This window comes from Monodelphis domestica, chromosome 3 (genome assembly GCF_027887165.1).
Source record: "Monodelphis domestica isolate mMonDom1 chromosome 3, mMonDom1.pri, whole genome shotgun sequence".
Classification (NCBI taxonomy): Eukaryota; Metazoa; Chordata; class Mammalia; order Didelphimorphia; family Didelphidae; genus Monodelphis; species Monodelphis domestica.
The window spans coordinates 89,162,905-89,216,548 of NC_077229.1; the positions used below are offsets into that span (position 1 = coordinate 89,162,905).

General features: G+C 41.3%; 2 protein-coding genes across 4 annotated transcripts; one reads left to right on the plus strand and one right to left on the minus strand.

Annotated features, from left to right (window-relative positions):
* The first annotated feature begins 14,819 nt into the window (after positions 1 to 14,819).
* CREB3L3 (cAMP responsive element binding protein 3 like 3) lies at positions 14,820 to 32,586 on the plus strand. 2 transcript variants are annotated; one of them, XM_007488906.3, is made up of 10 exons: positions 14,820 to 20,098; positions 20,990 to 21,124; positions 21,399 to 21,690; positions 22,237 to 22,346; positions 23,221 to 23,358; positions 24,476 to 24,582; positions 26,623 to 26,691; positions 28,523 to 28,607; positions 29,963 to 30,059; positions 31,616 to 32,586. In XM_007488906.3, the coding sequence occupies exons 1-10, from the start codon at positions 19,916 to 19,918 to the stop codon at positions 31,879 to 31,881; spliced, it is 1,482 nt and encodes a 493-aa protein (XP_007488968.1). In that variant the 5' UTR covers positions 14,820 to 19,915; the 3' UTR covers positions 31,882 to 32,586. The 2 variants fall into 2 exon arrangements, with proteins under 2 accessions (XP_007488968.1, XP_007488969.1); XM_007488907.3 differs by having other exon boundaries at positions 21,402 to 21,690.
* A 2,795-nt stretch (positions 32,587 to 35,381) lies between these two features.
* On the minus strand, positions 35,382 to 52,331 carry SIRT6 (sirtuin 6). 2 transcript variants are annotated; one of them, XM_016432085.2, is made up of 9 exons: positions 52,169 to 52,306; positions 47,862 to 47,999; positions 46,090 to 46,217; positions 44,683 to 44,865; positions 43,671 to 43,730; positions 38,672 to 38,767; positions 36,871 to 36,951; positions 36,165 to 36,288; positions 35,382 to 36,059 (listed from the first exon to the last, which is right to left on the minus strand). In XM_016432085.2, exons 4-9 carry the CDS (start codon positions 44,841 to 44,843, stop codon positions 35,757 to 35,759), a joined length of 825 nt encoding a protein of 274 aa, XP_016287571.1. In that variant the 5' UTR covers positions 44,844 to 44,865; positions 46,090 to 46,217; positions 47,862 to 47,999; positions 52,169 to 52,306; the 3' UTR covers positions 35,382 to 35,756. The 2 variants fall into 2 exon arrangements, with proteins under 2 accessions (XP_016287571.1, XP_001374380.1); XM_001374343.4 differs by lacking the exon at positions 47,862 to 47,999 and having other exon boundaries at positions 52,169 to 52,331.
* Between the last annotated feature and the right edge of the window lie 1,313 nt (positions 52,332 to 53,644).

Genomic DNA, 53,644 nt, shown 5'->3' on the forward strand with positions numbered 1-53,644 from the left:
TAGAGATGGGAGGTCCTAGGTTCAAATCTGGCCTCAGACACTTCCTAGTTGTGTGATCCTGGGCAAGTCATTTGACCCCCATTGCCTAGCCCTTACCACTCTTCTGCCTTGGAGCCAATACACAGTATTGACTCCAAGACAGAAGATAAGGGTTTAAAAAAAAAAGATATCTCCCTCTGATGTCATTGGTCCTCTTCAGAGACAAAGGATGGACAATGTTACAACCTGCTTCAGTGGAGTGAGTGCCTTTACCAAATGATAAAGCATTTATATGACTTTGTTCTGGGGACAGGAATATAAAAATAAGTCAATCCCTGCCCAAATGGAGCTTATGTTCTAATAGGAGAAAAGAATACATATTGGTGGGGAGGGGTTGGTAGCCAGGAGGAATATTTTGGATTGGGAAATCACCCAGAGAGTGAGTGGACTCAGGACAATTGACTGATCTATGCTTTCTAGGAATGACAGTGTTCATTTTCTTTCTTTATTTTTAAGTATTTTTCTATGGTTACATGATTCATGTTCTCTCCCTTCCCTCTTCCCTCCCTGCTCCCAGAACTGAGAAGCAATTCCACTAGGATTATCATTCCTGCATTATCATTCAATACTTATTTTCATATTATTCATTTATGTAACAGAGCAATCTTTTTAAACCAAAACCCCAAATCATATACCCAGATAACCAAGAGATAAATCATATGTTTTTCTTCTGTGTTTCTACTCCTATAGTTCTTTATCTCAATGAGGATAGCATTCTTTCTCATAACTCCCTTGGGATTGTCCTGGATCATTGCACTGCTTTTAATAGCAAAGTCTATTACATATGATCATCCCACAATGCTTCAGTTACTGTGTACAGTGTTCTCCTGGTTCTGTTCATTTCACTCCACATCAGTTCACGGAGGTCTTCCTCCATGAAATCAAGCAGTTCATCATTACTTATAACACAATAGTATTCCATCACCATCATATACCATTCCCCAATTGAGGGACACCCCCTCCCCATTTTCCATTTTTTTGGACACCACAAAGAACAACGCCGTAAATATTTTTGTACAAACTCTTTTTTATCTCTTTGGGGTACAAATCTAGTAGAGGTATTGCTGGATCAAAGGTCATGCATTCTTTTAGTGCCCTTTGGGCATAATTCCAAATTGCCTTCCAGAATGGTTAGATCAATTCACAACTCCACCAGCAATGCATTAGTGTCTCAATTCTGTCACATTCCTTCCAACTTTTATTATTTTCCTTTACTATCATATTGGCCAATGTGCTAGGTGTGAGGTGGTACCTCAGAGTTGTTTTGATTTGCATTTCTCTAATCAGGAGGGATTAAGAACACTTTTCATGTGCTTATTGATAGTTTTGATTTCTTCATCTGAAAACTGTCTATTCATATCCCTTGCCCATTTGTCAATTGGAGAATGGCTTGATTTCTTGTCCATTTGACTTAGCTCCTTATATATTTGAGAATTTAGATCTTTGTCAGAGAATTTTGTTATAAAAATTTTCCCCCAATTTGTTGCTTCCCTTCTAATTTTGATTGCATTGGGTTTGTTTGTACAAAACCTTTTTAATGAAATATAATCAACATTATTCATTTTACATCTTATAATGTTCTCTATCTTTTGCTTGGTCTTAAAATTCTTTCCTTTCCCACAGATTTGACAGGTATACCATTCTATTTTCCCCTAATTTACTTATAATTTTCCTCTTCATATTTATCATTTACCCATTTTAAATTTATCTTAGAATTGGGTGTGAGATGTTGATCTAAACCTAATTTTTCCCATATTATTTTCCAATGACAGTGTTAATTTGATTAGAGCTCCTAGAACAAGAGGTGCTGGTTATATCCCTCCAGGGAATATCAGGAAGGTGGCTGAAGTATAGTGTGGTAGAGCTGGATTGTGTGGGATCTTGTGAACTGTCACCAATCAGTAGAATGGGCTCACAGAATGGGAACTAGAATGTCACAAACTAGAATGACATAATGTGTGGAGAAAGGGGCCAGAGTTGGGTCATACCACTGAAATTAAGGCTCTGTAAAGTGGAATATTTCATTGAATTAATGCCTAATACCTATTGGGCACCTCAGGGGATGCAAGGATGAATGAAAACTAATCCTCTGTATTTCCCAATATAAACATTCAGATATATATCAAATTCCTGCTACACATGGAGACTGACATATAATCACAAATGCATTTAAATGTACCTATGTACAAGACCTACTACACACAAAATATGTGCACACTATATAGCTACATACATGTCCTGTTCAAATATGTATATGGCTCAACACTGGTTATGCTAAGACTATCTGTGTGATCATGGTCAAGTCTCTTGTCTTTTAAGAGTTTCCTTATCTGTAAAATGATGTGGTTGGAATAAGTGATACTAAAGGTCCATTTTAGTTCCAAATCCTATGACTATATCCACAAATGTCGCATTCCTCCACTTCTGCCTGGGTCACAACTTAGGAAAAGGAAAGGAGGTTGGGGATGGGAGAAGAACCCAACTATTGTCCATCAACAATGTATTTTATGGGGGTAGCTGGGTAGCTCAGTGGATTGAGAGCCAGGCCTAGAGATGAGAGGTCCTGGGTTCAAATCTGGCCTCAGACACTTCCTAGCTGTGTGACCCTGGGCAAGTCACAACCCCCATTGCCTAACCCTTACCACCCTTCTGCCTTGGAACCAATTTACAATATTGATTCTGTGGAAGGTAAGGGTTTTAAAAAAAAGAATATATCTTATGGGAAAGGATCTGTTTATAAGAATATTTATAGCCGCACTTTTTGTGGTGGCAAAAAATTTGGGAATTGAAGGGATGCCAATTGGGGAATGGCTGAACAAATTGTGGTATATGATGGTGATGGAATACTATTGTGCTATAAGGAATGGATTTCTATAAGCACTGGAAGGACCAACATGAAATGATGCAGAGTGAAATGAGCAGAACCAGAACGTTGTACACAGTAACATTAATATTGTGGCACAATTGAATGTAATAGACTTCTCTACTAGCAGCAATGCAATGATCCAGGACAATCCTGAGGGACTTATGAGAAAGATGCTATCCACATCCAGAGGAAGAACTGTGGGAGTAGAAACACAGAAGAAAAACATATGATTTATCACTTGTTTATATGGGTATATGATTTGGGGCTTTGGTTTAAAAAGATTACTCTGTTACATAAATGAATAACATGGAAATAAGATTTGAGGGATAACATATGTATAACCCAGGGGAATTGCTTGTCAGCTGGGGGTGGGGGGAAAGGAGGGAGGCAACATCATGTCATCACGGAAAAATATTTTAAAAATTGTATTAAAATTTTAAAAAAGAACGTATTTTAGATTCAAAGGATTTCAAAATGAAGAAACTCCTTCCTAAATATTGGTTGACTGATAAATTAGCTCCTTCCTAGGTTTCTCAGGGATAGAAAACATCAAAGGAAGCCTAGAGAACTCCCAGCATTGCAATTCTACAAGACCTGAAGAATAGGACACAATCTGCTCCCTGAGGGCAGGCATTGCTTTGTTTCTGTGTTAGAATTCCAAAAACCTAGCACAGATTCTGGCCCTTTGCAGGTACTTAAGAAATATTGGCCAAGTTGAACTTTAAAGGAGAAGGGCTGGATGGTACTGGGGCCATCACTTATCTGGTACCGGGAGTTGAGGGCAATTAATTCCTAATCAGTTAGAACTGCATAACCAGCAGATCAGTCACCCTCTTTCCCTCCCCCTAAGTCCCCTCTGAGCTATGACACACCCCAGTCACAAGGCTTCTTACTCACCCTCACTTGAGCCAGGAAGAAAGGAATTGGCTTCCCCAGGAGGGCCAAATCTGAGGAGACTGAGGTTTCTGTGCTGAGGCTATTTAAGACTTGGCCTCTTTCTCAATGAGGGCCCCACAGGAGTAGTCTAAAATATGAGTAAAGATTCTCCCCCCTCTGAAAGCATCCTGTCTCATGCAACATACATGTCCAAAAAAGTGGAATGAACTGCTGAGTGGTTGTCTTCCCTCTAGAGGACTTCAAATCACAGAGACTGTAGGACTAAACTTATCAACGTGTTGTAGAAGGGATTCCTACTCAGAAATAGGTTGTGTTAGATGCACTCTGAGGTCTCTTCTAGGGCTGAGATTCTATGACTCTCTACTCTCTTAAGGGAAAGAAAAAAGCAAAAAAGGGAAAGAAAGATATCAATACATCTTTATTGAGCACTATTACCATGGGCCCAGCCCTGTGTAATTTGCTCTAGCATTTTAAAGTTTACAAAGCACTTTCTGCACAACTGTGAAAACAATACTTCAAGTATCTTACAGATGAGAAAACTGGGGCGCAATTTGTCCAAGGTCTCAGCTGGTATTTATCAGAGTTAGGATTTCAGTTGAGGCATCCTGATTCTGAGTTGAAGGTCTTTTCCAGTAAACAAGGCTGCCTCTAGAGTGGAGCTGGAAATGACGTGACAATATCACTAAGCTTTGCACAATGCTCGGCACACAGTAAGTAATTAGTGGACTGTCTGATTGACAATTTCTTACTCCCATATGAAAAAAAAACCATTGCTTGGTATACTTTGTTTTGATGCTAAAGATGCTTCCCAAGTAAATGCATGAAACATTCATTTTTATAGAGTTGGATGTGTCTTTTATAACTCCTCTGATCCTGTACTGGTTGCAAATTCTTCTTCTGCCCACAGTTGTAAAAATTATAACCTTCCTTTCTCTATTGTGGTATAATTTTTTGGTAAATATATTTTATCTACTGCATGTAATAACAAATTTCCATATAAGTTTTTTAAAGATATATGATCCAAATTGTCTCCCTCCTTCCTATCCCTCCCCCTTCCCAGAGCTGGCAAGCAATTTGATTTGGACTATATATTATCATGTATTTTCATGTAAGACATTTCCATATTGGTCTTTTTTATAAGAGAATAGTCATATAAAACCTAAAACCCAAATAAACTAAAGTGAAAAATCATATGCTTTGATCTGTATTCCAACTCTTAACAGTTCTTTCTCTGGAGGTGGACAGCATTCTTCCTCTTAAGTTCTTTAGAATTGTCCTGGATCAATTGTATCATTGAGAATAGTTGTCTTTCACAGATGATCATTCCACAATATTGCTGTTACTGTGTACAATGTTCTTTCTCCTGGCTCTGCTCATTTCACTCTGCATCAGTTCATGGAGGTCTTTTCAGCTCTTTCGGAAATCATCCTGTTCATGTCTTACAGCACAATAGTATTCGATCACCGTCATATACCACAATTTGATCAGTCATTCCCCATTGATGGACACCCCTTCAATGTCCAACTCTTTGCCATCACAAAAAGAGCTGTTATTATGGTATAATTTTAAACGTTTATATCAGATCAATTTGGACTTTATGTGCATAGTATAAATGGACAGTTACGTGTGATGTCAATGGAGTCAATGGAGAGATGTTCTTGGAGTCAGGAAAACTTTGGCTCAAGTCTTGCCTTCTGTACATGTAAACCTTATTCCCACAGACAGGGTAGTTAAGTGGTACAATGGATAGTGATGGGCCTCGAATCAGGAAAAGTCCTCTTTGGGAGTTCAAATCTGACCTCAGACACTTACTACTCATGTGATCCTGGGCAAGATACTTCACCTGGTTTGCCTCAGTTCCTCATCTGTAAAATGAACTGGAGAAGAAAGTGGCAAGCCATTCCAGCATTTTTGCCAAGAAAACCCCAAGTGGGATCATGAAGAGTTGCATATGACTAAACAACATTTTAGGGGCAGCAAGGTGGTGCAGTGGGTAGAGCACCAGACCTTCAGTCAGGAAGATCTTAGTTGAAATCCAGCCTCAGACTCTTACTAGCTATGTGGCCCTGGGCAAGCCACTTAATCTCTATTTGCTTCAATTTCTCATCTGTAAAATGGGGGCACGCTGGAGAGGGAAATAGCAAACCACTCCAGTTTTTTCCAATTATTTTGTTATAATACTATTATTATATTATTTTGCTGATAAACACCATAGACAATGTCCAACATGACTGAATAAGAATGACCACAGGCAAGTTGCTTGAGCTCTCTGGGCCCCAGTCCTAAACTAAGACTTTAAGTTATAAACAAGTTACCTATTTGTAGCAGAAGAATTAGTTTCTACACTAGAAGTTTCTGATGAAATTACACATCCAGACCAAAAATAAAGTCAGTCAGATAAAGTATTTATTAAGTGCCTATTGGATTCCAGGCTCTGTGCTAAGCTCTGGAGATAAAAAGAAAGGCAATAGACATTCCTTGCTCTGATGGAGCTCACAGTTTAATGGAGAGACAACATGAAAACCAATATGTACATACGAGCCATATATAAGGTAAAGTGGAGATTCTTCCCTGCAGAGTAGGGAGGAAAGGAAAAGAGGCTGGGATCAGGAAAGGCCTCTTTCAGAAAGTGAGATTTGAAATGAGTTTTGAAGAAAGATGGAAGATGGAAGTGAATATAGAGAATATTTTAGGCAAGGGAGACAGCTGGTGAGAAGGCTTTGTCAGGAGATAGCATCCTGTGTGTGAGGCATGGCAAGAAGGCCAGTGCTGATGGATCTTAGAGTGAGTGGAGGAGAATAAAAAGTGCCAAGACTGGAAAGGCAAGAAGGAGCCATGGTGTAAGGACTTCAAAAGTCAAACAGATAAAATTAACTGTGTAGGGAATTGGGTTTTTCTCTGTCTAAAATATACCACCATATGATGTAAATGCTTGATCCAAACTTATTTGCCACCAAAATTCTTTCCCATTTTTCCCAAATGTTTTCAAATTCAGAATTCCCAAGTAGTTTTTATTTTTGTGTTTATGAAACATTAGGCTGCTATGCGCATTTGCTTCTATGGCTTATTCTTGAATCTCTTCCACTGATCTAATTTTATATTTTTAAATTCAGTACCAGAGCTGATAATTATTTTATATTACAATTTGAAGATCCCTTTCATATATCTTCCCCCCACTCATTATTTCCCTCAATATCTTTTTTTTAACCCTTACCATCCATCTCAGAATCAATACTGTATATTGGTTCCAAGGCAGGAAAGCAGTAAGGACTAGGTAATGGGAGTTAAATGACTGTCCAGGGTCATACAGCTAGGCATTATCAGAGGCCAGATTTGAACCCAGAACTTCCTTTCTTTAGGCCTGGCTCTCTAACTATTGTGCCACCTAGATGATCTCACCCTCAATATTATTGAACTTTTATCTTTCCATATGAATTTTGTTATTATTGTCTAATTCTATAAAGACTCCCTCTGGTATTGGTGGTACAGTATCAAATGTGTAGATTGTCACCACACCCTTTTGGAACATGTGGCTCACAAGTTTCCCTCTTCTAATAATGCTTATTTTTTAGACGTGATTACTTGTCGTTTAATCCATATATTTGCTCAAAGATCATGCACTTGCTTGTGAGTGTGTCTGTCCTCTGTTTATCTCTGCTATTGTTGGAAATTCCCTCAGGTGGCTTAGTTCTCTGCTCTGGAGGGAAAGGCCACTCTTTGGGGAACCCTTCCTCCCCTAAAACACTTCCCCATGGCAACTTGGCATTCTACCTATTAGAGTGTCATTCCTCTGGGTTAAGTGCTGACCTTTCCTTTTAAAAATGCAGGTCCCCAGAGGGAATGATAAGGGTCTCCAGAATCTGGCTAAATAGAGACTTCAGGAGTTACCCAGTCCCACCCAGAGCTGAACAAGAGTTCCCTATTTAATACTAATTCTAAATCATTGGACTTGAAAAGAACCTTCGAGATAATCTGTTACCTGCTTTCACAGATAAGGAAACTGAGGCATGGAAAGATCAGGTTATTTACCCAAAGTAACCCAGGTACCCAGTGACAGTGTTTGAAAGAAAGGAAGATCTTTAAAGTCTAGAGAACAGGAAGACTTGGGCAGGAGTCATAAGAGTTGGGGTCACATATTTGAAGAAATGTCGTGTGGAAGAAAGATCAATTCATCTTGCTTGGTCTGGGAAATAGGATGAGGAGAAAAGGGTGAAAGTTACAGGGTGACATAGTCTTGCTCTCTCTAAGGAACAACTTCCTACTGTTCAGAATGGAGTCACAATAGAATAGGCTGCCCCCAGGGATGATGAGCTTGCCCCTCACTGGAGGTCTATGTGGAAGGGCTATGATGCCTTTTCTGGGATATTTAGTGTGCTAAAAAAAAGTCCTAAGAGCCAGGGTTTCAATCCTGGCTCCCTCACTTAGCCCTCAGTGCCTGAGTTTCCTCATCCACAAAATGAAAACACTGTACGAGACCATCTCTGAGGTCTTTTTCAAGGAGCAGCAGCCCTCAAAGTGGGCCTCCAAGTCAGAAGCAGAGACAGGGCACCCCAACAGGAAGACTACATTGTGTGGCAATGTAAGAACCACACCTGGTTGCCTGAATGGAGTCATGAGACGATGGGGTGATTGACTAGATAGATCATATTACATCATACCACTATGATGCCATCTGGGGGCACAGTGAAGTGATATTGCATCATGGCATTCCTAGGAAGATATTGCGTTAGCCCTCCCCTTCCCTGTCTCTTCAGCAGGTAAATGTGCTACTGAGCAGGGGGAGATAAATATCTTACCTCACCTACCAATAGACAACGCTCAGTTTTCACTAAGCAGCTCTCTTCTCTTGCTGGGATATAGGGGAAAGAGGAGACCTGTCTGAGTGCTAGCTGTGTGACCCTGGAAAATCAATTCATCTCTCTGAGCCTCTGTTTCCTCATTTGGAAATAAGGAAAACAACACACCACTCACCTCCCAGGGATATTATCAATGGGAACATCTTAAAGGCTTTTATCTTGTTCCTGAGGCCTCTTTACCCTGGAAGTTCAATCTGTTTCTGTGTCTGTATCATTCTGTTTCCTTTGACTGGTTGGCTAATTCAGACTCTCCATTTTCAGGTGCCCAGGCTAGTCATGTCTTCCTGCCTCTGTCCTTTGCCAGGCTTCCATTCTGACTCTCTCTCTGGATTTTCTCCATCCTGCCCCTTCTCACCCTGTTCACCCACTTCAGTTTCCTTTTATGTTTTCTTCCCTCATTAGAATGTAAGCTCCTGGATATGTTTTACTGATAGCACATGAATAACCTATATCAAATTGCTTACTGTCTCAGGAAAGGAGGAAGGGTAGAGAGAGGGAAAGAATTTAGAACTCAAAATGTGAGAAAACAAATGTTAAAAATTGTTTCTACGTGTAATTAGGGGAAGAATAAAGTATTATTGGGAGGAAAAAAGGGGGAAAAAAGAATGTAAGCTCCTGGGGGCAGCAAGGTGGTTCAGTGGATTGAGAGCCCGGCTTGGAGGTAAAGGGTTCTGAGTTCAATTCTATCTGCAGATATTTCCTAGCTGTGTGACCCTGGGCAAGTAACTTAATCCCCATTGCCCAAACCCTCACCACTCTTCTTCCTTGGAACCAACAGATGGTATTAATTCCAAGATGGAAGGTAAGAATTAAAAAAAAAAAGTAATTTCCTTGAGGGCAGGAACTATCCTGCTTTTATTTATATTCCCAGTACTTGGTGTGAAGCCTGGCACAGGAAGAACTTTTTGATATGTTGACCCTCACAGGCTGTTCTCCCAGGCTGATGACACTATGTTCTAGCCAAAACAGCCTACTTTACTTTCCTCCTACACAACATTCCAGTCTCTTTCTTTGGACCTTTGTGTGGGTTCCAGACTTAGAAAGGTTCCCTTCCTTACCTTTAGCTCTTGGAGATATTCACTAAATCCCTTTAAGGCCCAACTCCAGGGCCTTTCCAGATTCCCCTTCTGGGTAGAGCCTCCGGCTACCCTCCCAAATTATTTTGCATCTATATTGTATCCACTTGTCTACATAAATGTAATAGAATGTAAGTTCCTTGTTGGGGCAGGAAGTGTTTCACGTTTGTCCCTAGTTTCCTGGCCCTGGGCACACTGTCTACATATAAAAGGAACTTGAGAATGCAGAATGAAATATGAAGCTATATGAGAAAGAGATTCACCATTATTACTCTCATCCATTCTTGACATAATTTCCTAAATCCACAGACAGTGGCTATCGTTTGCCTATAGTGAGGTTTTTAGGCCTTTTTTTGAGTCGTGGAAGACCTTTGGTACTTTAGTGATGTCCATGACTCACTTCTCAATGTATCAAATGTATCAAATGTATCAAATAAGATACAGATGCTTACAATGTAAATCAATTATTTTGAATTAGATCCATCCATCTATCTATCTATCTATCTATCTATCTATCTATCTATCTATCTATCTATCTATCTATCTATCTATCTATCTACCAATAGGTTCATTGACCCCAGGTTAAGCAACCCTAGGATAAAATATAAATTTGGAATTGGCTTGCCATTTAAGATACCTTTCCAGCCTTATTTCACTTTTATCTTTGTTCCTCCAACACAAGTTAGGTGAGTAATAAGTGACAAACTGAATTGGATTAGAACCTTCATCTTGCTTTCTACTTCTTTAAATATTTCCATTCCAGGTAGGAAAAACAAGTACAATAACACTGTTGGGAAAGCTGTGAATTGGTCCAGTCTTTTTGAAAGGCAACAAGCAGAAGTAGGAGTTACAAAATTTTTTTGATAACCTTTGGCCAAATCATTGCACTATTATACTCTAAGGATGCTATTGACAAAGTTATTACAATAGCTCAGGCAAGAAGTGAGGAGGTTCTGAACTAGGGTAGTAGTAATGTGAATAGGGATGGCTGTGAAAGATGTTTTAGAGATAGAAATTTCGAACTTGATAACTGATTGTTGCCAAGGAGGCAGAATTAGGGATCAAGAATGACCCAGGTTGTGAACTTGACTGACTTGAAGGGTGATGGTGCTTTTGACAGACTTGAAGTCTGGAAGAAGAGTGGTTTGAGAAGAAAAGATGATTTTGGACACTTGAATTTGAGATGTTTGTGGGGCATCTCATTATGTCCAATAGGCAGCTGGTGATTTATGATTGGAGATCAAGAGAAACTCTGGGACTGGAATTATAAAATTTGGGAGTCATATGCATAGATATATTTAAATCTATAGATGCTGATGAGGCCACCAAGAGAGTATATATAGAGAAAAGGGCCCAGTACAGAACCTTGGAGCACAGCTACAGTTACAAGACATATTGACAATCACACAAGAGCCTGAGGACTGGTCAGAGATATGAAAAGAAAACAAGAGTAGTGCCACAAAAACTTGGAGGAAAGATGATCCAGGAAGAAAGTAAACCATATCAAATGCTGTAGTGAAGTCAAGAAGGATATAGATTGAGAAAAAACCATTTGATTTGTTAAAATTAGAGAGAATTATTAACTTTGGAGAGGGCAGTTTCAGTTAAATGATGAGGTTGGAAGCCAGATTGCAAAGAGGTGAGGAGTGAGAGAAGGAGAGGCAATGAAAGTAGATGGCTTTTTCCTAGGAGGCAGCATTATTAAGAGAGAGAGGAGGATTGGAGAGCAATAACATAACGAGATGGTAGTGTCTAGTGAAAGTCTTTTCAAAATGGTGGAATTGGTAGGATTACAGGTAGCAGAGGAGAAGCTGATAGGGAGAGATTGAATATTAGAGAAGAGGAAGATTATGGGGACAAATGTTGGAGGAGTGGGAGGTGGTGGGATCAAGGGTTCATGTAAAGGAATTGACTTTGGTGAGGAGAAAAGCCACCACTTCATCAGAGTAGAAAAAAGGTAATGTTAAAGAGTTTAGAGATGAAAAAAAAAAAGGGAGAAGAGGGAGTTCACAGAGAAAGACCCTGATTTTTTCAAGGTTACTCATGATGTTCCCTAAGTGTCACATTCCCCAAAAAGGACTCTGGCTCTAGGTTCAAATGTTCAGTTTTAGAGGAATCTAATGTCTGAAGAGACTGTCAGATTTTTCTTATAGTCTCTAGTTTATTATGTCCCCATTCCAGGGAAGAATGCCAAGAAAAATTTCTGCAACAAAATATAGGCATTGTTTACATCTAAGGGCTCCATTAAATTGAGTTCCTTCTAGAAAGGGACTCAGGACCAGAATAGTAGATGGGGACAATTGAACAAGTATTTCACTTTCATCCATGACCTGCACTGACTAAACTACTTACAAGCCCTAGAAAGTCAGAATATAGTTGCATAATCATCCTGGGTTTTTCTTTTGGCAGTTGTATGTATCTTATTCTCTGAGAAATGTGTTGCAGGAACTACCTCCTGCTACCAGTCAGCATTTAAGAACTACTGAGATTGTGCATACATTAGATTACCACCAGTGTGGGAAATATCCATTTCAGGATTGCTATTTAGTCACCTATATTTAGGGAAAGAAATATTAAGTGAAGAAGCAGTAGCCAGAGATTTAAGGTCCAGTCCCAGGCTTGCCCAAGCAAGCATGTTTCTCTACCATATGCTTGTGGTCACCATAGCTGCTACCAAGGAAGGAACGAGAGAGAGTAATCCCTTCCTCTCCTGCTGCAAAATCTAAAGGGGAGCGAGTGCTGCCTGTGTCTGAACAAACACATTGTTTTGGAGAGGGACCAGAAACCATCTCATTCCTGAAAACTAAGAGTGAATATTTTTTCTTGGATGGTTGATAATTCTCTTTGACTGACACAGGTCCATCCCTTCATCTACACCCACTTCTATCACAAAGATCAAGGGACCATCCAGGAGCCACTGACTATACTTGTCCTTTAAATAGATGCTATTTATCATTTTGAAGAATGTTCCATTTATTCCAATGTTCTCTAGTGTCTTTAATAGGAACAGGTGTTGTATTATGTAAAAACCTTTTTCTGCATCTATTGAAATAATATGGTTTCTATTGTTTTTGTTATTCATATGGCCAGTTATGCTGGTAGCTCTAATATTGAACCATACTTGCATTCCCAGTATAAAACCCACCTGGCCATAGAGTATGACCCTTGTGATATATTGCTATAATCTTGTATTTGCTTTAAGATTTTTGCATCAATATTCATGAGGGATATGGGTCAATAATTGTGTTTTTGTTCTTTTTGGTTTAAATATCAACACCATATTTGTGTCATATAATATTGGAATTAATTGTTCTTTAAATGTTTCACAGAATTCACTTGTGAATTAATTTCCTCCTGGGACTTTTCTTTTTAGGGAATGCACTGGTGGTTTGTTTAGTTTCTTTTTCTGAGATAGAATTGTTTAAGTATGCTTTTTCTCCTTCTGTTAATCTGAGCAATTTATATTTGTTGAATACTTGTATATTTCACTTGGATTATGAGATTCATATAATTGGGTAAAATAACTCCTAACAATTGCTTTAATTTCCTTTTTCATTGGTACTAGTAATTTGGTTTTCTTCTTTAAAAAAAATCAAATTAACCAATGGTTTATTCACTTTCCCCCCCACATAAAACCAGCTTTTTTGTCTATTAGTTCAGTGGTTTTCTTACTTTATTAACCTTTCCTTTGATTTTCAGAATTTCTAATTTGGTGTTTAATTTGGGCTTTTAAATTTTTTTAAGCTATATACTCAATTTATTGATCTGCTCTTTCTCTATTTTTATCAATGCTGCAAACATTTAGAGATATACAATTTCCCCAAAGTATTGCTTTGGCTACATCCCCAAAATGTTGGTATGTTGTCTCCTTGTTATTCTCTTTAATAAAATTGATTTTTCTGTGATTTGTTCTTTGATCCACTCATTAAGATAAAGTTTAGTTTCAAATTATTTTTGTCTTTTTTTTACTCCAGGCCTTTGTTCAGTGTAATTTTTATAGAAATATGGTCATAAAAGGATGTATTTAATATTTATGCTTTTCTGCAATTGGTTGTGAGGCTTTTATGTTCTATTTTACAATCAATTTTTGTGATGCTATGTATTGCTGAGGAAAAGTATATTCCTTTCTATGCCTATTCAATTTTCTCCAGAGATTTATCAAGTCTAACTTTTCTAAAATTTTATTCACTTCTTTAACTTCTTTCTTATTTATTTTTGGTTTATCTAATTCTGAGAGGGGAAGGTAAAAGTTCCCAACTAATACAATTTTATTGTCTATTTCCTCTTTTAATTCATGCACTTCTTCCTTTAGGAATTTGGATATTCTGCCATTTGATACATATGTGTTTAATACTGATATTACTTCTTTGTATATGGTTCCTTTTATCAATATATAATTTAATTCCATATCATTTTTTTTTAATTTTAATTTTTAATTTCATATATTGTTCCTTGGTTACAAAAATCATTTTATTTCCCTCCCTCCCCTCCCCTCCCCCTCCCATAGCTGATGCACAGTTTGACTGGGTATCACCTGTGTTCTTGATCAGAACCTCTTTCCATGTTGTTGGTATTTGCAATAGGGTGTTCATTTGGAGTCTATTTCTCCTTATCTCTTTTATTTAGGTCAATTTCACTTTTGCTTTTTCTGAGATCACAATTGCTACCCATGCTTTTTTTAACTTTAGCTGAAGCATAGTAGATTTTGCTTCATCTCTTTATCTTTACTCTGCGAATACCTCTCATTTTTAACTGAATTTCTTATAGACAACATATTGTGAGATTCTAGTTGTTAATCCACTCGAAACTCTTCCATTTTATGGGTGAATTTATCCCATTTACATTTATAATTACTCCATATCATTTTCCCTTTGTGTTTATCTTCGCTTTCTCTCTCTATTTCTCTCTATCTCATTTGGCTATAATGGCCCTGGGATTTTAAAATTTGGGATTTCTTCCAGGTAATGATTGATGGATTCTATTTCCAGCCTTTCCCTGTTCACAAGAATTTTTGCTTCTTTTTAACTGCCTCCCCAAATTCCCCCTCCCTTTTGTCTGTTTCCCCAACTTTTTTCTCCCCCCCCCTTTACTTCCCTATGGGTAAGATAGGTTTCTATGACCTGAGTGTAGATGCCATTCCCATTTTGTATCATTTCCAAGGAGTGTAAGGTTCAAGTATTGCTCATCATCCTATCTTCCCTTCCACTGTATTGCTCTTACATGTCTCCTCATTTGACATAATTTACCTGCAAGTTTCTATCCTTTTTTCTTTTCCCAGTGTATTCCTCTTTCTTATACCTTGATTTTTTTGTTTTAGACACCATCCAATCATATTCAACTTACTTCTCTCTATATATAAGCTCCTTTTTATTGCCCTAATAAAGTTCTTAAGTATCTTCAGTACCTTATGTATACTTTAGGTATCATAAGTACTTCAAGTATCATATATATCTGAAGCATCTTAGTTATCACCTTCTTACTAGTAATGTAATCAGTTTAACTGCATTCTTCCTCTTGATTACCTTAAATATATTAAGTACTTTAGGGATCTCTTGTAACATAGAAATCCTTATCACTTTCCATGCCAGGATGTGATTAGTTTAATCCCATTGATTCCCTTGAGTTTTTTCTGTTAACATTTTTTTTGCATTTATTTAGTGTCAATTTTGATCACTAAATTTTCATTTTAGCTCTGATCATTTCATCATGAATGCCTGGAATTCCTCTATTTCATTAAATATCCATTTCTTCCCTTGGATTTTAGTTTCATTGGGTAAGTGATTTTCAATTGTAAGCCTAGATAACCTGATTTGTAGAATATCATATTCCACATCTTTTGATCCTTTTATGTATTTGTTGCTTGGTCTTGTTTAATACTGACTGTGGTTCCATGATACACATTTTTTTTTTCCTGACTGCTTGTAGTATTTTCTCCTTCACTTGAGAGTTCTGGAATTTGGGCTATGGGATTTTAAAATTTGGGTTTTCTTTCTATTTCCATCCTCCCCTCTTATTCAAGAACATCAGGGCAGTTTTCCCCAATAATTTATTGCAATATGGTAGGCAAGTTCTTTTTTTCATAATGGCTTTCAGAAAATCTTAGATTATCTCTCCTCAATCTATTTTCCAGTGAGAGATTTCAGATTTTTTTTCTATATTTTCATTCTTTTCAATTTGTTTTAATGTTTCTTGCTGGCTTATGAAGTCATTAGCTTCCATTTTCTGATTCTAATTTTTAAGGAGATATTTTCTGTTTTGAGGCTTTGTATTTCCTTTTTTAGAGAATTGTTTTCTTCAGTAAGTTTTTGTTTTAAGCTGTTCACTTTTTCTATCATTTTCCTTCTAAGTCTCTTATTTGTTTTTCTATCCTTTTTTGAAGCTCTTCTAGGAGTTCATTTTGGGCTTGCTGTTCTTTCATATTTTCCTTTGAGGTTTCACATGTTTTCATTTTTGTATTGCTGTCCTCTTCTTAGCTCCCATTTTGGTCATCTCTTTTGCTGAAATATTTTTCTAGCATGGGTTTTTTTCTGTCTTTTGCTCATTTGGGGGTTATTTTTTCCCTTTTATTTAGTCTATATGCTGAAGCTTAGCTCCATTTCTGGGGTGGAGGAAGGACTGTTTCACTCTTATACTTTGCCTGGGGTTGGCTCAGCTGTTTGGTCCCTCTGCAGAGGAGACCTGGTTGGCCTGCTGTGTGGTCTGCGGCTGTTCAGTTCAGCTAGGTCAAGTTGGATTCTCCTCAATCTCACTAAGGCTTGACTTTGTTGGGCTGAGTTCCTCCTCTTACTGCTCACACTGGATCATTTCTAGCCTCTAATCCAGCTAGACCAGTGACAGCTAACCTTTTAGCAATGGAGTGCTGTGCACCTCCCCCTCACCAAGTGCTGGGCATGCCTTGCCCACTCCATTACCTCACACAGGGGAGGGAGAAAGCACTCCCATTGTGCTTTTAAGCAGAGGGGTGGGTGAAGTGAGGAATGTCCTCAGTGAGTGTAAAGGAGGAGGGGAGTGGCCCAAGTTCTCTGCTCCCCACTGGCTCTTCCTCCCTTGAGCTGCTCATCTTATCCCCTCCTGTGTGCTCCCATTGGCTGCTGGGCAGAGGGACAGGGATGTAAAAAAATGTCATCAGGCAGGTGGAGGCGGGAGGGAGCAGCTCCACCCAAGTTCTAGTAATAAACTGAGGGGGGGAGGGATAGCCAAGTGCCCACAGAGCAAGCTCTGTGCGCCATCTTTGGCACCTGTGCCACAGGTTCGTCATTACTGGGCTAGACTATGCAAGCCGTTTTCCTCCCACTAATGCCTATTCATTTTTTGTTGTTGTTGTTTTTTTCCTGCTTTTCCTCTACTGAGGCTAGACAGAACAACTGTGTACCTGCTGCTTGTGCTATATCACATCTGAGTTCCCCACTGAGGCTTGTTCAATGCTCTCTATTCGTACCCTCAACACTCCTTGCTGTCTCTCCATGTTATTCTGGGTCTGAGCACTGCTTTACTCCTTCCTCTGTTGGTTTTGTTGCTTCAGGATTCATTTTGAGGCATTTTTGTTTTTCTGTGGTTGTTTGGAGGCTGGTTGGCAGGTTCCAGGTGTTTCTAATTCTGCCATCTTGGCAACTAGATCTGCACTTGTCATTTAGCAAGAAGACCAAAGTATGTGGAAGAAGCCATACATAGGCTCATTTCTACACATTATCCATGGGATGGATCTCCTGATGCATCAGCAAAACAGGTAGTATTCAGTTGAGAAGGCAAGGGGTGGGGGCAGTATGTAAAACTTGAGAGAAGAGAAGGCTTGGAATGGCTGATATGTGGCATGTAATAAAGACTCAATTAAGAAAAGAGGAAAAGAGATTACTTTGGTGCTATAATAGCCCAGTTCAGAGCAGGTAATATGAATGGACCAAGTTAGTGTGGGTATATCATTTTTTCTAGTTCCATCTGGAGGCACAAGAAAGAGTTGAGGAGGTGGTTGGTGGGATTAATGGTATAATGGATGTTATCGCTGATGAATATGTAGAATTCAAAGAAATATAGGAAGACTTGTATGAAATGATGGGAAATGAAAAAAGCAAGTCAAGAGAAACATATACACTCACTAAAATTATACAGCTAAAAGAAACAATGGCAGCAACAAATGCCAAGCCAAATATACTCCAGATATTTGTGGTCAATTTGTTAATGTATAAAGCTTTTGTTTCTTATAACAATTGATGAATCAAAAGCATACATTTATAAGTACAATCATTTAAGATAATTTTTTCCAATTGTTCTGTCTATTCCTTTCATTTGTACTCCTTGTTGTTTCATATAGCTGAATACTGTTCTTGTTGAATCTTTTCAGTTGTGTTCAACTCTTCTTGACTCCATCTAGGACTTTCTTGGCAAAGATATTAGGATGATTTGCCTTTTCCTTCTCCAGTTCATTTTATAAATGAGGAAACTGAGGCAAACAAGGATAAGTGACTTGCCCAGGGTGACACAACTAGTAAATGCCTGAGAATGGATTTGAACTCAGGTTTTCTTGACTCCAGGTCCAGTTTTCTATCCACTGTACCACTTTGCTGCCCTATCTAAATATTATTGTGGTCAATAGAAATTAAAGAATTTATTTTTAAAATATGTATATTTTAGGGGGGAAGGGAAAACTGTCTTCATTCAAGTTTCCACTCCAAGAAAACTTTCTCTCAAATTATAAATCATTCTACTTTTATGGTTACCACTTCTATCTCTGAACATAGATAGATGGATCCCTCTAATACTTAATCATCAACCGTTAAGGAGGATATTTCCCTGACTTCTTTTCATGTTCTCTCATCCCCAGCTGAACCCCTGTCCCAATCCAACACTGCCTATCTCTTCTACCCCATGCTCTGGAACTCCTATTACACAGCAAACTCTTCAACTGGAACTGCTTACACTCATACTTGTTCCAATTACGAATCCATACTGATACCCAGCTCCCCTCTGATAATACTTCATTCCCAACTGCCCTCTTTACTACTGAATGTATTTTCTCTCACATTTTTCCTTTTCTACCCTTCCCCTACCACACTCAGCAAGGTGGTCCAGTGGATAGAGGGTTAGGCCTAGAGTCAGGAAGACATGAGTCCAAATCTGGCCTTAAACACTATCTGTGTGACTCTGGGTAAGTAACTCAACCTGTTTGCTTCAGTTTTCCCAACTGTAAAATGGGAATAATAGTATCTCTTTCCCAGGGTTGTTGTAAAAATTAAATAAACTAACATTTGTAAAGCACTTATCATTTGTATGGTAGTTAAGTGGAATGGTGGTTAGAGCACTGGTTCTGGAGCCAGGAAGATCTGAATTAAAATCTATTCTTAGATACTAGCTGTGTGACCTTGGGCAAGTCACTTCATCCTGTTTGCTTCAGTTTCCTTATCAGTAAAATGAGCTGGAGAAGGAAATGACAAACCACTCCAGTATCTTTGCCAAGAAAACTCCAAATGCGGTCATGAAGAGTCAGATATGACTGAACCACAACAAACATTATTATTACTATAGTATTATGTTCTAATGTCCCTCAGGCGCTGACATTCCATGGTGTATAGACTTGTAAGTTCTCACAATTTGTGTTCTATGGCCCTACTCTGGAAGGCTAAGGTATGAACTATTATGAGGTAGCATGTTGGGATGTGTGAATAATAAGTGTCTAAAGTATTACAGAGACTCTAAGGAGAAAAGAGAATCCTAAAAAGGTTTTTGGTAAGATGAAAAATACAAAGGTTCAAGGAAGGCTTCCTGGAAGAGGAAGGTATGTGGGCTGACTAGTAAAGTATAAGATTCATATAGGCTGAGATAGGTGGTGGTGGTGGTCTTGGTAATTCTACTCCAGCAAACAGGGGTCTGGAGTTAGTGGGAAGGCTTGGCCCCTGGAAGCTGGAGGTGGGAAGGGCTGGCTTTCAGGGTGCCAAAGCTATGAAGTAGAAAGGAAGAATTCCTAGTAAGTAGAGGAAAGGTCATGGCAGACCTCCTCTAGAGACTTTGAGCTTTGCCCACTCTGGACTGGAAAAGCACAAAACATTTAGATAACAGTCACCCCGCCCCCTCCAAACACACCTAGGAGGAGGGGCAGATTTGTCTGATTGGTCATTTCTCCTGCCTTTCACCCCAAACTCCCACCCCTACCAATTAGTCTCAAGGGGTGGGATTTCAGCTCTTTCTTGATGTTTTTTAGCCCTCACCAGAGTGGAAATGTCATAAAGTTGAGCCAGCTGGGGTTTGGGAAGCAGTTGAGGGAAGGGATTCAATGCCTGGTGGTTCAAGAAGTTGCAATCCAAAATCTGGGGAAGGAAGAAGAAACCTGTCTTGAGCATCCCCTTATGAATGGGGACTTTGCCTCAGAAAAGGTGAGGAGGGGGTGGGAGATTCTCTGGATTGGGGGAATGAGAGCATTTGAAAGTCACAACTTATCTAGGCCTCAGTTTTCACATATGTATAATGAGGTGGGTGGAAAGATTACATGATCTCTAAGAATACTTCAGGCTTCAGCTACAGTAATCTGAATTTGGATGGGGGCTCTTAGGAATTTAGAGCCTGGGAGCAGCTGTCATAGGTACAAAAGAGAGACATCTTAGGCCTGTGTCTGAGCTGGGAAGAATTTAGGATACACAAATGTTACGGAGGCACGTTGTAACAAAGGATATTAGACCAGGCAGGGGATTTAAGGATCTTCTACATCAGCCTCCTCTTTATTTTATAGATGAGGAAACAGGCTCGATAACTTACCCAAAGTCCAATAAGTGAGTTTGTGGTAAGGGTGAAAATAGGATGAATGTTTGTCCATCCTTCCTTGACACTATGCCCTCCCTGGCCACTGCTCTCCCAATCTCTTATTCCCTATGGCCAAAGCCCCATTGTGGAAGCTCAGGACATACAAGTGGATGCCCACAATACTTGGCAAAATAAGCATTCAGGTCTGGGGAAAAGACCAAGGGCTCTACCTATTTCCCCTGCCTTCATTCAGTAGGAGAGGAGAGAGACAGAGACAAAGAACAGAAAGAGAGAGAACTGATGTTTCTATAGCCCTTTATACATTATCTCCTTTGAGCCCTACTCCATTCTTGTAAGGAATGTTTACAGGCATTAGCATCCTAATTTTATAAAAGGACCCTTGCCCATGATCATACCATTTATATTAAGTACTAGACATGCCCTTTCTTGCCCTAAGACGTGCACCTTGTTCACATGGCCCTCTCTGAGGGCAGGGGGAGCTACACTAATGCCCTCTTCCCTTTTAGTTCCAGATGGCCTCTTCTTGCCCCATGGGGTCCGTTGACAGCCTGGAGCTTCTAGACCTTCTCTTTGACCCACAGGATGGGGTCTTATGGCTCATGGAGCTAGGAGGCTCTGACTGTGCCCCTGCTAAGGACCAAGTGAGTTCCTACTCATCCCACAACCCCTTGGAAGATGTTCTCTCAGTTGAATCAGCAGCAGAGTCAGATCTCCCACCTCCCAAACAAAGGATTATATATTAATCTAGAGTGAGAAGGAATCTTGGAGTTCTTCTCAGTATCCTCCTGCCCAAGCCTCTCAGCAGTTGTTCCATTCCTGACCAGAATTCTTAGGCATCAGGAATGGAGTTCCTATTTTTCACCTTCTCAGCTCTAAGCCCTTTTACTTATCTTTGCTTTCTTCTTTGGTTCCTAGCAGACTCCACCGGCTCCAGAACCAGACAAATTCCTTAATTCTATCTTAGGATGTGGGGACTCTAATCCCAGCTCCCCACTCTGGTCACCAGCTGCCAGTGACAGTGGGATCTCTGAGGACCTACCCTCAGACCCCCAGGACAGCCCACACTGCTTTCACGCTGGGACCAGCCCAGATGGCCACCAAAAGGCTTCTCAACCTTCCTACTGCCATGCTGGCCACTTCCCTGGCCTGATTGGGCCTGAAAGGCCAAGAGCCCAAGTGCTAGAATCATCTGTGTCCATAGATCTGGGTGAGTGCTGGCACTGACCTAGGCCACTGCCCTTTATCTCACCTTATCAGAATATCCCCTTTCCCTACCTCCCACCCCTCCCCCCTGTCCCCAATCAGGCACGCTTAGCCTGGTATGTTTTTGATTAGATTGTGAAGGATTAGGGACTGGGCATAGGGGATCCTAAAATTAAACTCGAGGAAATCCATATTTGCAAAGGGAAGACAAGAAAAGAGGACCTTAATGGGTAAGAGTAATTTGGATATATGAAGATAAGAGGATATTCGGTTAAGGAAGAATGGGGTTCAAGACAGCAATTTCCTGGGAACAAAATTCCAAGATGAAAGGGATCCCTAGGACTTGGTATGGTTAAGTTCCAAGTATCAGAAGGGCTTAGGGCCAGTGGGAGGAGGCAAAGCCCTCACCTTTCCTTCACAAATTTGGGTGAGTAAGCTCCAAGAGGGGATCCCTGGGCCTGAGGGTGTTGGCATGACCAGGGCTGAAGAGACCCTATAGCAAATACCAGCCCTGAGAGGTTTCTCCTCTTGTCCTATGTCCCCGGGGCAGAAATGTGGAGCCCAGGAGGCATCTTCCAGGATAGTCCAAAGCTGACAGACTCACCTCCATCCTGTACCCTCACAGTCAAGGACCTGCTCCTATCCAGTAATGTGGACATGGTAAGCTCCTTCTTCATGATGCCCTGTTTGTATGTCATGTTCCTGAACTGCCCCCCACTTCCTCCCCTACATCCTTTGTCTCCTAGTAACTTCCCACCTAGACCCCTGCAGTCCCATCCCTGAGTCTGCTCCCACATTGGCCTAGCTGTCCTGACTGTCACCCACAGCTGGGTTAGCCCCCCAGAGGTTCCTGCCCACATACAGGCTTCAATGAGACATAGAAAGTTATAGAGCTAGGAGAGACCTCAGAGATCAAGAGCTGGACCGGGCATTGGAGTCAGATACAACCCTCTCAATTGCTAGTTAGGAAGCCAAGGTCCAGAGAGTGATAAGCCAGGGTGGAGGAAGGAAGAATTTAAATCCAGTGTTCTTTCCATTATGACAAAGCTGACTCTTGGTTGATGAGACAACCGAGGCTCAGAAATGAAGGCTAAGGGGAGCTAGGTCGCTCAAGGGATAGAGAAACAGGTCATTAAATCTGGTTCAAATCTGACCTCAGACACTTCCTAGCTGGGAAAGTCACCTAATCCCAATGGCCTAGCCATTACCACTCTTTTGTTCTTGGAATTAATACTTAGTATCAATTATAAGACAGAAAGGAAGGCTTAAAAAAAAGTGAAGGCTACACTTCAGGACCCCCAAGTGTCCTAGGTGAGACCTGAACCCAGGTCTCCTGCCTCCTATATCAGGGCTCTTTCTGCCATGCTCCGCCACTCCCTTTGACCCTGAACCTTTAGCCTCTCTGGCATTAAGCCTATTTTCTCCCTCCCTCCTCCCCCTGGATCTCCCTTGCCAGCCTGAGATACCATTAGCAGCTTTGGGGGATGGTCCTGATCCATGACTATCCTCTCTGGGACTTTGGGTCTGCCTGTAGCAGCAGCAGCAGCAGGGATCCCCGGCTATGCAGAGGCCAAGTGTTGGCCATAATCAAGAACTGGTGCTGACTGAGGATGAGAAGAAGCTCCTTGCCAAAGAGGGCATCTCTCTGCCCACTCAGCTGCCCCTTACCAAGGTGAGCCCCTTCCACCATCTAACTCTCAAAGAGGAAGCCATTCCCTGAGCCTCCTGTCTGGTCAGTTCTCCACCTTTATTTTGTGGAAGCTCTCCCAACCTCAGGGCCAGGCCTACCTCTCCACAAGGCTCAGGAATAACAATCTGCCCAACTGTCTAGCTCTTTAAAGTTTATGAACAGATTTCCTTAGTTCTGTGAGACACTTGTGAGAGAGGAAGTGACTTGACCCAAGTCACATCGCTAGGAATTGTGGGACCTGGGATTGAAATCCAGGCTAGTCTCAGTCTATTGAATTCATTTTCACAAATATTACATTGCATGACATCTTAGACCTGGAGGACAACTTCACAGATTATCTGTTTCTGAAGTGGATAGAACACTGGACACGGAGTCAAGGGCTCAGGAGGGTTTGGGACTCTACTGATACTCATTAGTCATGGAACTCTGAGCAAGTTATTAGGTTACCGCTAACAGTCATTTCTCTCATCTATAAAATGGGGTTGGCATGATGGACTTTGCAAGGGAATTACAAGAAAAATATCTATAAACTTTTAGGAAGTATAGAAATGTGAGTTATTTTCCTCACTATGATTTTGGTATTCTCCAAGGAAAATCAATGTGACGAACTGTCACACTATAGGAGCTTAATGTTACCACTCTCAGGATTAGCAAAGGAAATAAATCTGTGAATGGTGGGATTTCAGGTGCCCCTGGAGGAGACAATCTGATGAGTCTTCCAGTTGCCCCTGACTACATACCAGTTAGATCATCTTATACTACCAGAGAGCTAATGGTTCCCTCATAGGGAGGGAACTAGCTCTGGTCACCTTGGTTACACCCATCCCTTTGGAGGCCAGGACAATAAGTAGGAGAGGTAGGGTTCTTAGACAGAGCAAATCAGCAGACAGTACAGTGACTCTATACCAAGTTGTTCCCAGCCACAGAGAGAAAAATAATTGGACTTGATATCAAAGGATTAGGAAACTGGGATTCCATGGAAAGCACATGGGAGGCAGGGAAGCTGAGATTCTGAGGATCAAGAGAATTTGGGATAGTGGGGCCTTGGCTGTCAGGACCACAGACTGTCCACTTGACTCTACCGAATCTTGTCTGGCAGTATGAAGAACGGGTGCTCAAGAAGATCCGAAGGAAAATAAGAAACAAGCAGTCAGCACAAGAAAGCCGGAAAAAGAAGAAGGAATATATTGATGGGCTGGAGAACCGGTAATGAACTTCCCTGACATCTGTTCCATGCCAGGAGTAAATTCATCTCTTATGATGATGCTAAAGGGCATGTCAGGCATTGGTGCTTCCATCTGACAGATGGAAACTGAGGCCCAGGGAGGGGAAAGGGCTTGACCATAATCATATAACAATGAATGAGAAGCACAACTACTTGTTTTGGGAAAGACCTTAGAATTCGTCCAGTGCAACCCTTTCATTGACAGGGAAGCTGAGGCCCAGAGAAGTAAGTGATTTGTCAAAAGCCACAAAGCATGCCAGTGGCAGAACCAGGACTAGAACCAAAGTCCTATGACTTATGGTCCTGGGTTTCATTCCCCCACAATAGGACCTGTCTCTGTGTTCCCATGACCTCTCTTTTATTCACCTTAATTTCTATGGAAGGCTGAGCCAAGCAAGGCAACATGTCCTATGGGGAGGAAGCTAGAAAAGAGCAAGAGATAGGGAGGAAGATTAGCTGAAGGAATTGGGGTGGTCAGGCTAGAGAAGAACAGATTTGTGAGGACATCATCATCTTTCTCCTGCCCCCTCCCTGGCCTTCCAGGCTCTTTCTAGGATAGTCTCTCTTCACCCTCTCTTGGAAATGTCATGAGCTGAATATCCAGATGACTCACAGATCTACCTACATATCCAGCCCTAATCTCTCCTGAGTTCCAGTCCCATATCATCAAACATATCTGTTTGGATGTTCCATAGGCGTCTCAAACTCAATATGTCCAAGACAGATTTCATTAGCTCCCTTCTGTATTTCCTATCAATTGCCACTTCTAATTAATTCTCCTTCCATGTCTCCTGCATCCACCCCCTTCTCTCAACTGACAGTGACAACTCTCTGGTTCAGACCCTCATTACCTATGATCTGACCTATTGCGGTAACCTCCTAATTGGTCTCCTCTCAAATTTCTTGAATCCAGTCTCCATACTGATGCCAAATTGATGTTCTAAAGCCCAGGTCTGACTATCACTCTACTACTCAGAAAACTCATGTGGCTTCCTATGACCTCTAGGACTAAATACAAACTCTTCCATCTGGCATTTAAAACTCTCCACTACTGGGCTCCTTCCCATTCTCCAGCTTCTTAGACTTTACTCCCCTCCTTGTATTTTAACCTGATGATGTTACCAGAAGTTTTGAGGCCTCCTCATTGCTCTTAGGATAAAACACAAACCTTTAGCTTGATATTTAAAGTCCTTTACCATCTGGATCCAGCTTCCCTTTAGAACTTATTTCATTTTGTTCCCCTTAATTATTATATGTTCCCCAACCCCACTGGCATATTCTGCTGTCCCCTAAACTCAGCATTCTGCTGCCCTAATTCATGCTTTTTCACTGGCTCCCCTCTATACTTGGAATGAAACTTCTTTCTCAAGTTTCTTCCTGTTAAAATTATTGGCTTTCATCAAAGCAATACTGGAGACTGCCTTCCTCTTGAAACTTTTTCTCATCCCACTATGGGTTGGTTTGTGCTCTGTCTCCCTTCCCCATCCCCTCTTCTCCCCTATTCCCTTCCTCCTCTTTTCTCTTTGCCTCTCTCCAAGCCATCTGGTAGGGCTTCCAGTGGTTAGCATAAGTATTTCAAATGGGACAGAGGAATGAGACTCCTTTTGTGTGGCACCAAAGGTCAGTAGTAGGACCAAGGAGTAGATTTTGTCTTTGATGTCTTATAGCTTTGCCAAATCATTTCAATACTCTGAGCCTCAATTTTCTCATTTATAAAATGAAAGGGTTAAACTAAGTGCTCTTGTAGGGACCTTCTAGTCTCAAAGAAGATGGGATGCCTCTGAAGTAATGCACTATAGATGACTGGGAAGGCCTCTAAAGCTGGGGATTTTGTAGAAGGACCCCTGCCCAGGTGTGGGTTATAATAGCTGCCCTGAGCATTCCTTTTGGATGTGAAGTAAGGGTGGGAAAGACTTCATCTCTTCCCATGTCTCATTACCTGGCATTTGAGCTGAACTGCCTTGGGCTTATCTATCCAGGGGATGGGGTTGAGTGACACCCTCCACTCCCTGTTCTTGTAGCATGTCAGAATGCACAGCTGAGAATCAGGAACTCCAGAGGAAGGTCTTGCACTTGGAGAAACAAAACCTGTAAGTCTGAACATTCTCTTCCTCCATATCACCAGGTACAGGGAGGGGAGGTGGGATAGGTCTAAGTTAATCAGCCCCAGAGTCCCTAAATGAGCAAGTGCAAAGCTCACTCTTACTCTCTGATGAATGGACTAAGGTAAAATTATTCAGCTTGGCATTGGAGCCCTTCACAGCCACTACTCTAGTCCCAATTTCCCTCGACAATCCTGTTGTCTATCGCCAACACTAGCCCCTCTGCCCCAGCCAATTCAGGTTCTCATTTGCATTCACTAAGCTCATTCCTGTCCCCTCTCCTCAAGAACACCCTCCCTTCCTCACTGCTCAGAGTTTAGCTCAAGTTCTGTTTTGCTCAGAAAATCTTCCCAGACCCCTCCCCTTATTCCCACAACTTTTGCTCTCATGGATCTCTTCTCAGATCATCAACAGAATTTATCTACCCTTCATTCGAGAACATCTAATCATGGGACAACTAATCCAGTCTGGAACTCTTTTTTATCCTACTTCTTTTAAATGTTTGTGTATTATCTCCCCACCTACATTGTAAAGTCTTTGGCTGGGCCTGGGCTGGGTCCTTTACAATCCCCCTGGGAGAAGGGGGAAATCAGTAAAAGACCAGTGAACTAAGGGATCCCTTGGGCTTCAAATGCAATTCAAAGAGCTGTCTGAAACTTCCTATACAGTCAGAACAGTGGGAGATCAAAGAAATTGAGGGTTGGCTGGAAGCAGGCCCCTGCCTCTGAGGAGTTAAGAATCTAGCTGGTGAGAAAAGGCTTACCCATCCTATAAAACAAGAAGATTACAGCTCATTATTTACAACCCACTGGATGGTTGTTGTCCTAGGACCAGGCTAGCTGACCTTAGAGAGGCTCTTCACCACAAGGTTGGCTATCAGGTGATAAAATGTTCAACTGATAGTGATTCATGCTCTAATAGGAAAGGGCTGCAATCTGTGTCTGTGGGAGGAACCTCCACATAAACAGAATCATGGACATATGATGACAAATAAATATGCCATAATAGTTTGGAAGCAAGAGCCCATGAAGGTCAGATTTTATGTCTAACTTTGTCACCTCTTTCACTGTGTCCCTTCTTCTCTTTGAGCTTTGGTTTCTCTTTCTGCAAAGTGAAGGAGGGTAGGATTTAGATTTGATTTCTAAGAGCCCTTCAGTCCAAAACATCTATGAGAGTTTTTGTGAGATTCAGGTCTTAAAGAGAGACTTTGTGCTTTTTTTAATGACAGCCCGATAAGGTATTTTACATTAAAAAAAAAAATTGAGTCTCAGAGAGAATGACTTGCCCAAGGTCACACAACTTGAAAAGACTGGAGCTGAGACTTGAATTCAAGTCTCCTGTTTGTAATATCAGTACTCTTTCCATTACATAACACAATACTATGGAATTAAGTCAAGGTTGAAGGAACTCAGGAGAGATATAGAGCTTGGGTGGAGGGAGAGGGAGGTGGCTTGGGAAGATTTCTTGGAGGAAACAGGGATTGAACTGGTCTCTGAAGGATAGGATTGGTCTAAAAAAGATAGGGACATTTCCTAGCTGTGTGACCCTGAGTAAGTCGCTTAAATTCAATTGCCTAGCCCTAACTGCTCTTCTGCATTGGAACCAAAACTTAATATTGATTCTAAGACAGAAGGTAAGGGCTTAAAAAAAGCACATGTGCACATGCGCGTGCTCATGCACACACACACGCATACACACAATGGTATTGTGGGGAAGAAGGAAACTGATAAAGTATAGGAGGCAAAAATGAAAACTGCCTAGCTTGAGATGCCTAAACCTGACCTGACTTTACCATGTTTTTCCTTGTATTCTCTCCTAGATCTCTCCTAGAGCAGCTGAAGAAACTCCAGGCCCTCATGGTACATTCTACAAGCAAATCAGCACAGACAGGCACCTGTATAGCAGTATGTTCTCTCTCTCCTCCCAAACTTTTTTTTTTGTTACTTCTTCCTGGGGCCCCTAACCCAAATGGTAGAAATAAGAGAAAGCTGACACCTAACTGATTGGTGCCTGTAAGGAGTCAAAGTCTGAGAATAAAGGGGGCAGAGCCTTTCTATTTCAGACTTCAAGTCTCGGCCCCCAATCCCATCCAACAAACATTTATTAAATTGCCTATGTGCCGGCACTTTGTTAGGTGTTGGGGATACAAAGACAAAAAGAAAAACCATCTTTGACCACAAGAACTTAAATTCTACATTAAAAGGCAGAAAAATAATTCCCACAACACTTTTGCAGGCCCATTTGAGACTCTACAACTCAGAATGAAGAAAGTCATAAGCCAGAGATGAGAAGTAGAGATCACAGAAAATAAAATGCCAGAGCTGGAAGGAACCTTAGAACACAAGAATGTCAAAGCTGGATGTCATCTTAGAAAACAGAATGTCAGAGTTGAAAAGGACCTTAGAAATTGGAATGTCAAAGCTGGGACCATAGAGGTCATCAGTTCAACTCAACAAACATTTATGGGTGCCTTGAATATGCCAGGCATACATAGTGTTAGGCACTGGGGATATAAAGAAAAAAATGAGCCATCTGCTTTCAGGATGGCACAGGGGATGGAGTGTTGGATATGGAGTCAACAAGACCAGAATTTAAATCCTTCCTCAAGCTGTGTGAACTTGGGCAGGACATTAACCTCTGTTTGACCTAGCTTTCTCATCTGTAAATTGGGATTAATAGCCCTTACCTTGCAGGGTTGTTGTGAGGATCAGATGAGATAACAGGTAAATTGCTTTAGTCTGTACAGTACAAAAGTACTGTACAAATGCTACCTATTATTATTGCTTCAAAGGAGTTTCCATTTTACTGTGACCTTGAGATACATACATCATATCTGAGGAGAACAAAGAATATCAGGCCTCAAAGGGTCCTTAAAGCATATTAGAGATAATCTAGTTATCATTTTGAAGAGGAAGAGTCTATATGTGAACTTGCTTGCCCAAGACCATAGAAAGTATTGATGGCACAGAGCCGACAAGTCTCTTGACTCCAAGTCCATAGCTCTTTTCACTTCACAGATCAGGTCTGGAATTAGAGACCAGGAACTGGGGAAAGGAGTAAAACAAGAGAAATGATCTCCCCCATTAGCCTTTCTTTCCTCTCCTTTGCAAAGAAGCTTACCTTCCAGCCCTAACATCATTGTCATTAGACCATCAGAAGGGGAGGGCTGAGGTTTCCCAGTTCAGCAGTCAGTTCTGAAGCCCTGGGATGGGATTTAGGGGAGTCTTGGTGCCTGTGACCCTTGTTCTTCCCACCCCAGGTCCTGCTGCTGTCCTTTGCCCTAATCATCTTCCCTTCCATCAGTCCCTTCGCCCCCAACAAAACTGAGGCACCTGGAGACTTTGTGCCAGTCAGAGGTAGGTTCTTCCCCAATTCCTGTCTCCTTAGGGAGTTCCCAATGGATCTCTCTTTTCCCTCCTTGATTTCCCTTTGAGTTTTTGGGGGCCCCTCTTACATGATCCTATCAATGGTGAGGATAGGTAGGAGTTAATTAGGGCTAAAGGGCTATCTATCTATCTATCTATCTATCTATCTATCTATCTATCTATCTATATTTTTTACTACACAGATTAGGATTAAGAAATGATTTTAAGAGATCATTTAGTTCAACTCTCATTTGACAGATGAAGAAACTGAGAGGTTAAGTGACTTTCCTAATTGGAGAGGAGGAAAGGGGAAGGGAATAAGCATTTACAGAGCAGTTACTATGTATCAGGCACTGTGCTAAATGCTTTATAAATATCTCATTGGATCTTCACAACAATCCTGGGAAGTAGGTGAAGTTATTCCCATTTTATAACTGAATAAACTGAGGCAGACAAAGATTAAGTGACTTGTCCAAGTCACATAGCTAGACAGTGTTCTGAGGCTGGATTTGAACTCAGCTTTTCCTGACTCCAGCATTTTCTCCACTGTCCCACCTAGCTGCCTCAATACTAAATAGTAAAAAGTATTTGGGGAAAAAAAAAAGTTTACATCTCCATAACACTTAATGGACATCAAGTATCTTGCAAACCATAATCTCACAGCAACTCTGGGAAGACAGTATTAGCCCTATTTTATAGATGAGCAAACTGATGCTCATCAAAGTTAAGTGACTTGCTAAAGGTTGAGGGAGGGAATAGGATTCCAAAACAAAGATTTACTGACTCAAGCTCCAATGATCCTTTCTCTACTCCAAGTTACGTAAGCAGGTACCAAAGCAATGGCTTAGGTAGCTGATGTGTAAGCTGAGGTGCTGCAGCTCTGAAGCCAGTGGCCTTTTCATCCTCTAAGTTTCTTTCAATGCAACAGTGATCTATGCTTTCATCTAAGCAGGTACACAGTCTACCAATCTGTACATATGTGCAATATGTATCTTTCCACCTGGACAAAAATTCTCCAGCTGGTAGCCTACCCTCAGGTTGGGAACCTCTCTCCACAGGGCAATACTAAAAAAAATATATAAACACATCTGCATTTAAGTACACATAAATGCACATCTGTAACAGGACACATAGGGCCTGTGGGGACATATACCACAACATGCTTTACACAAAGACACAACAAATAAGTTAGTTCCCTGCCTAACTGTACCTGCCAAAGCTTGACCTTCTCATCCAGGCCCTGGTCACCTCCACTCCTCAGTAAGGCATTGGAAGTCTGTAATGGAGGACTAACAATCTATACTGGGAGTTCCGTATTCTGATGAAATCAGAGGTATAATGCCAAAAGAACAGAAGCAGGTCCTGATCTGCTTATCCAGCCAGGGCCATTTTTCTAAGTTTTATTGGCCTTAAAAGGTTGGCAGTAGAGCCAGGAGGGGTGTCTAGAGGCTTTACCCTGGCTGGCTCCCTGGCTCACTCCTAGGGGGCCTCCATAACCCCACCTCCTCCAACTCTTTCCTGACCTGCCCTCTCCCTCCCCGATTCAGTGTTCTCCAGGTCGCTGCATGCTGACACTGCCTCTAGAGTGTTCCACACTTCAGTCCCAGGAGGGGAGGAGCTAGGTCCCCGAACCCCTAGCCACTGGAGCCACTATCCCCAGGCGGCTGGCGGCCCAGGACCTCGGTCCGAAGTCACTCCAGGCAATCGGACGCCAGCAGAGGCACCAGAGCCTACGTCTGTGGCGATACTGGCCAGGGTCGAGATGGGCCATACCACGGCTGGAGGGCTGCTGGAGGCCGAGGAGGAGCTTTGAGATGGGCACCCCTGGGAGACCCCTGCTCCAAGCAGAGGCCAGGCAGAACCATTCCCAAGGTGCTGTGGGGGAGTTTAAAACAGGCTCCAAGTAGAATGGTCCATTATAGGTAGGGTTCCTGTTCCTTTCCTAAACCTGCCAGGGCTGGACCCAGGCCAAATGAGTGGGGTGGTCACCCTCAATCCTCCATCTCTCCTCTGCTTCTGACTGAGGGGAAGCTACTAGACAGAGACCAAAACAGACAGACTTGCATAGGATGTCAGAAATGAAAGGTGCCTTACAGACCAGATCAATCCCCTGACTGCATATGAGAAAACTGATGCCCAGAGGTTGGGCAGGAACTTGCTTAAGGTCATCCAGAGAATCTGGGACCTGTCCAAGTCTAGGACCAGGTCTTCCAAGTCCCAGCCCTGGCCCCTTTATACAGACATATATTGCCATCCCCAGGAACAAATCTGTCTGTATGACTAGGCTAAGATATGTATCCAGGCATCCCAGAAAAAGATAATTCCAGAGCCCCCAGAAGTACATGGAGGAAATCTTGAACCTTGGGAGCTATCCCCATCTCCCAAGTTTAGCCTTTTAGGCAATCCTATAGGTTCTACCCCTGAAGCCTTGGGGATGTTTTCTCTCCTCTCCCAATTCCCTGGAGGCAGGATTTTGTAAACAGAAAGTAATTCCTTAATAAAGTATTTTGGCAGAAAATGACTGGAATGTTTCTGGGTTTGGGGAGAAATGAGAGAGGTATGGCACATGAACTATAGATGGAATCTCAAGCCAGGGCTGTTATTGGAGGAAGGGTCCTGCAGATCTGAGGCAGAGTTTCACCCTTTTCTTACAACCTCAACAGGGCTTGCTTGGCTGTGGCAATACCTCCAAAGCCTGGGTTTGTCTGGCCATTTTAGTATGTTCTCATCCTCATCTCCTCTGGGGGACCCCACTCTCCTCACCTGCCACAGGCAATGTGTATTGTGAGGCAGGAATACCATTCTGAAAATGGGGGGGGGGGGGGGAAGATGTTTCAGGACCTTGGAGAGCAGCACTGCTGCTGGCCAAGCATGAAATTCTGAATCAGATTCCCTTCTATCAAACTAGAAATTGAGGATTTGTTGGCTCTAATCCTTAATTTCTAAAGTGACAGCCCTGAGAGGTTATATTACTTTACCCACATCACATGTTTGGAATTAAAGAATTTATAAGTTGGGGACAGATTTAAATCCTATGATCTTTAGGTGAGGAAAGAACAAGCCCGCCAGGTCTACTATTCAAAAGGAAGAAGGATCTCTCAGGTCCATGATTTTAGAGGAGAAAAAGAGGACCAAAAAAATTAATGGTCTTTCCCAAGATCACAGAGCCTGAATGTAAAGTCAAATCCCCTAACAACAGTCCTAATGCTCTTCACCCCATAGTTTAGTCGGTTCCAATCTCTCTCTCCTCCAATCCAAATCCCCTCCCTTTTCTTGATGGGATAATACTTGGGTCCAGAGCCACAGGAAGGAGAATTCCAGAGGGCCGAATGTCTTCTGTCTGATCCCTAGCAGGGGCAAAAGGCTCAGTCAAGGGTCAAGGGCCTCAATATAGACTCCAGAAGCAGTCATTTCCTATCAGGTACTCAGATATTTCCTTATTCCTGGAAAAACCTGGAGGATTGGAAGGAGAAGGTAAGAAGGGGAAAGAGGCAACAAACAAAATAAAGATAGAGAAAAGAGATACTTGGAACCTTTTGGAAGATACTGTGGATCACAGTATCTAAAGAGATGGAAAAGACCATAAGAGATTATTTATTATATTGAAGTCCAACCCCTTCATTTCATGGATGAGGAAATTAAAGCCACAAGAAGAGAAATGTCTTTTCTAAAACAATACAAGTCACAGGAAGGACTTTAACCTGGGCCCTGTGGCTACAGATTCAGAACTCTTTTACTATGTTCCCTGAGGGATGATGGAAAATATTTATGGAGAGAAGCCCATCCATAGCCTGCTCTCTCCCCAGAACTAGCCTTCTTGCTGTTTCTCAACACAACACTCTCTTACCTCAGGTTTTCTGTCCCTCCTGCCTAGATTGCACTCTTCCCTCACCTCTACCTTAGATTCCCTTCAAAACTCAATATGTGTGTGTGTGTGTGCGCGCGTGTGTGAGAGAGAGAGAGAGAGAGTTGGTGTATGTGTGCAAATTTGAGTGAGAGAGAGATTGGCAAGTGTTTTTCCCTCCACATCCTGGTCCCTGCTATTAAAGTCTCAGGGACTCTACTTCCTACTTTACTGGGGGTAAAGTATAGGCTCCAAGTTACCTGGGAGTTTCATTTTCTATTAAGCTGTTTACTTTCTCAGATCTCTTGATCCTGTGGTCCCCTGAGCAGGGACTGCACAGAAAATGCTCTACATGGCCCTAGTGGGGATCCCAATAGTTTTGGCAGAAAGGCCTGTGGACCAGGTAGCTTCGTCCTCCCCTTCTCTCCCTTAACAAATGTCTACATCTTTCCAGGCTAGGGCCAGGATAGACTCAATGACTATGGGCCAGATCAATTCAGGTGGATGACACCTGGAGAAACCTCCAAAGCAGAAGCTAGAGGCCCAGAATTGGGCCAGGATGGGATATTGCACTGAAAGTCAACCCACCTTGGTCCCTAACACTAAATCCACACTTAGGAGACTCAATCAGAAAAGCAAAGAGATCACGAGCTGTTCTGCTGGAAAACATCTTAAAAACCATTTAGTCTTCCCTCTCATTTTGAAGCAGGTCCAGAGATTGGATGGGACTTGCCCAGCATTCCACAGCTAGTGCCCAAGCTAGAACTGGAACCTCAGTTGGGGCTTTAGGGTTGATTCTCCCTTATCTTAGCAACCCTGACAGTTTACTCACCAAGTATGGCTGTGAATCTTGTGCAGAAAGAGGTAGGTGCACATGCCCAGGCAACAGGGAGAAGGCAAAAGGACCCATTTATGCTCAAGGATCAGGAACTGCCACTGAACTGTCAATGGGAAGGTTGTAACACAAGAGAAGCATCTAGAGGTGCTATAATCCTTCTCATTAAACTCCTCTTCTGCCTGAGGATAGCTGGTTGGTCTCTAACATGTCTCAGAAGACAAGCTGGAAAAAACAGGTTCTGTGGGACTGGCAAAGGTAAAGAGTCCTAGGGGCTGCCTGAGAATGTCCACAGGCCCCTCTTATGTTTGTTGTTCTTAGCACCAGATTCCCCAACGACTTCAGAGAAGATGAGGGACAAGAGCAGGCATGACAGAATCAGAAGATTTAGAGATAGAAAAGACTTCAGGTTTACAGAAAGGAAAAATGAGTCTCAGAGAGAAGGAAATTAGTGAAGGTCACATAGGACTCCAATGACTGGTCTAGAGGTAGAGAACAAGTTCTGACTACAGTGAGAAAGAAACATAGAGGGTTGAAGACAAGGTCCTTAGAGGGGACCAGAAGGCTGGATGATGTTGTTTTGCAAACAGAAGGAAAATAAAATTGTTTCTATTTTTTAAAAAACCCTCTAGTATGAAAAAAAGAAACCAAATTTATTTAAAAATAAAAAAACCCACCCAGACTTTCTCATTCCCATCATAGGATCATAACTTATAGGAACTGGAAAAGCCCCTCAAGATTAGTTAGTTCAACTTCATTTTACAAATATGAAACTATAAGGCCCAGAGGAGTGTAGCAACTTTTCCAAAATTACACAGGATGGGATTCAAACCCAAGTCCTCTGACTCCAAGTCCAGTGCTCCTTCTACTAGGGCACACTGTCGCTGGGACTTAGCATTGGACAGGCCTATAGATATTGCTTGAGTGTATCCCCCCTCTGTACAGTGAGGAAGACTGGAGCTTAGAGAGGAATATATAAGGCTGAGTCCACATGCTGTCTCAAACCAATTCAGCTGGGCATAGGTTCCACCTTCAGCCTCTTGGGCAGCTGGGTAGCAGGGGGTTGCTCCCGTTTGCCCCCTTCCTGCTTTGGTCTGTGGCGCTGGACAGAGGCCTCTGCCTTGGGTGCTGCAGGCAGGGCTTGCAGGGTGGGGGGCTCAGCTTTCACCTGTATCGGAAGGGGTAAGAGGGGTGGGGCTTGTTCCACCACAAGGGGCCCCTGCCACTCAGGGATCTCCAAGCATAGGTGCTTCATGAGCTTGGCCATGACATCATCGACGTAGCCATGAATTCGAAGGTCAGCCTGGCGATCCTGGGAGGAAAGGGGAGGCAGACCTAAGTGAAGGGAACTTTGCCAGGTGAAAGATGAGGCCAGGGATTAGACCCTCTCATGGAGTAAATGGGGCTAAGTACTCACATGTTTGGTGGCCTGCAGGTTGACTATGACCAAGCGGCCTCCTTTGCGTTTAGTGAGCAGAGGCAGGTTGCCACTGGGTCGTATCTGCAGTGATGTACCCAGCGTGATGGATAGATCTGCATTCCTAGGAATTAAAGGGGATGATCTCAATACACTCGGTTCCCTGGATCTCCTTAGATGTGGACCTTTCTTCTTCCTCACAATGGTAAGACCACAGGGCTAAGGCCAGCACTGTCACCTTCCTAGTCCCCCAGGCTGAAAACCACTATTATCTCTGCATTCTCCCTCTCCTTGTTCCCCAAACTCAATAAGGTGTAGGGGAAGAATACTGAAAGTTGGGAATCAGAACGCCCAGATTCAAAACTGATTCCTATACTGGATAGAGCTTTTCTATCCCTTCAGAACTTGAGTTTTGAGCCTGAGCTTGTTCATCTGCTAAAATGGAAGAATAACACAAATATTATCCTTTTAAAGTTGTTTTGTAATGAGAATATTCTGTGAATTTTGAAATGCTATAGGAAAAAAATGAGAGGCTAACAGTATTTTCATATATCATTTAGTCCTGAGTCCTGTTAATCCAACCAGTACTATTTTAGTACTTTCATTCCCATAAACCACAAGTACTCCCTACTACCACTGACCCCAGAAAGAGGAAGGATAGGGAAGATGAAAGAGGAGGGAGCAAAGTACTCAGAGTTTATCATACCTGCAAGCTTCATCAGCAAGGCTGAGGTCTCGATCAGGTAGAGCATCTTCCCAGTCCAGGATTGTGTCCCTCAGTTCCCCCCTACAATGGGCAAATAGGAATCCCTAAGTCACTGAGCACCTGTGACTGGCTACCCTCAAGCAAAGACAAAATTGAGCTGCTTAACCTTAAGCCATCATCAATAGGGTATCAGGGAAGAAGCCAACCAGACTAGAGTTGTTGGAAATAGGATTCTACTAATTAGCCCAAGACATCTTTCCCAATAGGAATGACTCTGGATAATGATTCCTTGTTTGTCCTTTGTTTCTGAAAAGGATCAATGACATCACTGGATGATGACTTTCAAATGAATTGGATGTCAGTCAGGTAGAGGTGCATAGTCATCAACCTCACTCTCTCTTACAGAGTCATCCAAGTCCAATGGCAAGAGAAAAGTCAAGATGACTGGATATAGCCAGGGATACAATGGATGACCTTGGTATCTTCCATGTCTGATCAAGCTCTGGGTGCTCCACAGCACCTGCTTCAGCCACCTCATGGCCCTTGGAAAAAAACTATTCTTATTCATCCATTCTGCCCAGGGAAGTCTTCACATGCTTGGGGTAGACATCTTCCTAATTTTTCAACAGGTTTAAGGCGTGTTGGTGAACTTCAATCTAGGTTAGCCCAGGCTACTGAAAGTTTTACTGAGGAGTAAATGTGCATGCTTTAGCTTCTTGGAGCCACAAGTGAGAGTTGGGTGAAAGGTGGGCACCAAAGGCAAGTGAAAAGCAAGCTCTTTTAGGTTAATGATATGAAAGAGTAGACTGGAAACAATCTGAAGTTTGGAGATCTGGGTTTGAGTCTTTGCCACTTGTCTTCTGTGACTATTGGTTCTTGTCTATGCTTTAGCACTGCCTGGCTTTAAGACCTTGGTCAAGTTACTTGCCAAGAACTAGATGATCTCTAAGGACCCATCCTTAGCTAAACTACTATCCTACATCCTTTTGGTGTTAGTCTGGAATATACAATTAGCATTATTATGCAATAAGAGTAATAAATAAAAGGAGACTGCTTAGAGGGAAGAGATTGGTGGTATTGCTCAACAGTAGAGGTCTCAAAAAGAGTAAAGATGAAAATATGATTGGGAAATGTTAATAAAATAAATAATACAACATATATAATGTTAATTTGTGATTTCCAAAGCCAATATGCACCATCAGAGATCAGTTTCTATTTGAATTTGACCACTAGAATATTTACAGTATGTTTCTTTCTACCACTAAAATTCTCCTTTGCTGTGGCATGGAATGTAAGTAGAAATGGAAGTACCTTTTCCCTATGCATTCCCAGAGCCATAAACACTGCCTGCCCAGCACATGGAAATGGCTTAACAAATGCTTGCTGACTGAGTGAAGGAGACACCAGTAAGTCCTCCAAGTTATGTTAACAGAGCTCCAGGACTAGTCCATGCTAGAGAGACTTTGATGGTAACCCTAGGACAGAAACAGGCCAGCATAACAATGCCCTTTCCCATGGTGAACACTTCCTTATCAAAGCCCCATGAGGTCAAGGAATATAAGGACAATGAATCCTTTTTACATATGAGGAACCTGAAGCATAAACCAATGACTTGGGATCTTAGCTCTCCAGCTAGAAGGCACCTCCGAGGCCACTAACCCCTCATTTTACAGATGAGGAAGTGAAGGGTAAAAGAGTAGAAATGACTAGAACAGCTGCTCTCTAAAATCTAATTTTCAAATCTAATTTCAATTTTCCCAGGTCACAGAGTTAACTAGAGTAGGGGAATTATGTCACTTACCTGCAGGCCCGGAGACCTCGGGCCTTTGCCACAGTGCACAACCGACCTGTTGCCTTGAGGCCCATGCTGCCCACCACCACATCTCGTACATACTGCCTGAAAAAGAGAGGTCAGGAATAAGAAAGGAACAAGAAGAGAGAAAGAGAGGAAAGGGGTAGATCTAGACATGAACTTTGTGAATTTCTCTTAGTCATATTTATCCTTATAGCTAACTCCATGATATCAAATTTACCACCTGGTCAGTTAACTGCCTGAGATGCTCTGACAGGTATAACCTTATCCCCCTTGCCAGCTTGTGGTCTGCCAAGGTTGAGAGAGCTCCTCTTCCAATTGTGGCTTCAAAAAACTAAATTTTATGGGACAACTATAATTTCCCATTATTTAATTAACATAATCTTTACTTTAAAAAATTCCTTATATAAACTTAACCACTAAGAATTTTTTCTTTTTTTGAACAATCTTCAATCTTATCCATGTGGGTGGGCACTTTCCCCTTGTGTATATGGAAAATTTGCAACATCTGAGCTACATTCCCAGCATCCTTTTAAGTTAAGTCCTTGGAGCTTATGCTTTTGGTAAAGGGCTGCAGGTATGAGTCTCTGTCTCTCTTTACTCAGCTCACTTGACTGAAAGAACCTTTTTTCTTTTTCTTTTCCCTCTTTTTGATTTAATATTAAAAATCTTATATATTTTTAAATACTAGTATTTATTCATTTTTACTCCTACAAATTTTTGGAGACCACGAAGGGACACCAGAACTAGAGGAACCAGATTTCTTCTCCTGCCATGATTTTCCCCTCTCCCCTTTTTCTTCTCCCTTCTGAAAACCCTTTAAAGCCTTCTCAGGCTCACTGCCTACATCTGCCCACCAGGAGAGCCAGGTAGCTGGGTCTCTCTCTCACAGAGGCTGTTCTTGCTAACTCCTTCTGCTGTCACTGCTGCTTGCTGTTCTTGCTACTGGTAAGCTTTAAATTCCTTGCCCCAAACCCCAGCCCAGCGGAAGGGGATTAATTTTATCTTTTCAGGGGTACTGGTCCTCTCTCCTAACTAAGTCCTACTCCAAAAACAAAAATAAAAATCAACAACTATATTAGTGACCTATATTGACCTGATGTACCTTTTATATTTTTATAACATTTTGTGCCCTCTGCAAATTTTTTCTCTGAAATGTATTATTGCTGCTATACCTCCATTACTTTACCTACCTTATTTGCACTCTGTGAATCATGGCAAGTTAAAGAGGACATGAATCTTGTGTTTTGGCAAATAGCCTCTATATTTTACTTCTGTAATTGTGAAATATATACAACTTTTATATTTTTTCATTATTGTTTTTCTTCCTGCATGTGTGATACAGCATCTGAGTTTTTCTCTCATTTTTTGTATTTAAAGCACCTCACCAATACTGAAAAGATTTTTTTTTTAAACTTCTTTACTTTTTGCAACAGGATAAGCTAAGATGTCCATTTGCCTACCATATAGATGCGTACCCAAAAAGCTTTGGATTTTCAACCTGCCACTACTAACTTATATCATGAGACTTTTGCTCAATGATTATGTCTGAATCAAGGAAAAAACAGACCACAAAGGAGCACAGAAGTTGACCTGCAGAGCGCCGAACAAGCACAAAAGGTAAAAAATCCTATGGGGATTGATGACATTCTGCTCAAAGAGCGCAAGGTCTTGATCAGGTGTGAGACTCGAGGTTGTAGCTGTTTAACATGTGTTAAATGCAGGACTTTCTTGTACCACACTTTATCAAGTATATAACATTAATTGTTCTAGCTCTAGCTCCATTATCCTTGAAAGCAGAAAAAAGGGTCAAACCTGGGAATGCTATTTCCCATTTGTTTTTGAGACCTAGTTGCCCCCCCCGCCCCCATTTTCTTTCATGATGTGACTTACTGTAGTCCAGACTGCTAAATTGGGTTAGTGAGTGATTGTCACTGTAGGCTTATAGGACATGGATCACTACAAGAACCTGTTGTGGTTTGTGAATTTTTTCCCCTTTTTTCCTAGAATTTTTTCCTTTTTTTTATATTCTATAGTTCACTCAGAGGTTATTTTTTATTTTTTTTGAATTCTTTGATGTTTTTGATAATTGAACCATATGCCTTTTGACTTGACCATATGTCCCTGTGTGATTCCTATGCGTATCCCTATATCCTCCTTGGGGGGGGGGGGGGAATGTGTTTTTATTTTGTAATGAAAAGTTTTAAGTTCCTTTTGAGAAAAAATTTTTTTAAGGATAAGAAATTTGTTGCCTCCCAGAATCCAGAGACTGATTTCCTTGTGGAAGATGCCATGGAAATGCCCGTGGAGACCGCACACTGTTCCAGGAGTTCCTGAGCAAAACTGAATGTGCAGAACTGAACTTTGGGGGGGTTGAATACATTTGTTTATATGTACTTTGTTGTAACAAAAAGGGACTGCCCCCTAAGTGGTTTTGATCTTGATTCCCTTTTGTTTCCTTATCTCCAAGTTTTTGTATTTTCCCTGTGTAAAATTTTATGTACCTTAGTTAATTGTTTAAAATGATCCATTGGGGAGATTGGTCTCCAAAGGATCACAGGGGAAAATGTTCAGACAGAAAATTTGCAACACCTGAGCTACATTCCCAGCATCCTTTTAAGTTACGTCCTCATTTTACATAAGGATGCTTAGGAGATAAACTTGGCTGAGACCCACGCTGCAGGGCTCTTTTTTTGGAGCTTGTGCTTTTGGTAAAGTGTTGCAGGTATGAGGCACTGTCTCTCTTTGATCTGCTCACTTGACTGAAAAAACTTTTTTTTCTTTTCCCTCTCTTTTGATTTAGTATTAAAAATCCTATGTATTTTTAAATACTAGGAATAGTTACTCATTTTTACTCCTATACCCTAAAGTGTATACCTCATAACTCATGCTTACCCTCTAAAATCACAAATAAATGATCCAACCATTCTGGAAGCAATTTGGAATTATACCCAATGGGCTTTAAAAGAATGCACATCTTTTAATCTAGCAATTGTAAGGTTTAAATTAATATCCAACGCTCCAAGAATTATATTTTATAGTTTATTAATAATCACTTGAAGTAGAAGGAAAAGAAAATAGAAGTAAAAAAACACCTAAATATCTAACAAAATTAAAATCATGTAAGCAAGTTCTCCTGCCTCTTGCCTCACCTCACCTCCACAGCCTGTTATCACCGAAAGAGAGGGAGAGAGGTGGGGCTACATCAAATTTATACCCTTCCTACATCAGCACATAACATGAGAAGGAACATGGGATGCTAGGAACTGGAGTTCTAGGGTACAGAAATTAATTATACAATAGCACTATTAGGTCTATATACCAAAGAGATTTTTTTTTAATGGGAAAAGCTGTTTGCACAAAAATATTTATAGATGCTTTTTTTGTGCTGGCCAAAAATTGGGAGACTAGGGGTAGCTGGGAGACAGGAGGTCCTAGATTTAAATCTGGCCTCAGACACTTCCCAGCTGTGTGACCTTGGACAAGTCACTTGACCCCCACTGCCTAGCCCTTACCATCTTCTGCCTTGGAACCAATACCCAGTACTGATTCTAAGACAGAAGGTAAGGGTTTGTTTTTTTTAAATTGGAAACTAAAGGGATGACCCTCAATTGGGTATTGGTTGAACAAATTGTGGTATATGATGGTAATGGAATACTATTGTGCTGTAATGAATGACGAACAAAATAATTTCAGAAAAAGCTGGGAAGCCCTACATGAACTGAGTCAGAGTAAAATAAGCAAAACCAGAAGAACATTTTACACACTAAATGAAATACTGTGGAATAATCAAATGTGAAAGACTTAACTAATCTCAGCAATACAATGATTCAGGACAATTCTGAGGGACTTATACTATCCACCTCCAGAGAGGTAAGTGATGGGGTAGAAATGCAGATGAAAATATATAATTTATCATTTGTTTATTTGGGTATGTGTTTTGGGGTTTTAGTTTTATAAGATTATTCACTTATAAAAATGAATAATACAGAAATATGTTTTGAGTAACAATACATATATAACCCAGTGGAATTGCTTGTCAACTCCAGGAGGGTTGAGGGAAAAAGGGAGGGAGACAACATGAATCAAATAACTTTGGAAAACTTATGTGTAAATTTGTTATTGGAATACAGACAAAATTTAAAAAATAAAATCACGAATAAAGCAGGTATGGCATTGAATGTAATCCCAGCTGAGGTCCATGCTAGTGTACTGTTGAGTTCAGGAATTCTGAGTTGTGCTGCCACCAGCATGGTGAAACCTCAGGACTTAAAGGCCCCCTGGAGGCTGTCCAGGTCAGAAATGGAGCAGGTTAAAATTTTTGGGCCAATCAGTACTGGAACTAGGCTTGTGAGTGGCCTGGGCAAGACAGGGAGATCTAGCCTCTAAATAAATAAAAGAAGACCATAAACTCAAAACTATTTGCAGTTTTTCAGGAAAATGTATATATCAACCTAAAAAAAATAACAGGAGCATCAATCTCTCTGGGTTTCAATTTCTTTCTCTGTAAAATGAAATGATTGAATTATATGGTCTCTGAGTCCCCTTCCAGTTCTAGTGCTATGATCCTACCATCTTGTTTGCTGCTATCTCATGAATTCTGTTAATGTGTACATTATCAGATATTACTGCTATTATTAATAATTCATGCATTAGAAAGCTTTACATAGGATAGTGGGGCAATTTACTTTATTCAATTAAAGACTAATCATATTTATAAAAGTAGGCATCTCTTGGTCAGGAACTGTATTAGACACTGCTTCTTTAAGAAAATCCAATCTAGCTTACATAGCTTTAATATAAAGTCCCTTTCTTCTAGAATTGCCTGGGTTCATGGCTTAGGGAAGTGGTAGGAGAGGCATAGGTAAGAGGTCCTTGGGATTTTTTAGGTAAGTCATCTATCTTCCTCCCCCAGGGCTTCTATAACAATCCCTGTGTACTCCTCCCCTTCTCCCTCCTTCCATCCAGAGGCAACTGGGGCACTCACGTCTTACACTTGGCACATTCTTCCACAAACATGTTCCCATGGAGCTCGGCCAGTTTGTCCCTGTGGAAAGGAGGAAATGTGGTGTATAGGATCTTAGAGCTAAACCTTCCCTGGTCCTCAAAGTTCAGGTTACTTCACTACCTCTTGGTAGTGAAGGTCCAGAGACCTTGGAGTTTGGGCTTTGCCACTACCTGTTGCTCAGGGAAAGCCATTTTCCCTTGGTTTCAATTTCCTGCACTGCAAGATAGGATTCATATATAACCTTTACTCTTTCTTCTCAAGTGTTAAGAAAAGGTATTTGGAAACCTACAAGTGCTATAACAATATAAAAGCTTTTTTCTAGAATTATCCCAAAGAGCGGAAGGTCCCTCAGGTGTACAAAGGAGGTGAGAGCTGCTATTCTTTAAATGGATCATCAGACCAGTCTCTTAAGAAGTCTGGTGCAGTGCCCCTCTCAGGCACATCCGCTTTCCATACAAATCCTGACACTGACTCTTAAAGACTGGTTCTGACATACTCTGAATTTTGCCCCAGAATCTTCTTGCATAGCAAATACAAAGCTCTCTCCCTCCCTCTTCACAGAAAGCTTTTAATTACTTTAAACCCCAACTTAAGAAAAGTATATCACAGAATATGCTCTTCAGTGGACCAAGAATCACCTTAGGACAGTGTGTCTGAAGGGGTCAGAATTCAGTTATGATGCCTGAAACAGAAAACATGTGTCCTTGAAACCCCAGCCAAAAGATATGGAAGAGAGCTGAAAAGGGAACCCTCGAGTACTATTCCAGGCTGGAAAAAGGATAAAGGGAACAGCATGAAAACAGAGTGAGACCATGAAGTGTCAGAAAGATCCCAGAAGGCCCCTGACAAACACTGAAGGGAGATGGGGGGTAATCTGACCCTAGATTTGGACCCTGGGCTTGCCTTGGCACCAGATCCCAAAGAGAGTATTCTTGCTTTCAGGGTTCAATAAGTTGACAGTACAGGGGGAAACTACAAAGAAAGAATGTACCTGGGGAAGCCGGAGCGTACGTGCAAACCATCTACATTCTGGCTCACCAGGAATTTCAAGATGCCCACTCGCTCCAGTTGAATCAGGGCCATGTGGGTCTTAGAAGGCTGGGCACTCTCAAATGTTGTGTCAAACTTGGGTGCCAGACCCCTTTCTTCCATGGTCCACACACCCTGGGGACCCCTAGAATGAAAAAAAAAAAAGAAAGGAGAAAAGCAAGGAAAACAGGGGGCTCAACTGGGAGATCACTTGTCATCTGTACCTTCCCTAATTCCTGGTTGTGAATCTAGTTTGCCTGAGCAGGACCTGGAGGAGAGAGGTTGTTCTTTTTCTGTTTATATCTATACTTAAAACATTGCTTTAGCCTTTTCTATAGATTTTGTTTGTATAATAAATATTAGTTATGCAAAATAAATTCCTCACTGTCCATGTCCAAAAACTTTCTATAGATTTAGGAAGTGAATTCCTCACAACCCTTTTGGATATATATATATTACAAGATTTATTATCCCTTTTTTACACATTAAGAAGCCAAAGTTAAGTGATTTCCCCAGAATCTCCCAGGTAGTATCAGCAAAGGATTCAAGTCTAGATTTCCTAATGCCAAGACCAGTGCACTTCTCTTTAAACTAAGCACCATCATGGAGTAGTAAGTCAGAAAACTTGAATTTAATGTCCAATTCTGATACCTACTGGTTATATTATTCTGAGAATGAGAAAATCACAGAGACAGAAGAAACCTTGGAAGCCATCTCAACCCCATTCCCATATAGTACAGGATTATCCTTCTGTAAGATTCTCAAATAGTCTATAACCTTTGTTCAAATTACTTCCAGTGATGAATAGTTTATTTATCTTTTAAGACAGCCGAGTCTACTATTCCTTATTAAGAAGTTTTCCCTTATACTAAAACAAAACTTGATTCCTGGCAAGTTTTGTCCATTGGTTCTAGTTCTGTCCCCTGAGGCTAAGCAAAAAAAATTATGGTTCTTTTCCCCTTCAAAAAATGCACCATATACTTGAAGATAGTAATTATGTCCCTTTGGACTCTTCTCTTCTGTAGGCTGAATTGGTCGAACAATTTTAACTTTCTCCTCTAGTCCTTGCATGGTATCTTCTTCACTTGTCTCTCCCCAGCCTGGTCACCCTCCTCTAGACATACTCCAGCTTGTCAATACTCAAGGGCAAAAGTGTTTAGAATGACTTGCAAAAGACCCAAACAAAACCCAAGAAAGACTGACATATTAGCCTGCTGCCTCACCAGTTCTCCTGTCCATAGAACCAATTCAATGACCTCTCATGAAGAGAACATCTAACAAAGACTACTTAACCAGAGGATGAATTTGGAAGAGGTGACAAGTTCAAGCTTGAGTTACTATGCCACCAGGCAATGCTGTTCCCCCTCACCTGAAGTCTGGGATGCCTGAGGAAGTGCTGATGCCTGCACCTGTATGGAATACCACATTGGAAGACCTCTGAATCAGCTGTGCCAGCTCCCATACTTTTCTGTCTAGCTCTTCAGGGGGGTCGAAGATCTATGGACAAAAAAAAAAGGAAAAGAGATGCCAATCAATCTATTTTCAGGAAAAATATCACCCACATGCCCAGATTATGGCAGGTAATTGCCTAGAAGGTTAGTCAATAAGAAAATATATCTTGAATAAACATTGCTGAGTGATGAGTTGGGCCCAGGACTGAGTAGCAGAAAGAATGGACTCTTGTGTAGCTCTTCAATGATGCCAATGTACTCCATGTTACAAATATCCATATCTAACATTAACATTCTCCTGGTGAAGCCATAAGCCTTCAAATAACATAAACTACAACCTTGGAAAAATAAAGACTATAGCTGACCCCAAGATCAACCCAAGCTGACCCAAAATTAACAGTGGGTTAGATAAAGAGAAACATATTACCAATAATGAAAAGCAAAAAAAAAATCTTTTCTGCTTAAAACCAAAGACAAGTATAAGAATAAGAAACAGAAGATGCAAAAGGGCAGATTTCTATTTTGGTTATTAGCAACTTCTTCCTTACAACTAGCTAATTAAAAGCACAGCAGGCTGCTTTGGGAGGGAGTGTTGTAAAAGATCTCACCAATAACATATACAAGCAGAAAGAGCAATGGGCTAATAATTTAGAAAGACTGGGAGATGGAGTGCCCAATCCACAAGATGTTCAAAGACTAGAGGAAAATATCCATATAACAAGCTAGATAGATCTTCTGGAGAATTTATGAGAAGACTAGGCCCAGAAGAGCCTAGGATAAAAAGGCTCAATGGGTTGAAAGATTCCCTGATAATGGAAATATCCAAGTTAAAGAGAAAATAAATTTACCACTAAAGGAAACAATTACCTTCCCTTTTCCTATTTCCAGAGAAGTCAACCACATTTCCCTTAATGATGAGCTCCAGCAGCATACAATCAGGCTATTCCAGTGGCTAATCCTATGGTTTCCCCATGGCACTTGTTTCACCTTCTGCCTTACCTGTGTGGGGTCAGGCCTCCTCCATCTTCTACACAAAGGGATTATTTTTGTGTTTTAAATGGCCAACCCTCAAATCTAAGTTTGTTTCTTTCTTTACCCTATGTCCAGAAAATATATCTACTGGAATTCCCCTACCAGACTATAAGCTTCTTGAAGGCAGAAATGACAAATGATTTATCTTCAGATCTTCCCCAGTGCCAGGCACAGGGTTTTGTATATATCAAATTGGTTGGTTGAACAAATTGATGAATTTCTTGGGGATTTGGAAAAGGGGTGGTTTAAAGAGTCAGATTTAGAGCTGGAAAGGCCCTGAAAAGCCTCTAAGTCCAATCCCCTCATTTTACAGATAAGACCATGAAAAAGAGGCATTACTGACTTGCCCAGCGTTGGACAGCTAGTGAGTGTCAGAGGTGCAATTGCACTCTGGTCTTCCTGATCCCAAATCCAGACTGCTACCTACAATACCACTCTCAGGTTTCATGGTATCAGTTTCATCTCTACCAAGTTCTTCCCATCATCATAAAAAGATCAGGGAGCTCCATAAATATTTATGAAACAATGATGGCTCATGTTTATATAGCAATTTATGTTTACAAAGTACTGTCCCCACAACAAGCATGTGAGGCAGCAAGTACTAAAACGATCATTTTGCAGAGAAGGAAACTGAGGCTGAGAGGGTAAAGAGACTTACTTGTCCATGGTCACAAAACTAACAAATACCAGTTAACCCCGCTGAGCTTCAGTTTCCTCAACTGAGGAGGAAGCTAATAAGAGCATGAGTCAGGTCTCCTGACTCAGTCCATGATTCTTCCACTATATCACATTTTTCCTGAAAGAAAAAGGGAAATTGGTATCATTCTTTCAAATGTTTATTAGACTCCTACCATGAGTAATGCACTGTGTACCACACTGGGAAGAGAGGTATATTTCTTTTTTTTTATTGCTTATTGATGATATTGATATATATTTTCATTGTCTTTATACAGGTCAAAATAGTTTTTTTAAAAACTATCCTAATTACAAGCACATAAATATATTTCAAGAAAACTTTATTTTCAAGTTTTGTGCTCAGGGTATCTGAAATTTCAGTTACTACCTGGCTAGTTTGTTTCCATGCAGAGGAATGAACAATGACGGATGTGTCAGAGAAAGGAGTATCTTCCTTAGAGAGAAAAGTTTATGAGCCCAGGAGTAAGGGAGAGTGAAGACAAGAGGAGATGGAAGAGTGATTAACATCTAATTAGAGGGATTCTAATTTGAGCCCATCTAAGTTATGTAAGTAATCATTCATTAGCTCCTTCTCTGCTCCAGCAGGGTTAGCTACTATCACATCTCAGGTCTGGCTTTCTTGGTCATGCTAGATTGGACATTTTTAGCAAACCTGGAACTCAAAAGGAAGAGGAGTCCCATATTGGTACATGATACAGGATTGAAGAAATAGTTCATCTGAAACAGACCTGGCAGTATTTTTGGACTAAAAATTCAATAGAATGGTGTTGTGATATGGCCATACACACATGACTTCATTCTAGATTGAGAGGCACAATGTCGCAAACAAGGTGATACTTCCACTATTTCCTATCCTAGTCAAAACACACTGGGGTATTGTGCTTAGTTCTGGGCATTTAGGGGGAAATAAGCTGGACAGCATCTAGTAGAAGATAACTAGGAAAGGGAAGAACCTCCAGATCTCACCATGGGGGATCAGATGAAGGAAATGGAATGTTTACCCTAGAGAAGACTTAGGGAAGAGGCCATGATAGCTATCTTCAAATCTTTAAAAGGACTACCTGTGGAAGAGGGATTAAATCTGTTCTGCTTAAAACCAAAGGCAAGTATAAGAATAAGAAAAAGAAGATGCAAAAGGACAGATTTCTGCTCTGATTATTAGCAACTTCTTCCTTACAGCAAGCTAATTAAAAGCACAGCAGGCTGCCTTGGGAGGGGCAACAAGATGGCACAGTGTATAGAGCAAAAGTCCTAGAGTCAGGAAGGTCTGAGTTAAAATTCAGACTCAAATACTAACTAGCTGTGTGACTGTGGTCAAATCGCTTAACCTCTGCTGACCTCAGTTCCCCCATCTGTAAAATGAGGATAATAGTGGCACCTATGTCTCAGAGCAGATTTTGAAGATCAAATAAGGTAATATATGTAAAGCACTTAGCACAGCACCTCGAACAAAGTAGGCACTATATAAATGTTAACTATTATTAGAAGGTAGGGTTCCAATTTACCAGAAGTCTTCAAGCAAAGACTAGAATAATCACTTGGTAAGGATGTAGTTTCCAGGATTCTTAGCCAAATACTAGTGGATTTGATGGCCTATCAGACCTCTTACAACTATGAAATACTGGGATTTTGCCTGACACAGGATCTGAAGTTGCATTTTCCCCAGAATCCTCAATATGCGGCTAACAAAAATAAGATCCTGAAAAGTTAACTGACTTGTCTCAGGCAGTAAAAAGTAGAACTGATATTTAAATACAGGACCTCTGATCCTATCTTGGGGACTCTGGCAGTGGTTCCACTTCTGTGCTTAAAAGAGAGCCAGGAATTCAAATGGAAAATCACTTACACATCCATGAGAGCCCTTTAGTTTTACATATGAGGCCTTCCAAATTCTATGGTTCATTCCATGCTTTAAAAATTTGTTAAACAGGAGATTCAGGTGGCTCAGTGAATTGAGAGCAAGGCCTATTGATAGAGGGTCCTGAGTTTAAATCTGACCGAAGATACTTCCTGGCTGTGTGACGCTGGGCAAGTCACTTGACTCCAACTGCCTAGCCCTTACTACTCTTCTGCCTTGGAACCACCAATACTTAGTATTGATTCCAAGACAGAAAGTTTGGGCTTTTTTAAAAGTTCATTATATTGCCAGCATTCCATGCTTTATATCGCCTTCCAACTTGGACATTCTATATTCAAAAGTCTCCTGTGATCTAGCCAAGGCAATCTCCTCCATATCCCCTGCAAATGATGGGCACTCATACCTCTCTTCTAGCCCATAAAATGCCTTTCTTCATATTCTGATATACATATACAAATATAATTTAAATTATAATATACATAATTATATATTTTATATGCATATGAGAATTCACATGCATATATACATAAATTATATCTATATATATCTACATATCTACATTTACAACTATCTATCTCTTTCATGGCCCAGCTAGAGTCCTATTGAAGATCACTCTGATCCTACCAGTTTTCACTCAATTCCTTGACAAATATTAAGCAACATCTTTGTTAAAAGACACGTGTTAGCTATACTTTACATTTATGAATATGTTGTAAATTCTCCTACTCCTCTCCTGCCTCAACAGAATGTAAACTCTTTGAGGGTAGTGCCTAGCCTCAGGTAGGCACCTGATACATGCTTGCTGGTTATACATACATACATACATGACTGGTTGAAATTATAATAAAATTTATTCTGAGAATGATATTGCTTCCTACTGAAGAAACATATCAGAGAATCTAAAAAAATTTAGTGGTTTGTCTTGAGAGTTATAAGAATAACATATTCCTGTCATTTTTTAATGTTACCAAAATGCTTTTCTCACAACAATGCTATAAAACAGTAGTAGTCTAAGATTATGTCCATTTTGTAGATGAGAAAATTAAGACTTTGAGAGATCAAGTTAGGTGGTATAAAAGATAAGCATATGCTAGATTTAGGTTCAGGAAAACCTGAATTTAAATCCAGCTTCAGACTTCTTGGCTGTGTGATCCTGGGCAAGTTACTTAACCTCTGTCTGCTCAAGTTTTCTCAGCTGTAAAAATGGGAATAACAACAGTATAGAAAATTAAAAGCAGTTCCTCTCCTCCCCCCCCACCCCAGTTGTTGAGAAGATAAAATGAGAAAACATATGCTCAGTCTTTGCAAACTTTAAAGTGCTATATAAATACTAGTTATCATTAAGTGATTTGAGCAGGGTCCTGGCTTCCTTCAAGTCCCAGTAAAAATCTTATCTACTAGAAGCTTCTCCTGATCCCTCTTATAACTAATGCCTTCCTTACATTGATCACCTCCAATATATTTTTTTAAACCCTACCTTCTGTCTTAGAATCTTAGTATTTATTATAAGATAGAAGAGGCATAAGACTTGCCCAAGGTCAAAGCTAGGAAGTTTCTGAGGTCAAATTTGAACTCAAGTCCTTTTGACTCCAGGTCTGGCTCAGTATCCACAGTGCTAACTAGCTGCCTCCAATTTATATGTGTTGTTTGTTTCTTTTTTTTAAACTCTAGCTTTCCATCCTAGAATCTATACTGTGTATTGGTTCCTAGGCAGAATAGTGATAAGGGTGGGTCAAAGAGGATTAAATAATTTGCCCAGGGTCATGCAAATATAGTGATCTCCAGTCTCTAGGCCTGGCTGTCAATTCACTAAGTCACCTACTTGCTCCCACATAATTGCTTTTCAAGTTGTCTCCCCAGCTCCTCATTGGGGGCAGGAACAGTCTTTTTGCCTAGCCCAGCACTCAGCGCCGAGTCTGGAACACATTAGGAGCTAAACAAATATTTATTGACTGACTGAGGGGCTGCTCAAGTAGTAAGCATCTGAAGCTAATTCAAACCAAGTTTTCCCCACCCTAATCACGGCAGTTTTTTTTCTTAGGAGGATGGGGCTTGGGGGAGAAATGACCATTCTTTACTCACATCCATCACCAGCCCCCTCCTGCCTCCACATAAAGTGCTATGTGGAAACAGAGACTAAAGGGACACGAAGCTATGAATGGGGTCACCCCCAATCCAGTCTCTTTCCCCTCAGGAATATGGTCGAAGAAAGGCCTCTGAGCTGAGGAAGGAGTCGGGAAGGGGGGGAGGGGTTAGTTCATTTCGGGGACAGCCACGGGGGTAGGGCCTTGAAAGGAGGGGGCCGGGCTCAAAGGGACTCCCTTAAGGGTGGCCCAAGTCAGTACATCCGCTGGGGGTTAGAAGGATAGCGGGGACCTCAGCTCGGTCCCTCCAGCCCTGCCCGGCCTCACCTCGGGGAGCCCGCACTTGCCCTTGTCCGCATAAGGAGAGAGCCCGGCCGCGTAGTTCACCGACATCGTCTCCCAGGCCGTGGCCGGCCCGGCCCGGACACCCTATCCCCCCAGCTTTCTCTGGCTCAATAAAGTTTTTTTTGTTGAGGAGGCTTCCGCCGGAAACTCTAAGACCAGGGTGCAACCGCGAGCCCAAGGAAAGGGGAGGGGTGATGATAGGGTGTAAAGGGTATGCGCCTGCGCGATGATGTGGGCGGGACTCGAAGCTCTGAAGGCCATTTTAATTCCTGGCACAGCCTGGCAGTTTGAAAGTTGAAACCTAGGGGAGGAGGAGGAGAGGCTAAGGTGAGCAGTGGGCTTGCGTAGCAAAGTGACTTTCTTGTTAGCTCTCGAGTCTGAAAGACCTGGGTTCAAATGTCATCCCCGACACTTAAAATGATAGCATTTATAAAGCGCTTTAAGGGTCTGCGAAGCCCTCATCCTCACTCCCTTCTTTAGGAGACAGCTGTACTGTTGCTGAATCTGGACTCAGATTTGGATTGCAGCTATTTGACAACTTTATGAACCTCAGTTTCCACATCTTAAAAAAGGGGTTCCACTGAGGCTTTGTTATCTCATTTGATCCAATATGTGCAATTTAGGCTGACCTCCATGAGCTTCACTCTCTGTAGCCCTTTCTTCCCACTGAATCCAAGGCTATACATAGAATTCCAGGAGTGAGAATAGCCACAGAAGACATTTAGTCTAACCCATAACTGCATAAAGACCTATGCTGACAAGTTGTCACTTTTGCAGAACACTTCTGGGGCAATTGCAAAAAACCTGCCTCTCTGAGTTCCATTTGGAAATTGTCTTTTAGGGTCAAAAGAACAAATATACCCTTTCTTCCACACGTTAGTCCCTCCAATATATACTTGAAGACAAGGAGCACCTATGCTCCGCCCCTACCTAAAGTCTCTTCTCCAGAGTAACAGAAACTGTTTTTTAATCAATGTGGGTCCTTTAGAGATAAAACCAATATCCGGTCTCCTCTCATACCCATTTCCTTTCTCTAGTCAGGAAGACTGGAGTGGAACTGTTGGATACCTTTCTGGACTTCACATCTGCAAAATGTCTCTTCATTAAAGTCCTCAATCCTGCTCCCAAGAGCATTTGAACTTCCATTAAAGGTCTCATGGCATGGGATTGTCCCTGAGCTCTCCAAGCCTATATATACAGAATCAAAGCCCTAGAAGGTTTTGACAATTGTCAAGGATACAAGTGCAGTCTGGTGACAGATGGCATGAAGAGGCCCAGACCAGATAATTTTCTTTTTATCCACTGAGACTCAAGACACTATCTACTAAGTTCTCACACTTGTTTTGCACTTTGCAGTGTATTATTTGCTCTGTGGAATTGTGGCTCATTGAATATTTAAGTTTATAACCCTATGAAAAAGTCAGAAGATTGATACATGTTGTTTCCTTTCAATAAGTG

Coding starts and splice junctions, on each gene's coding strand:
- CREB3L3 (XM_007488906.3), top strand. CDS start 19,916: ATGTTTTTTAGCCCTCACCAGAGTGGAAATGTCATAAAGTTGAGCCAG. Junction 21,125..21,398: donor GTGCCCCTGCTAAGGACCAA/GTGAGTTCCTAC, acceptor TTTGGTTCCTAG/CAGACTCCACCGGCTCCAGA. Junction 28,608..29,962: donor AGACAGGCACCTGTATAGCA/GTATGTTCTCTC, acceptor TTCCCACCCCAG/GTCCTGCTGCTGTCCTTTGC.
- SIRT6 (XM_001374343.4), bottom strand. CDS start 52,234: ATGTCGGTGAACTACGCGGCCGGGCTCTCTCCTTATGCGGACAAGGGC. Junction 43,731..44,682: donor GTACGCTCCGGCTTCCCCAG/GTACATTCTTTC, acceptor TCCTTTCCACAG/GGACAAACTGGCCGAGCTCC. Junction 36,060..36,164: donor ACCTGCAGGCCACCAAACAT/GTGAGTACTTAG, acceptor CTTTCCTCCCAG/GATCGCCAGGCTGACCTTCG.